The 71,621-nt window shown below is 42.7% G+C and overlaps 5 protein-coding genes across 9 annotated transcripts in view; 1 reads left to right on the top strand and 4 right to left on the bottom strand.

Moving 5' to 3' along the window:
* Window positions 1–693, bottom strand: part of usp22 (ubiquitin specific peptidase 22) — a 12,983-nt gene extending 12,290 nt beyond the window's left edge. The window contains exon 1 of the mRNA XM_079293047.1: window positions 316–693. Coding sequence (XP_079149173.1) covers window positions 316–435 — 120 coding nt within the window. The 5' untranslated portion in view covers window positions 436–693. The remainder of the gene's footprint in view (window positions 1–315) is intronic.
* An 869-nt stretch (window positions 694–1,562) lies between these two features.
* cops3 (COP9 signalosome subunit 3) lies at window positions 1,563–8,272 on the bottom strand. Its single transcript, XM_079293557.1, has 12 exons — window positions 8,114–8,272; window positions 6,996–7,125; window positions 6,338–6,450; window positions 5,886–5,935; window positions 4,792–4,884; window positions 4,405–4,584; window positions 4,173–4,313; window positions 3,409–3,582; window positions 2,828–2,914; window positions 2,415–2,528; window positions 2,215–2,295; window positions 1,563–1,905 (listed from the first exon to the last, which is right to left on the bottom strand). The coding sequence occupies exons 1-12, from the start codon at window positions 8,166–8,168 to the stop codon at window positions 1,852–1,854; spliced, it is 1,272 nt and encodes a 423-aa protein (XP_079149683.1). The 5' UTR covers window positions 8,169–8,272; the 3' UTR covers window positions 1,563–1,851.
* An 835-nt stretch (window positions 8,273–9,107) lies between these two features.
* On the top strand, window positions 9,108–13,389 carry nt5m (5',3'-nucleotidase, mitochondrial). Its single transcript, XM_079293204.1, has 5 exons — window positions 9,108–9,839; window positions 11,112–11,212; window positions 11,578–11,638; window positions 11,758–11,872; window positions 12,289–13,389. The coding sequence occupies exons 1-5, from the start codon at window positions 9,573–9,575 to the stop codon at window positions 12,426–12,428; spliced, it is 684 nt and encodes a 227-aa protein (XP_079149330.1). The 5' UTR covers window positions 9,108–9,572; the 3' UTR covers window positions 12,429–13,389.
* Window positions 13,390–35,156: 21,767 nt separating this feature from the next.
* On the bottom strand, window positions 35,157–36,630 carry LOC306795304 (dexamethasone-induced Ras-related protein 1-like). The gene is made up of 2 exons (XM_079293778.1): window positions 36,273–36,630; window positions 35,157–36,085 (listed from the first exon to the last, which is right to left on the bottom strand). Exons 1-2 carry the CDS (start codon window positions 36,541–36,543, stop codon window positions 35,559–35,561), a joined length of 798 nt encoding a protein of 265 aa, XP_079149904.1. The 5' UTR covers window positions 36,544–36,630; the 3' UTR covers window positions 35,157–35,558.
* A 3,254-nt stretch (window positions 36,631–39,884) lies between these two features.
* Window positions 39,885–71,321, bottom strand: pemt (phosphatidylethanolamine N-methyltransferase). 5 transcript variants are annotated; one of them, XM_079294010.1, is made up of 8 exons: window positions 71,078–71,321; window positions 69,526–69,633; window positions 52,676–52,791; window positions 48,760–48,905; window positions 47,224–47,265; window positions 45,759–45,870; window positions 41,982–42,056; window positions 39,885–40,677 (listed from the first exon to the last, which is right to left on the bottom strand). In XM_079294010.1, the coding sequence occupies exons 1-8, from the start codon at window positions 71,177–71,179 to the stop codon at window positions 40,623–40,625; spliced, it is 756 nt and encodes a 251-aa protein (XP_079150136.1). In that variant the 5' UTR covers window positions 71,180–71,321; the 3' UTR covers window positions 39,885–40,622. The 5 variants fall into 5 exon arrangements, with proteins under 5 accessions (XP_079150136.1, XP_079150138.1, XP_079150137.1 ...); XM_079294012.1 differs by lacking the exon at window positions 41,982–42,056; XM_079294011.1 differs by lacking the exon at window positions 47,224–47,265.
* Between the last annotated feature and the right edge of the window lie 300 nt (window positions 71,322–71,621).

The following is a 71,621-nucleotide window of genomic DNA, read 5'->3' as shown; positions in this document are numbered from 1 at the left end:
TCACTCAGCTTAACGTCCCGGCCGTGCGGGGTTCACCGGGTGATATGCTGGAAAGTTTGCTTCAGCTTCGGCTGCTGTGGCGAGCCTGTCATGTGGTTTTTTTTTTGGCTAAATACTGAGAAGAAACTGTGCTGTGAGCGGAGTTAGTATTTGACAGAGACCAAACTACTTCGGCATTCAGAGTGTCGGGTGTTTGTGTTGTTTTTGGAAGGGCGGGGGAACTGTCCGCGCACGGGACAGCTCGGCACACACACACAAACACACACAAACAGTCTGGTAGGTTTAGGTCCCAGGGTTCCGTCTGTCACTTGTTACCTTGCGTTTTCTGGTCTCGGCTGAACCGCTCCACACGAAACACTGATAAATGACCCTCAGGTTCTGCTTCCAGTTGTCCACTTTGAAGCCGCTGACATGGGGGCAGCCTGCGGGACTCATGGTGGCACCACAGCACCCGGCTTTACTGTCCTCTGGGCGATGAAACCTGTTCAAATCCCTCACCGCAGACCCAGTCGAAACGGGCTGGCTGGCTAGCTTGCCAGGTTCGTTATCCACAGATTGCTGCGTTCTGGCTAACTGGACATGGCTGCAGTCACGGAGACACGCGCAGTAGCAAACATCAATACGACTTGTCCAATATTGCTCTATTGCAAATAAAATAACATTTACTCATTTATATCCACAGTGGCGCTGTATATGTAGCTCTTGACATTCGCTGAATTACATGTTAGCAAGCTGGCTAAAGTTGGTTAGCACTGGAATTTCAACAGTAGCTTACACGGCGAGTGTCGTGAAGACCCACCTCATTCATAACGGCGGACCAATGAGGAGCGGGTGCTGCGCATGATTGGCGTGTGCCAACTTTCTGTTTTGCAATTAAGTTCCGCCTCTATGAAGTGGGTGCTGCGTCGTGATTGGTGCAATTTTTCCGGCAAACCACATCCGCTTGTTAAGAGGACGTTCATTGGCTGAAACATAAATCGGCTTCATTGTATCAATCAGGTATGTTAAGGTTATAATGAGGCAATAAAGAGTCGATGGCAATTCAAATTCACCTCAGACGACGAGCCAAAGGGATGAGAATATGTTCACAAAGGCATGAAACGCAGAACTATATTCTTAAACAATTTATTATTAACAGATCCACAATCGCAAAGCTCAGGCTCCCAAATGACATGACAGTTTGGTTTCATCTGTTGACTTCACCTCTTGTATGAACAAGCTGCTGTCAAAACGGTTCTCGATACAGTGCTCTAGCGACCTCTAGTGGATCTAACCTAAAAAAACAAAAAGGGAAAGGAAAAAACAAAACAAAAAAAACAGTGCACCTCCATTGTGCAGTTTGGTCAAGGGCATGTCCATGTGTACAGATTTGCTATTGATGATATTTACATTCTAACCAAAAGGTGTGAGAGGGACACACGTTCATATCAGTCGTTACAATTGTAGAACCAGTCAGATTTATTCCTCGTCAGCCATCGGTGTTTGGCCTCTTGCAATGCCCTCTAGTTACAGCCATCATGCAGCAGAACCAATACAAACAAGTGAGATTATTCACACATATGTTTGGAACAAATAAGTCCAGTTTTTATTTTTGTGGTTTCTGTTAATGTAGCAGTGGCGCTCCAACCTGAACATTGATAAATAAAACACTGACAAAATTGTAATCTGTTATCCTCAAGACACTGAAGAAAGAATAACCAAATTTATCATCATTCCACACAATTAGATTTTCCTTGACCAAAGTCCTTATGCAATAGAATGTTTGTTTGTTTTCCTCTTTAAAAAAAATCCAACTCATCCTGGGAAGAACGTGTTGGGTGGCTGCAGCGTTCTCTCCCTGTCCAAGGCCCCTCAGGAATAACTTGACGTTTTGCTACCAACATCATCCTCCTGCGATCCCATACTCTGAAACACACAAAGCACCACGTGTTGACCACACGACAACTCGAAAGAAACGGCTCCTGACACATTCCCATAAACAACGGCTGATAGTTTTGTAATCTCTTGTGACATTTTTTAAAATTAAATTCTACCTCGTGAAAAGCGTCTTTGCACCGTGAATACATTATATAAATCCTGCACTGAGGCACAACGGCATTCACAAGGAGAGATTTTGCCAAGAAACCACAAAACATAATATATGCATGCATTTGTAAAAAAAATAAAAGTCAAAATAGCAGGAAAAAAACGATATTTATTGATTTGATTCCTCACCTTCTGCACAAATTGTGGGTTTACTGTGATTTCTTGATCCATAGACTTTAGTTTCTCATCCAGCTCTATACATTTCAACATCTGAAAGGAGAACAGAAGACATAGCTTCACTGTACGAACATATATTCAGGGTTCGTACACGTCATTGTGATGGGACTTCACGCAAAGCAAGACAGCACGTTAAACAGAGACACGCTCACCTCTTGGTCAATTTTGTGGAGCATTGCTGGGTTGTTGTATTTTTCGGGGTTGTCGTGGAAGCAGACCATGCCGTCCTTTTGGTTAATGCTAGCGTAGATCTCACCATCTTCAATCTGCACAGACGCACAAGGAGGAGCGTGATGAAAACTAAACCGGAGGATCTCTAGTGTGGACCAACAGCAAACTGCTGTTTGGTAGAAAGTCAGAGACTAAAACTGTTGATCCTACCAGGAATGAGATTAAAGATAAATAAATATGTTCTTAAAGCGGATCAAATACGAACTAATGTATTGTGTAGAAGATCTCCTGTTAGAAAATAATACATATTTAATGTCATAATATACCACCATGTAGTAGCATGCTCAATGTGCAGAGGCAGAAACATGCATTTAGATTTTCTGGACCAACTCACCATGTGTAAGACGTATTTCTCTGCTTCCAGTGGGCCCGACAGCTGCACTCGACTCGCCATGTCTTGCAAAGACAGCGTCAGAAAGGTCTGCCGGAGGCAAAGAAAACAGAACTTGATGTTAAAAGAGATTATATAACACCTTTCTTAGCATCTGTCTTGCTCAGCTTTCCAAAACATGATTTAACAGCTGGCCATCAGATGTCTCTGTGCGCCGTCACTCGCCCATGTCTCTGGGACGTTTCCCGTCATTTGGACGATTGTCACTTCTACCGTAATTAGAAGTGACGGATGCTTCGGATCAGAGTTTAAAAAGGTGTCGCTCTCAGCTGGCCAGATAAGAGTGAGCGGCTACGTGCTTCAGAATTTGAGGAAACCATGCATGGCGTGATTTAAATACACTACGATACTCTTTTGCTTTATTCAATATCGCAAAGGCATTTCCTCGGTCTACATTCCGTATCCCTCAGACCAAACTGAATTTAAATCTAATCTTATCCCAAATCTACAGCTGTTCTACGCTACAGTTCGAACCCCATGAAGAAGCGAGTACAGCAGGAACGTGGAAGAACACACACGCCCACCTTCGTTAGCCTCTGGATGTTCTTCTTGTAGAGCGAGGAGAGGCACTGCTTGACCAGGCCCGTGTTGTTGTCTCTCATGAAGGTCTCGCTGTGTTTGTTGACCACGCCGCGCAACTCGGCCGGGTTGTTGGTGGTGTAAATCTGAGCCATCTCGTGGTACGCGTTGCTCAGGGGCTGAGGGCGGCGACCAGAGAGAAACAAAAGAGAGGAGGAGAGGAGAGAGAAAACCAATTACTCCATAGCACAACCAGGGATCAACTGCATGAGCACACATTGCGTTCACGTAGCAATCAACTCAATGATTAAGTCACTTAATTCCCCTCGTTGCCTTCAGAGTGGAAATGACGTTGCTCATTGATAGTGAAAATAGGCGACTGCTGCTTTCTAGACTCGTTGCACGAAACCTAGATAACCAGCAAAGGGCTGTGCATTACAGCACAACCTTGTGATTTACACCCCTCAAGCTTCCCCTTATTGATATGAATATGGTGGACAAAATAATAGAGACGCCTGCCAGCACAATGCAACACAACAGCACCACGAACGACATCCTCCTCAATGACGACACTGAACATCAAAAACAACAGGACTGTTGAACTGGACTGCATTCATGTTAATTAGGTGTAGACTTCGTGACTCGCTCTTTATTCTAACAAAGTTATGATGAGATTAGAATGAGGTTCCTTAAATACCTGCATGTGTAAATGTAAGCGCTGTGCCAGAACAGCAAAGCCCCAACACTGCCCATTCCATCTTGTCCTTACCTTGATGAACCTCCCCACTATTTGGGAGGTGTATTTGGGCAGTGGCTGCACTTTGCCGTGGAGAATGAGGGACACCAGGATGTACTTCTTATAGGCTTCCAACATGATGTGGCTCACCGCCATGGCTGGAGTGGTTATTGCCTTACAAGAGAACACGCGTGATCATTGAAATACATGTCAGCACATTCACTTGAGTGTGTATTCAAAGTATTTCAAGAAGTGCGAGAGTTACCTGTTCATAAAAATACAGCGCTCTTTCGAAGTTTTTGAGGCCCGTGTAGATCATGCCACCGTAGTAGTAGTAACATAAAAAGGGCTTTGCGTCGTAAGCTCCGTTCTCCTTACAGATGTCCATCATGTCCAACTCCAAGAAGGGCAGGGCGGGCTTGAAGCACTTCGCTAACAAGCACAGCTGCAAGGAGACAGGTACGTAGTGAGGACAACGTAGAGGGTCACACGCGCTGGGACCAAGCCCGCGTTTGAATTATTCAACTAGCGTGAGATGGGAAACATTTAGGAGGACCGGCATAACGTCGACCGCAAATAATGCAGCTAAGTGGACCGAGTTTAGCAGCTGTTAAATCACGGGGCCATTTAGGGTTACAGCCGTGCGACTCACCTGACACAGGTCTGCATGAACTGAGGTAAGTTGGTTTGTGTTCATCTGCATTTTGTCTATTGCCTGTTTAAGGACGACAACACCCCTCAATGGCTGCCGGAAAAGGAAGAACATATTCAGTTAGTTATTCATCCTGCAACCGCACTTTAAAATGCATTTAAATATTTAGATCAAGGCGGGAAAGAGGCAAACATGCTACTGCTGGATGCGGAGACTCGGCGGCATACAAGCAGTATGGGGACTCATTTGGGACTCTTGTCGGACAGCGACGACAATGAAGATTAAAAGCATAATTTTTCTGTCACCCGTGGGAAATTGCTTTCGCAAACAAAGTGCATAAAACATGAATAATAGTTTCACTCGCTCACGGGCTACGTCGCCAAGAAACGTTACACACAATTTGTGGACATGTTGGCGAGGACGAGTCACAGTAACATCACGGAAAGCTCAAAAACATTACAAAATACACCAAAGACCAACACTAACACTTGTATTCAGGTGGCTGTCTCTATTAGACAACATGGACCAGAGTGATGTCATTCTGCTGCTAATGTGCTGAGGGGCTGATGCAGCGTAGGGGCAATCTGAAGGTGTGTGTGTGAACATCAACTGTTTAAAGAGTCCATGGTCCTTTAGCTTTGGGAGCTAATAGTAGCGCTGTCAATGAATGCACGCTATGTTCAACTGTGCATGTGGTCTTTGATGGAATCAAATAGACACAGCACATGAATAAATAAACTCTTACTTGTCTTCGGTATTCTCAAATTATATCTAAACTGTTGAGTGTTCAAGAGTCAAGAATGAAAACAAAGTGCGCAACCATAACGGCATTATAAATGGCATTATCTCTATAGAAGTAACCACTGAAGAAAATGCCTTTTTATGGTGACTTTATGACACTTGTGTCATATTTCATCCAGCACTGGGTTTTACATTTAATACACTAAATTAGTATTAAAAAAAAAATTCCACTTGACTGTCAAACATAAACAATTACTGCTGATTAATTTGAGGTGTAGAAAATAATTAAAACTCTGTATTGATGACTAGTTGGGCAATTACACTCCCACCGAAGTCAGAATCAACAGTCTTACCTGTTTCCGCTCTACAAGGGCGTTTGTCAACTGGTGGCAGAGACCAGCAACTGTGAGAGGAAACAGAAGGGAAGGAAGTCACTGATTCACTCTTCAGCTGGTTAGTTAAGTCTAACGCACTGCTCACGAGTCCAAGATGCATCTACGCTTCACTGAAAGTTATGCACCACAAACATATTCCTGGACCCACGCAATGTTGGAACAATGCAGCATGTTCTTCATTTTGATTGATACTAAAAAAAAATTTAGTGGCTGCCAGCGGACACTTGAGAAAGCCAGTGTCTGATTGACAGTGTAGTAAAGTATTTGCATGAGAAAGAGAGGGCGGAGTACATGCTCTCAACTGATCGGCATAGAAATCTGTTTTTGTTTCAGCTAATAACTGGTAAAACATAACACAAACATGCTTCCTAAGCGTCTAGGAGTGAGAGGTTTGGTTAGTCTGGACTTACAAGTGTCTGTTGCATATCTAATGTGCTCCCCGTTGCAAGTACTGATGAAGAGCTGGACTTGGGAGAAGAGTGTCTCAAAGTCAGGGATGTTTGGCATTGAGAACTTCACAAATCTGTAAGGACGGAGAAGGAGGTGAGCACAAACTTTTCAGAGAGCCAAGGATGTGTGTTCAGTGTTCTGTTATAGTAAACTCTTCAAGAATGAGAAAAACTAAGCACTGGCATTTCTTGATCCACAAAATACTCACTTTTTTTGTTACAATGTTAGTTCAGGCCTACATTATTGGTTGTACACAACACAGGTAGCTTTTAGCTGCATCGTGCATACATCAAATTTGCAATGCTATCTGCAACAGACAGGCTATAATAATAAAAAAACATAATAAGACTTAGAAGTAGTAAGATGGTCCCCTTTATCCAAGATGCAAATACTGGATCATGTATGCGTTTGGTTTTAACCCAGATTCTTAACCTAAAAACTGGCAACAAAGTTGTGTTACCCATTATCTGTGTCTTTCTCCAAGGCTCAACCACCTCTATCCTCACAAAAATACAATATGACCTTCAACAGACAACAACATAATATACATGAATAAAGGGTTCTTGAAAGGTGCTAACAACAGTGATGGAAAGAATTAGGATGGAGAAGGCTACTTACAGCACAGCCAGCACACCTAGGGAGTGCTCCTGGATGTCCAGGGCCCCCAGCACTGTGTCCAGGTGGGACAGGTTTTTGGCCAGCAGCTCCCCACTCTTGTTGATCAACTCACACAGCTGAGTCATCTGGCCTGGGGGGGTTGAAGGGTCAGGAGAAGAGAGAGATCTAAATCACTTTGGACCCTCTTGCATGGCCATGTCGATCTTTAGGACACACATCTCATGTCTAAGACAGTTTATTTCACAATGCCAGATGCAGATGCCTTTTAAATATGACTATTTTTTAGGCCTGATGCATGTCTAAAAATTAAATTATGTTGTTATAATGAAAATGAATGTCATTAAATGGCAAATGGTTTTATCACATGTGGCGGCACACGAGAGGGATTTATTCACAAAGATGTAACGGCTCCACTGAAAACTAGAAATGGTCTTGCAACATTCCCCCGATCAGTCGTTGTAAAAGACGAGGTTAACTTAATAAAATCCACAAAGGAGTAGACAGCAAGACTTTTCCCGCAAGTGTGCGAAGGCATTTTCTTCATTGTTTTTGGGGTCGAGTTAATGATAAAAATCGCAATTTTCTAGTCTACGACTGTCAAAGGGCTATTCTTCACAAATGTAGAAAACAAATTGACGTATAAAATGATTGACAAACACCGTGCTGGGGCTTATTATTTCAATATAAATAGGCTGGTCAAGTGTCCTGGTAAGGCCTTGCAAGAGGTAATTAAGTGTGATTGACGGATGACTTTAAACCAATAGCATTCGCAAATTCCGATTGCCAGCCAATCACGTGGAGGCTAGGGCGGGACTACCGGTAGGCAGTCCTGATAAATTATTTTCTAGATCAAAAACAAAAAGTATGATTTTGACATTTTGCTTGATGGACCACCAAGTTCTCGGTTATCCTAGGCATCCCTGTGTGCTAACGCATCTTTTGGTGGTACTTTACAGAACTCTCGCAGCCAGAGAAAGTCATTTTTGCGGTGTGTTTACATGATAAAGCAAAAAGAGGGCTCGGACCAGTTTGGTGGCCTAGCTATCGGCAAGGCATTGGATAGCATATGCTGGCTAGCTAGCTAACACTTCCCACTCGAATGAGTTTAGCAAGCCTACCTTGAGCGGAGAGCTGTCGCACATTGTTCACAAACTGCTCCAAGGCTGAAGCCATTATTTCTTGGGTCCAAAGTGCAGGTAATTTGCACTGTTTTTCATTCAAACGTCAGAAACAACTCCGTTCGGAATGAGACAGGGGGCCACACAGCCGCCACTGAAGTAAAGCTATCGCGAGATCATAAAAACTGAATAGACTGCAACGAGATCTACGAACAGACCGTTTGATTCTTAAAGGGACAGACACGATTTGCTTAAAGTATTGCAGTACTGAATCACATTTTTGATATTATTATTTTTATTTTAAAGAATTTTTAACTTATTGTTCTTGTCCTATGTGGGACTCAAGGTGCTGCAGTTGTCTAATTCTGACTACAGTTCTCCCTTTAGAGAAAGGGAAAACACAGGAACTGACGTACATTTGACCGTGTTTTTAACAAAGATGTTATAAGTTGTAAGAGCTCCTGCCTAACAGACTTTAAAATACCAAGACAGTCTGCCGCCCTTGCAGTTTTGAGGTTCCTTCATCTTATGTGTAACTGTTGAGAAAATTAAATGCATTAAGTTGAGAAGTCCTGACAGCGAATTTAAATTAAGTAGATAATAACCATTAACATCACACTTATTCATTGGTGGCTTCAGGCCTTTGATATTAATTCAGCCTTTCAATATGGGAGCCTATTAGGTTCTTCACCTTCATTTGGTTATCTTTGATGATACTTACTGCATATTTAATGTACAATGATATTTTGTCTTTATGATATTTTGTCTTCCATTAGCGTAGTTTTTACTGTAATGTGGTGGAGTGCACTGTAAATTGTGATTTGTGGCAAATGCCTGAAACCGATTTACAATCTCAGAGGGAGAGCTTTTTCTAAATTTGCAATATTGTGTCACTGCAAATTGTGCCACACATGGCTTTCATACAAAACAACGGAGTGAGCCATCCCCCTCCTTTAAACGATCTTTGCTGAGGGCAAGCTTGTTGTACAGTTTGTTCTCGCTGCTAAGCTTTTCTCTCCTTGGTGCCGCAGTACCAGTGGTGTACTACCCGTGTTTTGCTCAAGTAGCACCAACAGCTGGATGTTACAGATGCTGTGAGTTTGAGAAAGGCTTTGAGTAGGCCGGGGAGGCAGCCAATACACACTGGCAACCGACGCAAACAGCTCCCATTACACTGTGTCCAAACTAGGCATGTTGACCCGTCTGCTGCTGTGCAGCTAACCTGTCAGCTAAGGTTAGCCACCGACTGTTAGCTCTGGCGGCTGACTGCATCAATAAAGTCGAGCTGACAAAACATTTCAGGAAAAGACAAAATAACAACACAGACAATGTCACGTGGTGAAAACTGCCGCAGTATTTAGGAAACTTTGGACTCCCATGCGGACTTAATCCACTGTTTCCGTCGTCATCTGGAGAGGGTTGACGGTATAGCGACAGCCGCTCGGTTGAGAGTCACACAATGTTCAGCACCGCACGCCTACTCGGAAGAGGGAAACCCGTGCTCCGTGACCACTTTACGAGGATTTGCGGAAACATGTCGTCCTCCTCTCACTCGGGTAAGAGACTGCGGGTTTTGGTCGACATGGACGGGGTGCTGGCGGACTTCGAGGGGGGGTTCTTGAAGAAGTACCGGGCCCGGTACCCGGACGATCCCCACATCAGCCTGGATGACAGGAGAGGGTTCTGGGTGTCAGCGCAGTACGGGCAGCTGAGGAGTGACCTGTGTGTGAGTGACATATATACATACAGTGTATATATATATATTTACATATATACATATATATACATATATATATATATATATATATATATATTTACATATATATATATATATACGTATATATTTACATATATACATATATATATACATATATACGTATATATATGTATATATACATATATACGTATATATATGTATATATATATATATACGTATATATATGTATATATATATATATACGTATATATATGTATATATATATATACATATATACGTATATATATATATACATATATACGTATATATATATATATATACATATGTATATATATATATGTAAATATATATATATATATATTTACATATATATATATATATATATATATATACATATATATATATATATATATACATATATATATATATATATATACATATATATATATATATATATATACATATATATATATATATTTACATATATATATATATATATATATTTACATATATATATATATTTACATATATATATATATATATATATATTTACATATATATATATTTACATATATATATATTTACATATATATATATATATATATATATATATATTTACATATATATATATATATATATATATATATTTACATATATATATATATATATATATTTACATATATATATATATATTTACATATATATATATATATATATATATATATATATATTTACATATATATATATATATATGCGTGTTGTGTGTGTGGTCATGTTATGGTTCATGGAATCCACAGCTGCACATGAGCCAGAGGTCCCACGAGCTGGTTCCCCAGGGTCCCCTGTAAAGTAGTTAAATTTAACAGTAATTAATATATCACATACACAGAGGTCTCACTCTGTGGAGTTTGCAGTTGAAGCTTGTAGTTCAACCACTATTTTTATATTTTGTTTATGAATTTCATTCAATATCTGAGGGGAGAGATAGCCTCACATTATCTTATCCCATACAAAAAAAACCTACATATTGAATCGTAAAAAAAAAAGACATTAAAAGCTACATAGAGTATGTCTAAAATGTCAGGAAGTCGTGAACTATGACTGGAGTATGAGGTCCATGTTGAACTTGAACACACACGAAGAAATAGACCACAAAGATGTTTTTCTCAGTTTCCTGCTTTGTCATTATTGAAACACCCTTCAGAGCACATGTCCTCTCACGTAGATACCCGCACACGCCTTATCAATACTGAGCCGTGTGCTGTTTGTTTTTACCTCCAGGAGAAAGCCATCAGTATCTGGGAGTCCAAGGACTTCTTCATAGAGCTGGAGCCGCTGCCAGGAGGAGTGGAGGCGGTCAAGGAGATGGCCAAGATGGATGAGTAGGTTTTTGAAGAGGTTCACTCGCAAAAATATATCAACTGGTTTGTAAAAGCAACATGTGACATAGACAGGTTTCTGAGCAACTTCATGGTTGACTCTGTGCCTGTGTTTGCCATTTCCGGGAGCGTTCTCAGAGGCACACGACACAGAGGAATAACGCCTGAAAATAGCCGTCATATTTATGAAACTGCATGTTTACATTTCCTCTCCTGGTTTTAGCCACCAGCTCCTGAATGAGTTTTCTTATCAGGGAAATCTGCTGTATGGTGTCATCTCATATTTCTCACAAAGCTATTCCTTCCATCTGTCTGTCAGATACAAGCGTCTCTAAACATGTTGATATGTTTTCCCTTCCTTTCTGCAGCACAGATGTCTTTATTTGCACCAGCCCCATAAAACATTACCAACACTGCCCGTATGAGAAGGTAGGCCCTCTGCAAATCAACATGTATTCTGTTCCCTTTGGACACTACTCCTTTCCTTTTTCTGGTTATATCTCATTAGTCGTGTGTGTGTGTGTGTGTGTGTGTGTGTGTTTGTCCAGTATGCCTGGGTAGAGAAGCATCTGGGTCATGACTTTCTGGAGCAGGTCATCCTGACCAGAGACAAAACGGTGATGAGCGGAGACCTCCTCATAGACGACAAGCCTGACATTCTGGGTGAGGACTGTATATGCGTTTTAAAGCTTGTAACGCAACAACAACAAGGCCTGCTGATTGGAATTAACATATGGACAGTCTGCAATAATATTACCCTGTTTGATATTGATGACAAAGCAACTCCCAGATCAATAACTGAACATTTGAAAAGGAAGAAAGAGAGAAGCAAGTTAGAACATCTGAGCGGGAGAGAGAGGATTGTACAACCCTGTTCCTGTAATGTCACGTGGGTGTTGTGATTATTTGCGTGCGTCTTCTTCGGCGCCTCTTTCACACCTTTGAAAGACAGCTGCCGCAGCGTGCGCACCGTTAGTCAGGGCCTGCGGTGGTTAGCCTAAAACAGTGGTGTGTGCACGCGGTGAAACATGCATGGCTGTCAGTAACGTGTCGTTGTACGCGTGTCCCCTCCCGATCAGGCGTGGAGCCCAAACCGACGTGGGAGCACATCCTGTTCACCGCCTGCCACAACAAGAATCTTTCCGATAGCCCCTCCCGGAGACGGCTCCTGTCTTGGGCGGACGACTGGAGGGCCATCCTGGACGGCAAAAGGCAGTGAGGGAACTCCCATGAGCCCCCGGGCCCCCTTCCATGTTAGCGGGAGACCATCGCCACACCGGCGGGTGTCGAGGCTCGGAGGGAAACGCTGACCTGCAGAGGCGGCGCCAGAATTCATTTCCGAAAAAAAGAGAGTTGGGTCAAATATTCCGAGGGGAAATGATCAGCCAAATTAACAATAACACACAGGGTTGGATGGTTCACACACTTGTTGCACTCTGTCGGGAGAGGACGTTCACTTGTCTGACCACAAGGGGGCGCCCCGAGACAGAGTGTGAAGTGAGCCGCCAATCCACCAGTCTCACTGAAGAAACTGACATTTTTTGAATCAGACATTTTTATTTCTGAGACACATGGGTCTTCTCTGCAAAAGAGCAGATATGGTGCTTTTAAAAAAAATTCACAATGTCCTATGCATCTTAATGAACTGATGCTGAAAAATAAAACTGCACACGTACATGTGCATGTTGCCAAAACCATCACTTGTGTTTGATACAGTCTCTGGAAAATGTGTGCTGCATATGTTTAAGATGTTAAAGCAGGAGAAGATTCGTTTATAGGGTGTTAAAATGAAAAGAAAATAAGAGGGCTGATTTATATTGTTACATCTTGTTTTTATGTGCTCTACTTTCACACAGGCTGTCAAACTATTTATTATGAAAAAAATACATATTGTATACATTTCTTCTCAAACTTGAGCAATTTACCAATTGTAAATACAGTGAAATGACAAAGTAACAGTACCTCATAATAAACAAAAGCCAATACACGACACTAGCGTCTGTGTTTTAAAATACATTTTGGCTGAACAGAACATATACATCATGTCGTCGAGTCAAAAGAGCCACGAAACTGCATTTGTCTGTTTCAATCCAAGAAAGTATTCCGGTACGAATGATGTGGAAAGTGCACTCGCACTCAGTTGCATTGTTTTGCTTCATGGTTGATCAAGTGAAGACATACTGTGAGTACGTTTTAGTTCACTTTGGCTATTTGCGGCAGGGTCCGTTACAAGTTTGCCTGTTGCCGCTAATGTGCTTTTTGGGAACAGAGCGGTGGACGCTGTGTTATGGCTGATGCAGTTAGTGCTGAAGTGTCATTGTGCCTGCTTATAAAATGCTTCTTTCTGTCCATGGGTGGTGTGTGTCTCATTCCACCTCGCTTTAAAAGAATGACCGATGTGCTCTTAGTGGTCCTTTATTTGTTTCATGAAACAGCACATGGAACTGGCTCCTCGAACACGTTTTTCTTCCATTTGTTTTTTCGATAGAACAGGACTTGTTGTGAGAGAGAGAGAGAGAGAATGGGACCGGACACGTGCGGTTGGTTGACTTGGCAGCCCGTCGCATTGTCGCTCGTGGTGTGAACGTAGCATTTGGCCGACGTCGTCAAAAGTTACATGAACTCGCAAAAAAGCTTTTGGCAGAAACTCCAACCTGATGGGTGGACGTCCTGGCAGTGTGAGACAGTTTGACTCAACACGATGAACTGCGTCTTTGTGTAACGTCCTCTCTGATGATCACATCAGTTGAGTTAAGGACACAGAAAACAGCAGCTGAATATGAAGATTAGTCTTGAGTCTGGACTCAAAATGGGTTTGCCCTCAGTCCATTTTGTCTTATCAGGATGGACTCAGATACTCATGAGAAACTGCTGGCTATAAATGTCAACATCTGCCCCCTTATGCCCATGGATTCTTGCATTTTGGTGCTGAATACCTGCGCCTGTATCTGTCGAACACTAAAGAATGTTTTCAAGAATGTCTTCTTTCCATTTCGATCTTTGCACCATGTGTCAAAGATACCGTCCTTACATGACCCACAGCTGCACCCTCTCACTCTACTGTCAGCGGTGTACAGTGGATGGTATTGTGTGCAATCATCCTCGGTGTCAACAGAGCAGGCTGTGGAATTAGATAACCTCACAACATTGGGTCCCTTTGAGGTCTTCTTTTAATGAAACGCTCAGATCTTTACCTCGGCATGTACCCGAGCACTGTTGGGTGTGACTTTAGAGTTGTCTTGTTGAATGGAGCAAAACCTTGCCAGCATGTCGCTCGGCTTTGCATGGTACCTGAGGAGCCTGGGGCCTATCCCAGCATGCATTGGCGATGAACGGTTGGTCCACTACAGGCCCAACATGAATAAAGGCAGTTTATTTTTGTATGTTCACACTGAGAGCAACTTGGTGAGCTGCCGTTAAAGGCTGAATGAGAGGCTCCAAATCTCATCTTAAACGATGGTTGTTTCTTCCACAGACAGTATTTGTGATTCTTACTGTGTTTTTGATGTCGTAGCAAAGAGTTAACAAAGACTGTCTAACGAGCAACGGTTCTACTGTATTTTGAGTGAAATAAAAAAACAATCTGATGGATGCAGCTTATCTGAAAGACTTGCTTTTGTAGAGCGTTTCCTGTCATAACTGTGTCATTTTAATGGCTGTACAGTATCCACATTTTGCGCTTGCCAAGAATAATGTTTACGAACTATAATTGGAAACAAAACTGCGGCGAAATCATTTTGGCAGGCGACCAGGATTCAGTTTGTTTGGCTCGGATACTGAGCAAATGACCAAACCTCTGATGAAGGAGATTCTATTCTGTTCCTCAGCCATCATCATAATCTGTCCATAACCAAGTGTTTAAATGCTTAACCATAACCAACCCTGAACTAGTTTATTTGCCATAACCCTGATCCTTCCCTGACGTGAACTAGACTCCATGTGCAGACGTAGAGGAAGAAAGCAAGAACTCAGTCAGATTTCCATTTGTCCTCTGCAGACATTGATATTCAGATGATGTGTACTGTAAGTGTAGGCAGCGGGTCAGCATAGAGGAGGTGTTTGTGTAAGGGGGTGGAATCAAACTGAGTCTTCAGGGAGTGTTGCTGGCCTATTTCATCTCAACAAGGTGCAGCATCATGCCACAAAACACAAACAGCACGTGAAGCCATGTTTGGACAACAATTTTAGTTTTTTAGCATTTGTATTCTGACATGTTAATGTCTGACAAATCTGTGTCATCACAAAACAACAAGCGTGTGCCTCCTCTGTCGTCACGACGACAAAAATATATTGTGCTTCATGTGCAACTTTGTGGTCAATAACAATACAGTTGGCCTTCAAAAGCAACAAAACACCCCTGAAATAGGGCAAACAACTGGGGAATTGGCCAGGCTCTCTTTTTCCCAAGCGGTACAGTACATTTGATTTCAACTATAATAACATGCATGTTGTTATATTTGCCACAAATTGTAAAATCATAGAGCGTAAAGCTAAAATACAATGCTATCTACTGTGCATGGTCACATGTTTCGTTATGTTTGTGTATGAATGAAAAGGTTGTCAGTCATCACCCAGACACCCACACAGTGACTCACTTCCACCCACACCAGCTCAGTATGAAGCATGGATTTGTTGTTTGGTCTCCCGCTCTCTGCCTCTCCAGACCTACAGCCATATTTCCTCTGTAGCCGATGTGTCATTTGACCTGGAGGCAGAACAATGCTGGTCCCCTGGTCGATTAGAATCTCCTGATGACCCTTATTTCGTCCAGAGTTGCAGAAAGTCTTTCTCGCACTATAGCGCTGGCTGATGTTGTCTTTGCCGATACTCAAAAGTTCCCAGCTTAAATATTTTGTGCAGATATCCAACATTCTTCTTATTCTGCGTTGAGAGGCCAATATAATTACAGCACAATGCTGTACTCCAAAAACCTGCAAGACCAACTGCTCTTTTGACCAAAGGATATTGTTTTTGACTTGAAATGGAGACTAAATATAGAAAATGCAATTGAATCCCATGAGTAATTAGTGAGTATGAGGAGTTAACATTCAGAACATTTGAAGTTCCAGCTGTTAAAGCAATTTAATCTCTGGGAATTTGGGGGCAGCAGAAAACCAAAACACATTATTCAACTTTGTATCTCCCCCAGGGGATGATGTATTCAGTTGTGAGTGAGTGAGTGAGTGAGTGAGTGTGTGCATTTGGAGTTGCCCTTTGGAGTTGCCCTTTGGAGTTGCCCGAAACCAAGATCCGTAGGCAGCCTCGGAATGAAGAGCACAGCCTTGTGTGAAATGCATCGCATCCCACGAAGGTTTGTCCTGATTGGGCAAATGCGTCAGAGTCCGGAGGAAATCCCAACAGAACAATAATACTGGGACTGAGCAAGCATTTCTTACTAACATGAAGGCGTATAGCTCTGTACTCAGGGGGGGTGCATTTGCATTGGACATACTAAGGGAATAGTCTGCAGACGACAGTTTATATTGTTTGTGCCGCGGAGAAGTAATGTACAAGATGTCCTCTATGACGGAGGGGGCATGGAGTCAGCGTAATGCTTCGATTGGACTTAAGGTTGCGGTTGACCGCGTGCTGCTGATGCAAAATGTTAATAATTAAGGACAGACATATTCCATGGGAGCGTCCGTGGTTGTGTTCAGTGGAACATGTACCAATGATTTATTTGTATTAGAAAGTACTTCCCATGGGGTAGGACAGTACAAACGGATGACCGGAAAAAAACAAAAAAAACGGAAGAACACAGAAAGCAGAGAACGGGTCGGGTGGAGCTTCTCCTGTTTGCCGAGTTGTTTTTGTTCCTTACGTCAGAGGCCCTCGACTTCCTCCCACTGTATCTCACACTCTGTTATCATGGCTGTTTGTTTGGATTGCTCTCCTTCCGTTTGTCTAATTGCGTTACAACAGAGAAGGAAAGTCTCGGGTGTGTTGCAAAACGCTTCCAGACAGGAACATCTGCACATCACAACAATATTAAAAAGACGCTGGTTCTACAGATTGCCATGTGCCTTTTTTTTTCTTTTTAAGAGGATGTGAAATATAGCAATGTTCCCTCATGATAATGTTTTTGTTGACTAAAATGACTCACAAGGAGCTGCAGCAGCAGTAGTGCGAGTAGAAGAAACTCCGTGTAATATTTCGATGATGGCAAGACTTGCCTCTTTAAAGCAGCGTTCCCATTTCACAGCCAAACAGTTCGCTAAAATATCACTGTAACGTGTGAGGCGAGGAAAAGGCAACGCAGCAACAGAATCTCGTTTCATGATTTGATCCATGCGAGTGATGCTGAACTTGGGCTGTGACATTGACGGTCAAGGTTCACCAAAGTTGAAAAAGCGAATTTGCTTTGCCACCGGAAAGGGAATGTTTTATTCGCCCCCTTCACTCGCAGAGATTAAAAAGTGAACGGGAGGTGAATATTCGCTGATGCTAATTTTACCATGATGATTCAAAGTGGTTTTGTGGGTTGTTTACGGCCACAGCAGATCGCTGTTTTTAGCGTAAAAGCAAAAACAAAAAAATACCCCACAGGATGCTACCTGCTCAGGTATTTCCCTTGGGAAAGTGTTGCCTTTGCAGCTTGTTGCTGCTGCCGCCTGTGGACAAAAATAAACGGATAAACAATGCAGGGTTAAGGGAGGAGAACGTGACCCTGCATGTGTATGCATATGGGTCCTCTCGTGTTGGTGCACCAGGTGTATCCCAGATGCTTGTATGTGATGTCTGAGTCAGGAGCTATCATGTTTTTGCCACTGCCAAAGAGGAGTGATTCATCCACGGGCAGCACTCCGGCAGTCTGCTGGGCTGGTTTAATGTCACCTGTTTGTCTGCATCAAGGCAAGGCAAGTTTATTTGTACAGCACATTTCAACAACAAGGTAATTCAAAGTGCTTCACATGAAACCATTAAAAGCATAAAGGCAAAAGTAAAGGAGATGTAAAACATACATTGAAACAATAATCGATGTCTCCCTGAGACATTACGCTGCACGCAATCAACCATACACTGCCGCAATTCTGCAATTACTCGCACACAAACCACGTCTGGAAAAGATCTCTGCCGATCTGCGTTTTATAGTGTACGCCTTGCACGAACTCGGTCCCGGAGGAAATGGCGATATATTGTGCAGTCCTTTTAAAACCATTGAAAGCATCAAAACATAAGGCAAAAGAAAAGGAGATTTAACAGCAATTAAGAACAGTGTAAGAAATAAAATGCAGTAGTAAAATGCAGAAATGCAGGAAATTGATTAATATATGAATTGAATGTGGTTTTTTTAATTGATTGAGCCCCGCTTTATCAGTGAACAAATAGTTTTCTAAATTATTTACTGGTTATTTCTGTTCTAAACCATTCTTTTTTTAGTTGTGTCTCACCTGTTACCATGTACCATGTACCTGTGCTTGCACCAAATATCTATTCTCAGCAGCCTGTATATTTCTCAATTCTCAAACTTAACACTCGAGCATGTTGAATCATTGCAACAAGTGATCACGTTGGCTCCTGTGCAAGCTTCTCCGCCTGGTGTTCTTGGAGCAACATCAGCAGAGATTTGGAGTCGTGTTTTAGGCGACCTGAAGCCCAAACACTCTCTCTCGTTTTCCTCTTCTTGCCTCCAACTCCTGAGTGAATTTTCTGTCTCTTCAGCTGCTGCATGCTCCGCTCTGTTCACCAGGGAGCACACAGATGGCCTTTTTTTTCTCGGCGACAACGTCCTAAAAAGCTAAAAAGAGCTAAAAAGCTCAGGAGAGTTGAGTGATAATTCTCTGTGATAAACCCAGAGTTTGCAGTATTTCTGTGAAAAGCTGCCGAAATGAAACCATTAACACGTCAGCCTTACAGAGGATGGGACTTCATTTTCTTTTCAGAGAAAGACAATGAAATCGTCATTGGGATCTGATTAAGTGCAGGATTGAATCCGAAGTATTTCATGTCAGTGCCCTTCTCTCTCTTTTCTAAAGGAAGAAAACGCTGCCCACTGCCACGCACTTACATCACATAATCACATACTGTGAATAAGTTCTGTTCTGCTGAAGTTTCCTGGAAATGTAATTCACTTCCTAGTAAGGCTTGGCAATTTCTGTAGAGACGGGTAGAATGAGGACTGCGGGGAAAGTAGATTGTTGTGTAAGCGAGAGAGAGATTGAGTTGAACAATGTGTTTTAACAGAAGAAGTTAAAAACAAATAGCGGGAAAAAAAACCCCAGTTTGGGTAGAACAGCACGACTTGTGTGTGTGTTTGTTCATGCTGCCTTATGTGTGTGTTCGCGTGTGTGGGAAATGGAAAGGAAAAGTGGGTACATTTCCACCTATCTTCACCCAAGAGATATAGCTGCTGAGGTACCATCTCTTTATGGAGCTGCTTCATTTACGGGCACAAGACCGAGCTGGAAAATGTTCACATTAGGCTGCTCACGTCACACACACACACACACACACACACACACACACACACACACACACACACACACACACACACACACACACACACACACACACACACACACACACACACACACACACACACACACACACACCGTCCCATATTGTTCATTAGGTTTTAGTATGCGATGGTCCTCGGTGTGGCAAAATGTTATTAAACCTGACACATAACCAAACAACATGCTCACCAGCAACCAGCACAATGTAATATCAACCTCCCTAAAGTGTCCCTCCCTGTGTGGAACGATACGACCTACACGGGCAGGTAGAGTACAGCGGTTTTATCAGCGCTTTTCTGATGAAAACCGATGAGAGCAGTGAATAAGTAGGCCTGAAAAAAACGAAACAATGAGCTGAAAGTCACAAAAGTCTTTCTATAGCTGAGGGAAACCGTGGGTTGGTCACTACGGCTTTAAAGTGAAAGTAGATTGAAGTTCTTGCCGGTGCTACCCCAACCAACACTTTATATTGTTCTCCACCCATCACCCCCCTACTTTAGGAAGTAGAGATGCGCGCGCACGCCGCTGCGGCGACAGAGTTACAGAAGTTGCATAGCTCGTTCTGAACCTGTGGTCCGTGGTGTTGGAATACGAGTTGAACGACATGAAACACGGTGACTTATTTTTGCCAATTGTCATTTTACTTTGGAGATTCTTGCAAGAAACGACTGCCTGCCAAACACACTGACACCGGAACAATTTAGCAGCAATTTCTAACAATTTCATCAGTGAATCAGTGTGCTGCTGTAAATATTTAACATTGGATGTATGACTGGATATTCAGCGGCTGTGTGATTCAACAGGCAGATTCTTTTTCCACCATTGGCTTATTTTACAAGAGCTCTACATTTTCCACGAAATGCAATGGAAGAGGATAAATAATGCAGCGAGCTCCGAGGCAAAGCAGCAGCCCTGGGAATATGAGAATGACGCAAATGACAACAGCGCGCTCGTGTAGCTTTGTGTGTGTGGCCTGAGAAGGGAAAGGATGAGGAGAGAAGGCTGCCGGTGCACTCTGCAGTGACTCACAGAGTCACTCACCTGTGTGTGCGTGTGTGTGTGTGTGTGTGTGTGTGTGTGTGTGTGTGTGTGTGTGTGTGTGTGTGTGTGGATGCCAGCAAGGGAGGAAGCGCTGCCACCACGAATCCTGAACCATCCCTCTCTGAAGTGAGGGGGAAAAGTGCTAAAATTAGGAACGGAACTAATTAAAAACCACAGAGAGAAAATATCTTTTTTTACCCTTACGAAGGATATGAATCACGTTTGGTGTGAAATATGAGTGGATTTCACAGGGATGTCTTGTGGAGTCTACACCTCAGGAGGGGGTGGTGTGAAGTAGTGCTGGGCGGTATGACCAACAATGTGTGTCACGGTATTTTTTAAGATTCTGCCGGTTTCACGGTATTTTTTTCCCTTGACTGTGTTTTTATAGGTTTATAGTGGCTTACTCTGCTGTCAGAAGTACATAGAATATAAAAACATGTTAATGGCATCATGTATAAAGTCTTTGCTTACGATAGGGTGTGCTTGTTTGCTCGTACAATCGTCACTCGCCCAAACGTTGCAGCAGTTGTTTCGGCTATGCACCGGTATGACGGTGTGTGAAAAATTCATATCATACGGGAAATTAAAACCGGTATACCGCGCAGCACTAGTGTGAAGCCAAAAGAGCAGCTTGGTGAAGTTGTTTGCTCCAAGGGTTTGTGTTGTCTGCTCCAACATACACTGTGGAATCAATAAAAGTGGTGAATATACTTAGTTAGCGTGTGCGGTTAACCTGTTTTAACCAGGCAGCAAACTCCGGTTCTAAAAAGCAAAGCCAATGCGTAAGTGTCTTAAAACGTGGTTGCCAGGAAACGTCACACACTGACGTCTTTGCCCAACAGATTGATGCTTAAGCTACAGGAAGGCTCACAGTGTGATGCCCGCACATTGATGCCAAGTTGTCCCTCACAAATGCATGCATGTCTGTGTGTGTGTGTGTGTGTGTGTGTGTGTGTGTGTGTGTGCCACTCCTCAGAGTCAGTATGTTAATCCTCTCGTGGCATTCCCTCCATTCCCCTGGTGTTTTGCTGTTTTTAGACACAGATTGACGCTGTGTGTCGTCATCAGGCGGTGGGAAACCCAAGGGAGCCACAACACACACTGTATGGATTACATACTGAATTTAAACATGAGTAAATACTGACATGTGTCCCAATGTAAGATTATTTCATCCAAACCATATGTGTTATGATTGTTCCACATTTCGATCCCTGTTGCAGCAAGTTGCTCCACAGAGAACTACTCTTACAATCCATTCGTTGGCTTTCCAGACCTCATTTGCGCCCGCATCATTTGGCGTGACCAATCTACAAAAGGATATTGTTAAACATGTGATGCAGTGCCTGAGAGAAGAAGTTCTCGGTCCGCGTTGTACGCAGGTGTAAGAGTCACGATTTGGTTCAGCGGAAAAACAAACAAAAGCATCACAAGTGTCAAAGGGAGACACAATCCACACTAATGCAGGATAAATATTTACACGAGTTAGGTTCGTACATCAATACATTACGTTTGGATTCATAATGGCTGGCAGAGATGGGTGAAGTTAAGCAGAATATATATTTTTGGTTATTACAGCTGACGGAGGCATAACACATTCTTTGTTCTCCTTCTTTTGTCCTGTTTTCTTTTTCTTCATTTATTTGGGAAGGAAATGGGTTTTTATAAACAATCAGAATTGGGCCTTAAGTTGAAAGGTTGATCTCAATATAATACTGTGGTAGAAAAACATATATATGTATACCGTGGTGTGCAGGTTAGTCAATTAGCTCTGAGGATTTGTTTGAATTAAGTCCAACTGCATGTTCACTTCCTCCACAGGCCTCCTAAGTCCTCCTGGGTGTGCTGGGTTGTCTAGATGAGAGGCCATTAGTGATTCACGAGGCGCGTGGGCTTCAACCAATCATACGCTCTCGGCCCACGCTCGTGCTCTAAGGTTAGCCGCATCACTCCATTTACTCCTACGCAATGACTGTTGGGACATGTGCACAGAGGCATGCACTCAAACATTTGACTGATCTTTGCTGGTATTGCTCATGTTGGCGCCATCGCCCACAACAAGCATTTCATATTCCAAGAAATGCTGAAATTACAGTCGAGCCTTGCAATAAAGTTATAATCCAGAACTGGCTCTTTTTCTAGGGATACAGAGATTACAAGGGATACACTTACAGCTGTGAAAAGATTTGCCTAAATTACAAATATACATATTAATTATCTCACCACATGTGGTATATATAGCCATGCAGGCTTTGGTTAAAGGAGTGTTACTCATTTATCCACCACAACCTACTTTCCCTTTCATACGTTGTACTATCACTAAGACTCCTGAATCTTTCTGCCAGAAAGGGCAGAAACCTAACAGCTAGCTAACTATCGCTAAATATAGTAAATAGCCAAAAGGCTGCCATTCTCAGCCGGCTGCAAATAGACATTTTGAAAATAAAAACAGTTGAGCTCAGGCAACATTATATAAAAGCCTAAAGTAAACAAAAATGGTATTTAACATCTTGTCTATAATTTATGGAATTACACCTAAAAGATAAGTGTCTGTGTCGCTGATAAACTGTGTCCCAACATGTTGAGAAAGATCATCATCCAAATCGTCAAATAAAATAAAATGCACTTTGACTGAGATTTATTTTCATCCAAAGTGCAAAAATGAAATGCATGTGATTTTCCATTTTCCTCAAATCAGCGCGCATCAAACCTTTTCGTGGTCCTTCAATGACGGCCCAACAGCATCACGAACAGGTCCTCCATTGTCCAATGTTCAACCAGCAGACACATGATCAAAGCGCCCTGCAGCCAGCGGAGGCAGGATGAGAGTGCCGACTGTGCAGTCCCTCTCTTGTCAGGATGACATTGAGCAATATTAGTGGATCCTACGGAGCCCCACTGAGAAAAAAATGAAAGCGCATGGTTTTGTAAAGCAGGATACTTGTTCAGTACATTTTTCTTATCACCAGATTTATTCATATTCAGCATACTGTAAATTCCCAGAGTTACAGGCGAATGGGAAGAAACAGAAGATCATTATCACACAGGCTGCGTGTGATGTGCTTGTGATGTCACTACAATGGGACATTTCTCACCCTCTCTTCGATGTTGCTGTCTGGTGTCAGTACGGATATTACTGACGCGACCTCAAAGTAACTCAACAACACGTTGGGACTCAAACAGCGGTCAACAATGAACAGACTTAACATTGTTTTATCAGCTTGATACTTCATGACTTCTCCGAATGTTACGATGCTCAGAAAATTAGGAGACGATTTTGAACTGATGACATGTTCCAGACGTCAGTGTTGCATGGGGTCATATGTCTGTGATTCCTTTGTGTCAAGAAGCCTATGCAGACCGACTCCAGGCTGTATCTGCTTTACAAGAATGCATACCTCTACTAAATGTTGACCTCCTTACACATATCGGTCTTTCTGGTTCATTTAGACATGCGTTTTCTTTTTACCATGAAAGAGTCTCTTGTGTTCATCAGTATGTATCTCCGTGTGATTCTGCATTGGAAAGGGGATGATAACTTTTTATCGACAATGTAGATTAGCCTTATACAAACTGTCCTGTCGCTACTTACTTCCATGGTCCTGCTTCAACATGTTCACAGATACAAAGTGTATAGCCGTCACTTATCTTACATTTATCTATTATTAAATGACAAAATCGACTTTTGAAAGCATATGTGATGTTCTTGAACTCCATGTCCTTTTAATATCGAGCAGGCAGGATTATTTCCCTGGTGTCTGGTGCCTTGCGTCAGCTGAAAGATCACATGGGAGGCAGTAGTTGCACAGATTACAGGCTTATGATCTGGTTGCAAAGGTCAAATCAGAGGCCTGGCTGGGGTTGTGTTTCTTGGAAAAGTGAATACTTTTTTTGAACTCCTGGTGCATTTGTTAGCTGTGGCTTTCGCGTGAGCGTGTCAGCTGGTAATATTTGGTGTGGAACATAACAAGTCATACACAATAAAACAGTGCAGCTAGATAAAAACTGCAAAACAGGAGTTTAAACCGAAACTTTAAGACAGCAGCACTGAGCTTAAAAAACAACTTTGGGAGTGTCAGTACGTTTGGATTAAAGAAATTTAAAAGATTGGATAATTACACCCTCCTCTCACGTAGGGGAATAGTACACAGGGGGCTGCAAAAAAAGACATGACGGAGAAAGGGCTTTGAACCCGAACCTTACCAAAACACAGAAATCTTAAATAAAATTCAGGAGAAATGTTTTGCCTGTTTGAAATGTAGAAATTGCCGCGAATAACATTCCAATTTCTGAAGTAATTTCATGTATTATTGCAACACAGTCTTTCGTGGGTCAGAAAGTCCTCATGAGGACGGGGTGAAGTGAGGGGTCAAACAAAGACAGGACTTTCACCCAGGAGACTGCTCTTCCATGTCCCGTGTGAAACCAAAAGTCAACGTTGTCTTATTTACGCTATCCACTTAACTTAAGTATGAAACATAATTTTCATTCAAACGTCCTCATTTTAACCCAAACATTGATATTTTCCGAAACCAAACCAAGTATTTAGTTTGCTTAAACCCAACTAAGTAGTGTTGTTTGAATTCACAGCGTTAACCAGATGTTATTTAAACGCCAGCGTCACAAAGTGTTGCTCTCCGTCAGCAGACAGAACGGATGCAGAAGAGACGACGGGAGAAGCTGAGAGGTCGGAGGAAGACAAAGATTTGACAGATGGAGGGAGGGGTGAGGAAGAGAAACACAACATTTTAAACCAACAAATTGACCGACAGTAAAGTGTTGTTTTTTCACTCTTTCCCTGTTACTCAATGTTTATATTAAATCATAGATAGCAGCTTAACAAGGTGTTTCATACTCGTTCAAATATTCACAGAAAGGTTCTGCCTTTCTTTACGGATGTAAACATTAGCACGTGGGTTGAAGGATGTCCTGTCTCTGCCTGTAAAACCATCCATGCAGATATTTACTGAGGGAGGAATACCAAACTAAGAGTTACTGATTCACCACAAACGGTCATTTAGTAATCGACAACGACACTGGAACGTGGATAACTGGATAACACACAGACCTAGGCAAACAAAGGTGGTGTATCTAGCACCTGGTTCTGTCATTTCAGTGTAAATATTTGTTTTATTTATATTCTATCTGTATTACATTCATAATAATACAAAAATATAATGCATTTCCTTTTTTTCTTCAACTCATCTTGACTAAAAGTATATATTTTACAGTTGTAAAGCATATTTCATGTTTAGTATATCATTATTTACTTATGTTAAATCGGTAACAACACAGTGTAAAAGTAACCCATTACATGTAAAATAATTTTTATAGTAAGTACAAATATCAGCATGATACACTTAAGAGTAAAAGTATTCAAAATCCTGAGTGGTCCCTTTCAGATTGTCATATTATATTTGATATATTCTTGGTTCATAACAGCAGATGCACTACTTTATACATTTGGTATTTTGATCTGTAACAAAGCATCATATTTTAAGAGATGATCAATTGTTTTATATGTAGAAATGTGGAATACAAACAAAACTTATATGGTAGAAGTACTTCATAAAGTAGCCTAAAATTGGAATAAAAGTACCTGTAAATCATACTGAAGTACAATATGAGTAATTGTAGTTTATATGTAGTTTATTATTTTATATACGGCACTCTCATCTTTGCCTGTTCAATGGCGGCTAACATTGCTGGCGATGATGATACAGGTCTTCTGCATATTCCCCAAAAAGATATACATTTATTTCAACGGAAATACTGCTTTAATTACTGTATTTACAACCTTATCTTGTACTTTGCTACATCATAAATCCTGCAAACTGAATACAGCAATGCCTTAGTGTGCTGTGTTGGTAGTACGGTCAAATTAACGATGGCTTCCCTCTGTGTCATTCGGTTGGATGACGTTTTCATTTTCATAATACAACCCACATTGCTACGACACAAGTTTAACTTTGTTGAATGAATTTCCCCAAATGGAAAAGTAAATGTTGTAAGAAAATACACTGTATAAACAATAAAGTAGCATCCTAGGTCAAGGAAAAAATGTTTATGGTGAATTTTAACATGCTGTGGGTGAAAGCTCTGGAAAAAGCTAATACAGTAAGAGGACCTTGAGGTCAGATTATTTTGTCAAACTACTAACACAATGGTCACGAATGAACACTCGCATCCAATTTAAGACATATATTTCTTATTTTTCTTCTACTGTGATGATCTAACAATATTCGAGTGAAAGTATTTTAAGCTGTTAGCTGTTAGCCTGCTGCTAACACTGAGTTGGTGCCCCTCCCGAGCTGATCAGACAAGCTAAGTAGCTAACATGTAGCTTTAGCTGCTACCGCTACCTCACTCAATTCATGCACACAAATGAAGTAACACGTTTTTTAACTTGACAGCATGACTGACTTGTTTTGTGCGCGGGGGACCATGCTAACGGCATGGAACTATCTCGCGCTCGGGTGGATATGAGGCAGATGTTCTCTCCAGAACTTGCTCATCTACGAATCCCCGCACAAGGTCTCCGCTCACCAGCAGAGGCAGCAAGGCCGAGACAAATGGGCCTTTTATGACGGTGGAGCTTTTTATGAGAAACAGATGATTTGTGTGCGTGTCCTGCGTGTGAGGATAATCTGCGCCTACAAAGGCTTTAGATCGGAGCAGACAAGACGCAGGAGTAAAGATTCAATTACAGATGACATAAGGCGCTTTCATCTGAGGTCCGTCTGATGGGAGTTTAGGTGTGTGTGAGTGTGTGTGTGTGTGTGTGTGTGTGTGGAGGCCAATCCACTGACGCAAAACATCTCTTAGACAGAGACAATATATCTTTGAAGGACTTAATTGCCTTGTGCCGACTGGCCCGCATGTTACTGTGTCACTTCCGCCGCTCTGTTAGTGCCGGGTGTTCAGATCCTCAGGTTGATCTTACTGTCCTCCATCTCAAAGACAGAATGATGATGATGATGATGATTATGAAATGAAAAACAGCTCGAGTGAATGGACGATGCTTATCAGAATGATTACACGTGCATGGACTGGAACATTTGTGAGTGATGCAGCACTGGTTGTTATTGTCAGTGTCAAATGATTTTTTGTTTTTGTTTTTTGGGAAAACATTTAAAAATGAACTCTTCAACTGCATGTTTTTCAATCCGAGCGGCTTTGTTGTCTTTTTTCTCCCCACCTCGAGCAGCGCAGTGAAGTACACCTGCCGTTCTCCACTTATGCTCTGATATGTTTAATCTGCACAGAGTGCCGTGACGTTACGCACGTTTCATGCTGGGTTTGTGTTGTGCATTTTGTAAAAAAAGAAGCAGAGTTTTAAAAAGGTCCACTTCAGGCATTTTGGCAAAACTGGCCTTCAATTAATTAACATGCGGAACATCTGTAATACATAATTTGCTTCCCTGTTTATTTGTAAATGTATTGGTTGAAATAGTTACCTGACGTAAGCACTCTTCATATTTGGTTTCGCAAGAAGAAAAGATGTTTCCATTTTGATGTAAAAGTATGAAAGAAAACAAAAACTTTTGCACATGTTTAACAGGTGCAGGGCTACGGGATGTGATATACAAGGGTTAGAAAGGCATCAGAAAATAAAGGAAAAATGAATATATATATTCCTTATATCTGTAAGACTATACTCTTCTTGACAGCAGGTGAGGATGTTAAAAAGAGCAAAAAAAGCAAACAACTGCTGACTAGCAATCTGCTCAAATGAAAGCAGCCAACATGCTCAGCAGCGGCAAAATGTTATATTGAGACGGCAGGTATTGTCTGGAGTCTGAGACGTACAAAACACGCTGCAGTCATTTAGATTAGTGAGAGACTTTCACGTGTTTTCGTGTGTATACGTGTGTTTTTTTGTTCCATTGCTTGTGTTACAGCTCGTCTCTGTGCGAGTGAGGGAGACAGAAAATCAAAAAAATGGGATTGTTCAGAGTTCAAGCACAAAACGTACTTCTGCTTTTTCTTTTAGCGTGAAATTTTCTGCAGTTTCAGTTTAATAATTTCATCTGCGGGTGGAGTATTTAAAAATAGCACGCTTCTTCTGAAGCAGGTAGAATGGCCTGATACCCCAAACTCCACATTTCCATAAATTGTGTCACCCGTGAGCAAAAACACACCAGTGTGACCTTTGAACTATGACTTCCTGTGGCTCAGTTACATCCTAACTAGAGTCAACTTGGTCGTGTGCTGCAGTGTCCGGAGGAGGATGCGGGTCACTGCTGCTGGGATGCAACCGACCAATCAGTAGCCATGTGGCATGCACGAATCAACGCACAATACAAGCTCACGTGCATCAAAGTGTAGGTTGAACCATGGTTGGTGAATAGATATTCAATAAGATCACTTCCATTCGGTTTCCATACAGTATATGACACAACGGGCTGGCATTGACTCCTGCAGGACACTCTTCCTGTTTGTAATTTAATGAGTAAATACAAAACTCTGGCAAGACTCACTGCTTTGGAGGTGCAAGGTTTAACCTGTGTCTGAAGAGCATCTCGGACATATTAGGTATGAGAGGATTGATGCAAAGCCACCAAACTGTTTGCACATTCAACTCATCATTAAAAAGAAGAAAATCATTGGCAGATATGGACTTTATATATATTTATGAATTTATAATCAAAATCGTATGATAAACCTGTCAATTACATTGTTTTGTCTCTCACAGGATGTTTAATTTCTGGCCTTGCCTCAATGTAACTCCTGATATTGAAAATCTGTTTCATCATTGTTACGACCTCAGCCTTAATTTAACATTAAAAAAAAAAGATTCTGCTACATGCTATATGCTATATAAATGCTGTGAAAGTATCAAAGCGCTCTATCCAGGAGAAATGAACTGGGCTTTTAAACGAGTCGTCAGGACTTCCGTATAGGGTTGTGATGTCACAACTATACATTCACCTGTAGAAGTGCTGCTTAAACTCCATGTAAATAACACACAAAGTGAGTCCCCGGCTGCAGTGACGCTGAAGACTGGAAATCTCTGACCAATCAGAGCAGACTGGGCTTTTTTGGGAGGGCGGCTTAAAGAGACAGACGCTAAAACGGAGCGTTTCAGACAGCGGGTGCATACAGGTATATTTAAACAGACAGTATGAGAAAAATAAAGTGTTTTTCATACATTAAAGCATATAAACATGTTCTCGTAGAAACCCAAAGTACAAATAAGAACCTGAAAATGAGCATGATATGTCCCCTTTAAACTGAGTTAGCTACAGCAGGTTGTTATGTCACTATCCCGGCCTGTGGGTCCTACAGTTTGATCTCAGCATGTCTGAGCCTCGTCTGAGTCTGCTGTGGTGCTCTGCGGGAACATAAATACATTACGGATTAAGACTAATGCTGCCTGAGACCGGGCTACTCATCATCCCCGTATCAGTCAATCATTTTTTTGTAACGGGACAGTGTAGCAACAATCGGCCGTGCATTGTGCAATAAGTGTGTGAAAAAGAAAAAGGTCTCTCCTTCCGCTGTTACAAAATCTGAAAATATCAGGAGGACAAGATGACCCCCTCATTTTCTTTACCAAAATGTCCATGTGAACCCAGTCTGTAGGGGAGAACATTCAAAGCTACTTGTGATGTAAGATCACTCATAATGCCAGGGGCTTAAAGGTTACCAAACATTCTGGATTCGTTTTTATTTAATAACGTCTCTGTGACATATTGGGGTTGTATATTTCTCCAGCTGACGCGTCCTTTATTAGAGGATTTAATTTGAGAAGGTTGCCAAGTAATACAAGGGAGCACGGTTACCCCTCTCAGAAGAAAATGCTGAATAGGGATGTCCCTATTGTTGTAACTGAAATCAGACCCTGGTTAAGAGGCGGCAGTAATTTAGTGAAGGATACTTGGAAATAAAGTAAATAATGATTTTTTTAATGTTCATTTTCTCTTAAATGATCCACTGCAGTGAGCTCTTTTTATCCAGCACTGAGAGACATTTTGGGCCTTCGTCACTAAAGCATGTTTAACAAAACAGCTGCCGTTTTAATTGCTTGGTAAAGTCACTTTGCACTGACATTCAACAATGACCTCCCACAAAAACAGGTCACATTTTCAATCCACCTGTTTTATGCAATTTGTGCATAAACCCCCAAAAACAGCGCACAACAACTTGTAGTGAATATTGGATTTACATTTGCCAGACAGCCTGAAACAGCATGCTACTTCATGTCTGCTGGATGTGTGAATAGGCAACTGTTACACGTAAGTAGGCCAACATGTCGGTGTTTTTAATAATTGTTTCCGCTGCCATATGAAGTGGACAAAGAAACAGTTTTTGCAGGTTTGAATGATTTACTTTATTCTGGTAAATTGGCGCTGGTAGTGCGTGGCTTGACGAGTGTCTGCGTTTCGGGAGTGACAAGAGATCCAGCAGTCAGCATGACGGACACTGCAGAGTGCTGTGAATAGTGCATTAGGTGACTCAGCTTTATAACCAGCCTAAATGAAAATACAGGTCAAATGATGAAACACAAAGGAAACCAGACTGAACTGGTGCATTAGAGTGCCAAGGCCAACTTCCTGATGTCCCCAGCCTTGCTGTAAGGCACTTACGGTCAGTTACGACATCACGTTGTATAAGCGGGATCCTACCTTCACTGGCATTAGTCCCCAATTTTTGCCATTACATCTCCGTTCTCTCTCCCTGCATGTCTTTAATGACGTACGTCAGGCTGATCGTTTTTTGGCCCATTTGTGTGTTGACAATTAGGGCAAAAGGCAAAACACTATGATTATCTGGATGGTGTACTCATAACGGTCAAAAAGCTGAGTAAAAACGCTGGACACTTCCCGCACTCAGTGGTCACAAACTTGTTAGCGCTGTTAGCTGCGAGTCGCTGGCTCAGCCGTCGCCATGTTGTTAGCCATTGCGAGGCAATAAAAATCCTCCCAATCTCGTATCTTTAAGTACCACTGTACTGTTATCGGATAGAAGCCTTCAGTATTGTTTATTGGCTCAATTTGGCAGTTTAAACACAAACACCACAAACGCTGCGAGCTAGCAAGCTAACAGCGGCAATCGTCATTTCCGGTGTGCATAACAGCCGTGTTTGATTTCAGACGACGCCACGCTTTCGAAATTCACACACACTACGCTCGCAGGTACAAAGTGTACACATGTTGTACTACTTGCCTGTTGAAACCTTGCCACATACATTACACATCATGCAACTTTGGGCACGTCATGCGAGTAGTAATGTAGCCTTGAGCTGCGGCCTCAAGCAGAGATTAGAAGGCTTCAGAGGTCTGGTAAACTCACTTCTTTCTAACTCCACAACCTTCGATATTTTTAATGTTCAAACTTGTAGTATTTAGCACTGACTGAGGCTGACTCAAGTGACATCACTTGAGACAATTTTTCCAACTTTAAACGGCTCCTTCTGAAGACACAAACGTTTTGGAGTTCCCCTTCCCAGTCTTCACAAAGACAAAACACAATGTTTTTAATTTAATACCAAAATGTCCACTTTCAACTGCGAGTGGCTCCCGCTTTCTTTTGTGCATTGCATTGTGGGACAAGAACAGCACAATCAAAAATCAAGAATTGTTTTTTAAACTGTACAAGCAAACTCTTTTTTAGTTAACCCTTCACCCTCCGAAGCTGCTTAGAAATAGTATGTAGTGTGGAATTAGTACACTTGGGACAGTAGAGGCCGCTGGATTTGGCACAGCCTTCTGACTCATATGTAAAAATGTAGAATAACCTGACAGTTATAAATCAAACTATAGCGATGCCGAATAATAGAGTATGTTTGGTTAAATCTGACTGTCTAACAGGCATGTGATGAAAACCAAAGTTCATGTCACAGATTTTTATGGGGATTTCTGTGTTGAACAATAACATCAGAGCAGGATCTTTACTTTGCATTTCCTGTAACGTATATATTACGCAGCGCAGACTTTTTGCCTGGCGGTCCCGAGTGAAGCTTTTCAGATAACGATATCTGCTGAGACATTCCGAAGAAGGATTCCTGCACTGCGACGCGTAAACTAATCCCCTCAACTTCTGCTGCTGCACCATCCGGTACACCCTGTACTTATACGCACACGGTGACAATGGCCTCTATCCCCTGCCAGTGACGCCTTTACAAATGTTGACACTTTTGCTATCAGGATGATGTTCATAAAAAAGCGCATGCTCTGACTGGTTCACAGTGGCCTGCTGTGTGTAAATAGTACATTCTGATCTTATTTTTTTGTATTTTATTGGAGTGCCCCTGAGATTAGAGAGCAACACACAGGAACAAAATGTTGCTCCTTCAGACAGACAATGCTGCATGCTAATAAACGCCATAATTATGTATTTCTATAATGAATGCAACAAGGAGTGGAGCACATGGTGTTACTGATTAGCAGGCGGGCAGTGTTACAGTACGCCGCTGTGTGTCCCTGACTCTTTACACACTTTCTCCCTCAAACATACGGATGATGCAGGATGTTCTGTGTGTGTGTGTGAATTGACCGGGTACAGTAGGCCTATACAGGACCATTGCTGATAGCGAGGTTCCAGGCACATCACAGAGAGAGAGAGAGAAATAACTGGACACAGTGTTTCTGGGTCATCTCTGAGGGCCGGAAGGTTAGGGAAGCAAGTGCAAATAACGTAGAATTAAGACTGTGATGAGCACAAACTTGGTTTGTTGGGAGGTGCAGGGCGTAACAATTCTCCAGCCTGTCTTTGTTTTTATGTTGTACAGCCTGTTATTAAAATGCATTGGATAGAAATGACAATTTTAGCGGAGACATTACTCTCTTTACGAGGCTCTAGAGCTCATATGAAACTAAACGAGGCATCCATTGGTAGCGACAGTTCAGCACCCCCCCTCCCTTTTCGGAAGGGAGGCTAAATGCTGCTTTTAAAGCTACATTTTGGCCAGGAGAAAACTGGCATGGCCGTTTTTTACAGGGGTTACTTGACCTTTAACTTCGAGATATGTGAATGAAAATTGATTCTATGGGTAACAAGAGTCTCCCCTTTACAGACGTGCCCAATTACAATCCTATGCAGTTTGGGGAAAGAAAACGTGCCTGTTTTTTTGCATGCAGTATAAATGTGTCATTTTTGCCGATGTTGTTTCTTTGAATATTACTGCAGTATTCTCATTGCATAAATTGGGTATGACTGGGAAGCTAGAGAGAGCTCAATTGTATTAATTTGGGATGATGTTAGTCCCATAGGAGCCATTTCACATGGCTTTGTCACTGTATAAAATGACCTGTTTTGATCTCTAGGACAATCACAGCTTTATGAAACTTTACAAGCACAAAAGAGAGACCTAGTCCATTCAGGGGGTGTATGGCTTTCCTTGGTATATTGACAATTAGGGGGTCTCTGAGCAGGTTCAAGAACAAAAGCGTTTGTCATACAATTAGCAAAAAATTTTATTCTTGCAGAAGTCTCCAAATGTCAAGAGGTAAAAGATGTAAAATTAGCACATTGACTTTTTATATGGTGTTGCTCAAGGTCTCACGATATTTTGGAGGGATTTTTGATTGTTCTTTAAATTGTCAAAGTTCGGTAATAAGTTCAATTTAGCAACAAATCTCATAACAAATGGTATCAAACCCCAAAATGCTGGAAAACATATGAGACATAACAGAGCGTGGGAATGGCCGTCATATACTTCCCTAAAGATCCCCTGCCCCCCCCCCTAAAAAAAATACAAATATTGGTGCAAGAGTTAAAGAGGCATAATCTGCCAATCATGCTACACCTCAACACATATGTTGTCATATTATTTTAAACGTGTGTGCATATGAATATTTATACATACTCAGAATCTATAGCTACTTTTTGTGCTCAAGGGCACTTTTTCAGTCATTTTGATGGACAGGTCCACTTCATTCATGTGAATTCATAAAGGCTTAACATGTGGTTTGTTCTACAGATCACTGATCATGGTTTCACATTGTGATTTCAAACAACCACGAAAGGCCTGCTTTCTCAGAACAATTGAGCCGGTTTCTCTGTATTTTCTTTCTCTTTTTGTGAATTCTTTTCAGCTTTTCTGATCTCGTTATATTCTGCAATATGGCTGCACATTTGAGATATCTGCACCAGTTTTCCAGCATCGAGACACAGGTTTCTGGATGCTAAGAGATGTCCATTATTTGGCCCAATGATGCTTGTTCTGCAGGAGTGCACGATGCAGGGTGCCTAAGGGGTTAAAACAGGGCAGCAGTGTCTGTGTGTTCACTGCATGTGGGTTGTGTGAGAGAAAGTCAACAGTAGAACATGAAGTCAGGAGAGAAGAAATGAGAAACAATGGAAATAAAATATGTTTTGGTTCATTTTTTATTACATCAAAATTTCTTGACATGAACAATAAATATACATTCACATTTAAAAAAAAAACACTTTAGAGTGCAACGAAACATTCAAGTGTATAAGCCATTATAAAATAGATGATGAGATGTAAAAAAAATTCTTCCCCCCAAACATTGCACCTCCGGAGCAAAGAGTCTCTGTTCTCCCCTCTGGCATCTGTAAAAGGCATGAAGTGAACTAAACACATGTTACGCATGAATGTGCATCGATGTGCACAAGGCATGAAGCCACTCCACGCGCTGGGCTCCGATTGACGGAATACGCAAACTTTCTCAAATGTCTTTTTCTTTTAGCAGTTCAAGTTTGTCCAGTCAAGTGTCCTCGGAGACGGCGCTGCGCCAGAGCGCGCGGCGCGCAGCGGCGGCGGACCTTGCGTCTCCACACCTCCCGTGTCAGTCTGAGCGCAGAGGGCCGCACAGGTCGCCTCTCAAGCTGCCTACATCTTTACTTCCAAAGATTTGCGTTGAGTTTGTGCTCCGCTGCTCTGCTTAGCTGATCACACATCTATCTTTGTCTTTGCCCTGGTCGCCTATGGCCTTCTTCTTGATGTACATGAGGTCGCTGTGCACGCTGGGTCTCCGTGCGCACGGAGTGACCATACCGAACGCTTCCCCAATGTCCTTCATCTTCTTGTTTTTCACAGACTTTCTCTGCAGCATGTCGCAGTACTGCACGGAGACCTTGCGGTGCAGGTCGGGGCTCATCTCGTGAGGCAGCTTGGCCAAGGTAAACAGAGTCTGAAACATCTTATCCACGTTCTCGTTGCGCTTGGCGGAGATCTCATAGTACGCGCACTTATCGTCCCCGGCCACCAGCTGATCGATCTCCTCCTGCTGCACCTCCCGGTGAAAATCTCGGTCGCACTTGTTGCCGCAGATGACCAGAGGCACGTCGATGTTCTCTTTGATCTTATTTTTAAGGCACGACTTGGTCTCGAAGATCTGCCGCTTGAGCCGCTGCACCTCCTGGAAGGAGTCTCGGTTGTCCAGGCTGAAGACAAGGATGAACACGTCACCTGGAGGGGGGAAGAGAAGGAATAGTTGGTTAACTTGCTCTGCTTTTGATATATGCAAAGTGTTCTAAACACAATTTGCGCTGCATCCATGCGCTCAAGGCGCACAGTGCACTTTTGCATTTTCTTTCTGATTCTCTACAACTATTCTTCTTGCAAAAAACATGAAGCAACAAATGTGGATAAGTACCTGTCAGTATGGACAGTCTCCTCATGGCGGGGAAAGGGTGGTTCCCCGATGTATCCAGTAGGTCCAGCTGGTAGACGTCTCCCTTGATGCTGTACAGTTTTCTGTGAAAGTCCTCGATGGTCGGCGTGTACTGCTCGTCGAACCTCCCGTTCAGGAATCGGGACACGATGGCAGTCTTCCCAACTTTGGTGGATCCCAAAATCACCATCCTGTAGCAGTTCTTTGCTGGGATGTCGTAATCGCTCTCGGAGGGTGACATCTTCTTAATCATGATTATATCTTAGAGCGAGGAACTCTCTCTGGGCTGTGTGCGTAAAAGACGGAAGATCAGCCTTTATTGGTCAGCGGAGATGCTCTCGGTTGCTCTGCTGTGGAGTTTCTGTGTACAATCCGGACTGGAGCCGCGTATTTAAGCGCGCGGCGGAGCGCTCCTCCTCCTCCTCCTTCCCCAGCGTCACAGCTCATTGAGCAGGAACTCGGGGCCTGATTGAGCGCTAGGAAAAGCGGACCAATCTCTCACTGGTGCGTCAGTTTGTCCATTTATTTTAGTAAGGATAAACGGCAGCGCTGGGAAGTTCTAACTTCCACGGAGCTTGGTCAAGTCAATAATCAACGCATCTTCCGGTGTTTAACCCGGTTTGGCACATTGTTGAAAATCAGGTTGAACTCTTGGACATTTCTTCAGAATACAAAACCTCGGCAGAGGAAGTGAGTTATTCCACAACGAGCAAATATGTTGCTAGACAGTCATTTTTTAAAGTGTGGTTATTATATTTTTATTTCTATTTGAAGACGCAGCATTGAACACACATTGTTTTCAGTTGTATCCTCACGCTTGGAAAACAATGCAGTGAGTACATCTTTAGGCTTCAGCTGTGTATCCTGTTGCATACAAAGTCCCATTAATTCACATCCTCAGTTCCTGCTGCAGCGGACGTGTCGCCAGGCAGAAGGAAAGGAGGCTGCTGCCGCGTTCAGCGGAGCGACTGCGGGCTTGAGATGCTGCAGTTGCCAAAGTGACCCGAAGGGGGCACTCTGGGTACAAATGCAGACGAGGACGGCACGACTTACCTGTGGAAAAAGACTCTTAGTGGAGTGGCTTTGTGGGTTGGGGTCAGAATATAAGCAGTTTCCATCTCTTTGTTTAGTGGACTACCTTCAAGAGATGTTTTCTTTTTAAATTACAGCTGGCAAATGCCATAAATCATCTATCTGTGATGAATGAATTAAACTGAAAATTAAAAAAAGATGTGTGTCCTGTATGGAGGTGGTTCAGTAGCCCTTCATAAAACTGAATGACGTTTGTGTAAAGTGAATGGGAGGAGGCGGTTAACCTATTCAATTCGGACAATTGATGACCACATTTAATTGGCATTGTGGGGAATCCTTGATCTGCAGTGAGAGCAGCCGGTATTATTATGGCGGATTAAAATGGAGCAGATTTGAGAAACAACAAAGATATTTGAACCCATATAATGTAAATTAAAAATAGCAACATCAGACTATTTTTACTTCTTTTTAGATGGCAGGAGTACAAATAAGTCTTCCTCTACATTTGTTGTGTTATGGTTCTCCGAGGTAAGACAGTTGGACCACAATTAGTGGGATGGAGGCTCCCCAGGATGATTTGTTTCCTCGGCTATTATGTCTTTCCCAAATGATTTTTTTGCGTTTTATCATCAATGGCTTTAAAGAGTGCATACGACTGCTGTAAATGGGTAAAAAAATCTCACCGAGGGAGAATGCCCCCGAACAGACAGCAGCATTCGGGAGTGGCAGTGGAAGTCTGGTTGATGAGGCAGGCGTTAAAAGCTAAATGTGGCAAAGTGCAAGGAAAACTGACTCAGTGAATGAATGATGAAACATCACTCAGGCTTTCGCTCCACCGAAGAGATGAAACATGTTGGCAGACAAAAAACAAGACCTTTGTGGAGCGATGGGGGGACTGTAACCTTCCTCATATTAATACATGGGATTACTATGAATGCAATATTTACATTGTGTTTGCTACATCATTGTTGTTCTTTGAGGTTTGACTGGGGCTCTTTTAATGATGTCTGCAATAGTTTAATGACACCCGTTACAACCCAGCTCAAAGGCTGCAACATAAAGACAAGTGTAACAGTAATAAATACACATTTATTTAAAGAACACAAACTAAACGAACAAAACAAATCAGCAGCCGTGTCAGAGGAGTGGCGCTCGAGATCCACGTTCAGATGGTGTGTCTTTATCGCCGTCACCACAGGCTCAGGTGTGGCTCATCAGCTGTTAATCAACATCCTGAACGACAGCAAACAGGAAACAGGAAACAGAGCCGTAATGGAGGGGTGTCGTGAGGGTCGTCGTGCCCCCGAGTGGCGCTCGGGGGCACCTGCAGAGCAAGAGGAATAATGTGTGTTCTTGTGTGGGAGAACAGTGTGTTTAAACACTGACAACGACAAGCTTCGGTGAGCGTCACAAGGGTTGTCTGGCGGAAGTGCAAGCTGGCTTGGGCACTTGTAAATAATTACTGCTTCTCTCTGAGTAGTTAGCGCTGTGTTGCACAACTCCAGGTGTTCAGACACACAGCATTGTCAGAGGCTCCTCCGACGCTCTTCTTTTCCTCTTTCTTCTTCCACCTCTCACATCTTCCGCACTAAATGTCTGCACAACTATCTCAAACACTGTGTGCTATCGCATCATTAGACGCAGCGAAGGGTTCAGACCATCTTGGACACCTTTGGAATTGTTCTGTTTGCATTTGTGAGTCTTTCTGTCGCATTTGCAATTATTGAGACTGATCTGACCCCATAGGGCAGGGACATGAGATGAATCAAGTGTTCTCTGTTGTTGCTTTAAATTCTAGACTGAGCGGTCTTATACCACGACTGAGACATTGGTCTCTGACAGAAGTCGGTCGACAGAAGTGTGTTCCAGGCTCTCTGTGCTGCTCTCGTCTCCGACGCAAGTAGCTAGTCGCTGCGACTGAAAGATCAGAGGTGTGTTAGACACCACTTGCTGGAATTGCTGCTCTTCAGGCCAAGATTGAACATGATCGGTGCAGATCAGAGACTGAAAGTAGACTCGCAAAGCGCCATTCACATTGAGGCAGTGTTCAAATGCCAAGAAAGTGAGGTATTTTGTAGTTATTATTTCTTACTATACACCCGACTATGGCCAGTGTACCAGAGTGATACAATAATGACAAAATGTGCTTGAAAACTCCCAAGCAGATAAAGATTGCTCCTTACGTCCAGATTGTTTTGACTGCACAGTCAAAGTTGAACGAGAGTGAATATTGCACTGAAACGAGAAACGCGTTGAATTTGTCTGCTGCACAGGCTACAATTGAAGAGTATGGGAGGAGGAGCAAATATCGATATGCCGTTTAAAGATGATGAACAAACAGGCCTTTTATCACAAACCACTCAAATGTGTCATGTATCGGAGGGGCTGCATAAGCACCGAGTGCTGCAATCATGAAGAGAGATACTACCGTCCGATTATCCCCGACTCAGAGAAATGAATGCACGATGCCCCAACATCTGCCTGAAAGAGGTGCATCTGCCAAAACGCTGCCATAAGTGCATCAATTAGTCGTCGTGAGACACAAATAGAGACCTCGCTCCTTTATTGCACAACAAGTATCCCACATCAACAGGCAGTGTGTGTTGTTCAGTTCGGAATGGTTTGCATAGGTACAGTATGAAGCCGTTATTGGTATAGCTCCTCATTTAAAAAGGGTTCATTTATCACATTGTACAACAGTGTGTAAACCATCGAATCCAGGAGAGTATCTTTGAATAAACATGCTCATCATGTCGGGTTTTTACACAACGTATAAAAGAGAATTATTGGGAACGTGTGGCAGTGATGAACTAGTGAAAAAACATGTTTAGGAAATACGTGTGTTTTTACTCTACATCCAGCTTTAAAAGGAACAATTTGACATCTTGGAAAAAAAAACCTTATTTGCTTTCTTGCCAAGAGTTAGATGAGAAGATCAACACCAAGTAAGACGCTCGAGCCGGGAGGAGGTAAAGTCTGGAAACTGGTTCCAGACAGACATCAGTCTGTCATTCTGCCCAGCAGCATCCGTTGCAGTTGCCTGGCAGCTTCATGGTGGCCACGCGGCTAAGCTAAGCTAAGCTAATCACCGCTATAGTTCTCGCTCCGTACGTACCTCAAAAGCGGTATCAATCTTCTCATGTAATCTTCAACAAGAAATAAATTAAGATTGTTCCTCAGATTATCAAACTATTTCTTTAACGTGACATCCTCCAAGTACGCCATAACCATGTCCGTCTGTCCTCTTTTCCGTCCGACAGGAAGGGAATCCTCAGCCCGAACGGCCGGGGCGGGATGGGATTATTCATGCTTGCGGCGCTGACTCCTCTCCTGATAGATCAGTTCAGTGAATGGTCTGTAAATACAGCAGAACAAACATATAATGGGGCAATAAATCAGAGACTTGAACACCGTACCACTCTGTGCCAGGATAGCTTGTGTGTGTGTGTGTGTGTGTGTGTGTGTGATGAACCGTGAGGGAGCCTGAGCGCATGTATGTGTGTGTGTGTGTGTGTGTGTGAATGATAGGAAGATGCCTTGTGTCTCCACATCTTCCTCCACTCGGCACATGAATGCTCGTGACAGTTTTACGCCACTGAACCCCATAAATCAAACAAGCAGCAGCACCAAAGAACAGCAGCTCGGTTCCTTGTGTGTAGTTAGTCACCCCGAATAAAACTACATTAAAGAAATATCCCGAGCTCATCCACAGGATCACAATTCAAGCTGGATGTTTGAATGACAACTTTCGGAAACGTCCCAACGCTGGATTAAAACGCCGTTGGAAGCAAAAGACTGAACCACAAAATCAATAAATAAACTGTAGCCAGCTGTTTCAATCAAGATGCCACTAATTCTGCGTCTGTTTAAGCAATCGGAGAATAAAAGTCATTGTTTGGTGTCAGCTTTCACCGCTGCGTCTCACTCTGCCTCGCGGGGGATTGTGAGCTCGAGAAAGGCTGAGAGCCATTGTCCGGACTCAATAGACACTGATTTCCATTCGCAGTGCGGTGGCTGCATCGCTGACATTGCCGCTTTCACCCATTTCACTCACGTCGCTTCGCTAGCCTTGAAGAGTTCAACTAAATGAGAGCGTTCAGAGTCTCTGCCCGAGGCAGAAGATGAATAGAGCATCGTATGAATCTTCTCCCAGGCACAGTGTGAGGTAATAACATCTGGCACCTGCCTTACCTTCTACAAACAAACTTGCCTTGCCTTTAATTTAACCACATTCAATTAATATATTAATCAATTTCCTGCATTCCTGCATTTTACTACTGTATTTTATTTCTTCCACTGTTTTTAAAATTTTTTTTAAAAATGTTTTAATGCAATGAATGTTCTTAATTGTGCTCTAATTCACACTGGGGTTTAATGGGAGACATTTGTAGAAATGCATGCTTCCGACACTGTGCGGACCCATGTCGAGAAGTAGGTCGCTCATAACTGTCCTATGTGTGTGTGGCTAATCTCGTACTCGACGAGGAGGCGGAGGAGGAGGAGGACGTTCTGGACCTAACTGTGTCGAGGGTCTAAAAATGATCCAAATTGAAAGACATGTGCATCCGCCATCATGTCTGATAGTGGGCTGATTGGTCCAATTCCACGGCGCCTTCGGTGCATATTGTGGTGCAATAATAAATGCATTTGAAGACTTACCCCTCAAATCGTATCGCCGCCGCGTAAAACACGGCGACTATGGCGGTCAGGACGAGACCAACAGGACTGGCACCACTGGAGACAGAGCGTGAGAGGGGAAAGAGGGAGACGGCTGGGTTAGGAACACACCGTGTGATGGAGATGTGAGCCACTTCTCAGCGCTCTCCGACTGATGTGAAGTGCGTACTGATGAATGCATAGAGAGAGAGCGACGCAACAAAGACAGCACATCTACACAAGATTATAAAATCGTTATCGTTGTGGCCACCCAAAAACATTTCCCCCCACAATTTCAAAATATACCACAATCAATGATAAATAGAGTAAATTGTGAAGTCAACTTTGTATATAGAAAACAAGTAATGATGAAAAAACAAACGTTTAAAATCAGTTTTCCTCATGTAGATCATCCTTATGGACAATGATAAATACACTGCTCTACATTCACCTGATCAGAATGTGGCACAGTGACTCATTTTGCCGAGAAAGAACCCGATACAAATCATAGAGGAACACTTTCATTCAGAGCGCACAGTACGAGTCATGCGGTGGACATTATTAACAAAAGAGAACGCACTCTCGTGTGGCGCAGAGGTGCGAGTAGCAGAAGGCTATGATCTCTATTATCGCTGATCTCTGTCGACACATAATTATCAATATACACGCCATGTGTGCTCCGGTTCAATTTCTCGTCCTTTTGGAGCTTTACCATTTTCAACTCTGATATAAAGGGGAAGAAAGAAACCTAGTCAATAAAACAATCCCACTGTCACTGCCTGCTGAACTTGATTGGCTGATGAGGCTCATGCAACTGTCCACCCTGACCTACATAGGCCGGCAGCGATGGAGGCAACAGCCTCAGGATGCCACAGGATGTTCTTCCAACTGTGAATTTCTTCCTATGGTTCAATAACAACTTGTACGTTGAATTTCTAAAAAAAAGAAGGGACGTCTGCACACGCTGTTGCTCTCTTCGGCGAAATGTATTCGCACTTACACAAGTGACGTTTCGAGCTGATGCTTTCTGTCCGACTTCGTAAAATCAAAAAGGACAAATTTGATGACAAAAATCAAAAAAAAAGTCTTGCAACTCGATGTGGACATAAACACCAACGACTCGTGTCCTCACTTGGACTCGAGCCTTTTACTTGATGCATATTCCCCCAATTTCAAAGTAGGTTCTTTTAAAAAAGGAAGCAAATAATTTCCTGAACAAACTAACTTTAAGGTCATTCCTTCGCAGCAAGTCGACACGCGATTCCCCCGGATCCATTTGACCGTGAGGAACTGACATACATACAATCCTTCTCTCCCCGGAGGACAACCAGGAACCAGGCCAACAAATGTGAAGGGATGAACGGTTCCACACTACCTGCGGTTTCCAAAGATTACCTCTTACAATTCCTTCTGCCTTTTCACCTTTTTGAAGCGCAAAGGAGCCGCAGAAAATAGCATTGTGTATATAATAGTACCCATATAACATAACTACTCATGACGAACCCAAAAGTGGTCAGATCGTCAGCTGACTTGCTTGTGCCAAATTGGTTCGTAATTCCCATCAGAGAAACACAGCGGTCCCCTGAGCAAGACATGATTGCCAGTTTCCTCTTTTCTTCTGATTCAATGTACCCGCGACTTCGACAGCTCCAGGAAAAAGAGGTAAGGGTGACACCAATCTTCTTGTACGTCAGCCCTTTGGTTTCCTCTTTACGCGGTGGATAAGGACGTCTTTTTAAAGTCTCACTGTTACATGACTCGCTATCTAATGATTTACGGAGAGAACAGCTTTTGGGTTCGGTGCAAGTTGACACGCATCTGAATAATGAATGCTAATATTAGAATCGTGATGCGACATATTTTCCATTCTGTGCATCCATGTAGTTCACACGTGCCCGAATCTATGCACATGACGATGCACCGTGTGTGTTTCCATATGTGCCGTCAGGCTGCAGATCTCCCGTGCTGGCATGGAAAACTATGTATTTGGACAAGGACATTGAGCAGATGGGGACCAAAAAAACAAAACAATATTTATTTGCTCAATCAGACAGGACAACAGTCAGTGCTTGTTGACCACCGCACCAAAAGTAAGTTCCCTTCTTGGGCACAAAGTGTGCAAAATCAGATTTAAAAAGAAAAAGGCCGTAGCAGAGCTGAGCACTGAAAACACTTGCATGTACGGGATGCCCACTGGAGGCGAGACCTTCATGATGTGGCCTGCATATGTAGGTCATGTGCTTTTCTCTGTGGTTGTCTTGAAGGATGACATTAGTAGAGCTGGTTGTTGTTGGATAGTGAAAAACCTGGGAGGAGTTCTTGAGGATTGAGGGCATAAGGTCCACACACACACACACACACACACACACTGAACCAGACGCTCACACACGTTCACAGATGATGCTGATGGCAAAACTCTAGCAAAACACGGCCAACTGAGAAGTTTACTTGCCGACTTCAGAAATGTGGGAACGCGTTTACAGATTATTTTACACATTTACACATCTGGGTACACATTTACAGACGGCGGTAGAACTCCACACGTTTTCCTCTGCAGCCAGTCACTGCCAATGCCAGGCGATAGGGCTGAGGTCAATATCAAGATAAGAAGTGTTTTTCCTCTACATCACAGTGTGGCAAATGTATACAAATCACAGTTAAAATAAACAATATACACAACATTCAATTTGTCTAAAATCATTGCAGTAAGTCGACATAAGACCCACTCAGGTATATCGAAAACCCGTACAATAGTACGGGACCCTATCCAGACGAAACATATTATCTTGGACCGGGTCCTGCTCAGGTCCCAGGTTGACTCTCTGTAACTATGTCACGAGTGTACGAATGAGGAACTCTGGTGTGCAGAGACAGAGATGGACTAACTTTCACATACAAGCGATCTATTGTCAGTGTAAAGTGTATTGATGAGAACGGTTTGAAGTCAACACGCATGAAGTAACTCCAACGTGACAACTAGTGGCGCAACGGATCACAAAACTCAGGGTTCGGTTCGTATCGCGGTTTTTGAGTCACGGTTCGGATCATTTTTCGGATCAGCAAAGAAAAGGGGAGGAGACAAAAGACATATTTAAGGAGTCCAATTTGAATCAAAATGAAATAAATAAATAAAAATAAGTTGAAGTGCAACATGAGGTATGTTGATACCCTCTTCCTTTGATCAATATTGAAAGAAGAAAACAGCCAGTGTCTACATTAAGGACGTTTGTGTCAGCACGCTGGCTTTTTTGTGTTACTGTGGATCCTGAGCACAACAACTTGCCGCAATTTTCTGGTTCGATCACTTGCAGTGCAGAGGACACACGGCTGACAGTGCAGAGAGAAAGCGAGGCAAAACAGTCACAACAAAAGGGCCGACAGAGAAGGTATAATTTGGCATTGGAGTCCGTGCAGAGGGAAAACGGGAGCCTCATAGCTTTGCTCGACAGCCCTGGAGCGCTTGCATAGCAACTACGCACCCCGGCCTCCGAGAGAATTGGTCACAGTTGTCATAGAGACACGCGTGAAGGTTTTAACCTCCCCAACTTTTTAAAAGACAGAAGTGATTTGCAACTTGCAGAAAACAACATTCCCTCTTCTGTTTGCAGGTCGCAGCTCAGTACCAATGCCATTCTGCATGACCGCACGTCAGCAGGCGGCAAGACACTTTCCTTTAGTTGAACCTTCGGTTATGGTGAATGACAAACCTGGTAGAGAGAAGTTGTTGTGATGTGTTAGACCTCTACTCATTTCCAGTCACACACACACACACACACTTACATAAGTGCCAGGCCGAGGTAGTTGGCAGTGCTGCCCCAGTACATCGGGTTCTCCGTGATGTTGAAGGGAAAGCCCGTCACCTTCTCATCCATCAGGATGCCAAAGTAATCACCTGGAAAACCATAACAGACACATTCACAGTGGGTTAATGATGTAACTGGTTGAGATGATATTTGACAAAAACACACCAATTCATGACTAAAACCTGTCACTTTTTACTGGCTTCTCCAGTCGCTGATGCCAATCCCAGCAGACACTTGCCGGTGGTCAGGAAACCTCTCGAGAGGTGCAATGGTCGTTAAATTTGCAAGAAAATATTAAACATATTAACTTTTTGTGTGAGGAAATATACATTATAATCATGTTATGTCATTTTTATTTTTTTGAAAGAGGAAACATGATTAGGCCTCTGAGTCAGTGTTTCTCATGGAGAGCAAGTGTCAACTTATGTAATGTGCTGCTGACTGGAAAGTGTGTCAGAAGTGTTTCTCACTCGCATGTCTCACACAACAGATCAGCTCTCATTGTGATCCACACACACACACACACACACACACACACACACACACACACACACACACACACACACACACACACACACACACACACACACACACACACACACACACACACACACACACACACACACACACACACACACAATTACGCATGGGGTGCTGCTGGCCCTGTTCTCTGGTAATGCCCAAGTTGTATAACAATTTTTATTATGTATGCTCATTTCAGCACCACAGGTGGGGGAGAATAAAATAGATTATAGAAACAAATGGGTTTGGTTTGGAATCGAAAACTAGCATAACAATACGCTAACCTGACTTTTGACCTCAAAGCAACTATTGGCTTTGCCAATTCAATTCATTTCCAATTCATTTGAAAGCACAACACATTTTTCCCAATGTTTCATTGTGGCTGCAAACAATGGCAACCTGGATTTGCTGAAGAGTCGTGAAAGCACAGCGGTAGCCCGAGGTTGGAGAAGTGGGTCTGTGATCGGTAGTGCGTGATCGGAGTTTGCACCCTGGGCCGGCTGGCTAATACGTAAACACTGTCGGTGTGATTTGATTGTGCTTGGATCTTTGTTTCTAACCCTGTGCCATCAGGTTGAATCAGCAGGTCACAGTGAGGGGCTTAAAACGGAGTAAATAACACGAATCTAATTACAAACACACACCCACAGGCTGGAGCCTCTAGTTTGTTTGAGTTTATGTTTGTTTGAGTTTATGTTTGTGGGTCATCACGGGAGGAGGAATGGGAAAGGAAACTAAAAATCATCTTACATAGAAGCAGACACAGACACACCACCAGAGTCACGTAAAATGTGTTCAAAAGTCAAATGAGTGACTAAATATGTGATGTAATTTGTAGATCATCATATTGGAAAAGGCGTATCGGTAACCGATACTGTTAAGCTAACGAGCAAAACAACCCAGCAGTGTCAAATCTTCACCTGTCAAACAACACCTGCAATTGATCATCTTTGTGCCCAGATCTAGAAAAAAAAATACAATTTGAATGGTTTTCCATATCACTGCGAGAGCCACCTAAAGGAAACACTTGCTGCAATTGTACATTACATTTACACATATAAATATTATAGACAGCTGGCCAACTGACCTGGCTAAGTGCTTAAGCTTGCAAATCTTAATGTCGCCAAAGTGGATACACAGTTAGTTAGTTAGTTAAAGCCATTTACATACAGTGACGGACAAAGACGGCGCCGGAGCTGAGAGACCGTCTGGATCTTGGCGATGACTCACAGAAATGACTGACCTAGAAACCAGAGCTTGCCAAACGGTCATAACGGCGATACTGTCACACACGTGCTCATCTGAATCATTATCTGGATGGCGACAAAACAAATGAAAACAATCATGTTTGCCTTCAGAGCCAGATGTGAACATATTTGCATGTTCTGTATGCGAGGACATGGAAGTGTTTGTTTACATGCATAGGAATGAGCCACGCTCTGTAAATTGGCAGACATGTCTGAAGTCACACGTCGTAAGTGCATTTATACGTCCTCGTTGGGCTATAACACATGTGGGCATATTTATTTTCTCCTGTATCCCCATATGATCCCTAATTGCCAATTTATTAAATAGTACAGATACATTAATTGGATACAGGTCACAGAATATTGTAGAAAACAAATGGAGGGTTGTAATAAAGACAACAACAAGGCTAAGAGGCTTGTGTGCCGATTGGCAATCGGTGCATCGACGATTAAAGGGCTGACGGGTGATGTTTTTCTTCTTAACTTAACTTTTATTACATCCACCACTGCTACAGTTATCATCAGCAGTAATACTTTTTCTATTACTATTTCTGCCATTATTAGTGCTACTACTGCTTTTACCACTCTCAGTATTTATAGAATTTTTATCATATGGATTTTGTAACGTTATGGTGTTATTCATTCTGTACACATGACATCATTTTGCACTGTTACCCATCCTGGGAGAGGGATCCCTCCTCAGTTGCTCTCCTTGACTTTTCTTCCTTTTTTTGCACAACGGATGTACGGATTGCAAAGCGTTCTCAGGCAAATTTGTGATTTGTGATATTGAGCTGCATATATAACATTTCTCAAAAGATTCTCTTCAGTAAAATAACTAAAACTGATCCATCTTTGGTCAAAGACAATGTTATTAATGTAGGATCCCCTCCCTTAGCTCCCAGTAAGAAGCTGACTGTAAACAAAAACCTTTTCAAGAAAGGTACTTTAACTGGCATAAGAAAGTATACAAAAGAAAAATGTAAGCAGCAGAGGCCAAGATGTATTGACTTTAAGTCCCAAGTGTGGGTCAAGCTCCAACACTAGATCCTACATTTCCCATGGTGCAATTCTCCTCACAGCTGGGATGACTCTAGATGTCATTAAACAACAAGTGAATACTACTTCCAGTGACAAAAAAAAAAATATGTTGACATGTAAAATCAGTGGACTGCCCCTTTAACATTTGACACTTTATTTGTTACCCACCAAGGAAGGTTCCAGTGAATCCCAGAGCCAGGAAGCTGCCAACCACCAGCACAGTGCCCAGCACCATGAGAGCGACACCAGCGTAGAAAACATCCGTCCTGTCCATCACCTCCCACTTGGCCTGGGACCTCATTGCCACAGTCATGCTGCAGACAAAAAATAAATAAAACAACCACTTTTATTCATGCAGGGTATTACTGTACACACTCTAGCCCACCGTAAAGCCACGCTGCTAGCATGGCTTAAGACATAAGGTCAGCCGGGCGGATACTTCATCATCTAATGACTCGTTATGTCAAAAATAATGTTCCCTCCAGCCTGACAGAAAACACCTGACAGGAATATGATGTCAAAAAGATTAATACAGTCAAAACAAAATGAGAATTAACCTCCTCGCCATTGATTATGGGCTGGAAGCGCAGGAGTTTGTGAGACCCAACTTCAAACTTTATGATGAAATCGTCAATCATGGGCCATCGGAGTGCAAAGCAATGTCTCCGGGTTTCATCAGGCTTGAACACCATCACTACGGGGTAAACGGACTCTGCAGTACCATGACGTCATTGCATGGAACACAGGGGAGTAATCGGTGAAGACTGATTGTTCGCAAACTGTTGAACAATATTAGAGGGTAGAGTCACATTTTCATTTTGTTCTTTAGGGTCACCAGGAGAATTTCACTCTCTTTGACTCACTCATGCCGTCCACCTGTGTTTGGTTTTATACCTCAGAGCCAACGTACACTGCTTCGTCTAAATAACAAACAGGAAGTGCGTCTCAATGCATTAAACTAACCTGGTAGTCACCAAAAGCATCCATCACTGCAGACACGATCAAGCATTTCATTTGTATATATTTCTAGACGTTCGACTCCCTCAACACCTTCTAACGCGTCGTCTGTGCGTGTGTGAGTCACTGGTTAGCGAGAGTGGATGAGTGCAAACTGCTGTCCCCACTGATGATGGGATTCGGTGATGGGTGTTTTGGTGTTTACATCGATGGACTTAACACGTGGCACGGTGACTGATCTACTCAGGGGACAATAGCAAAGGCTTGTGAACACGTGTACCAACCACAACTTCTACAAGCACGCCGGCGCTACGCTGGTTTCAGTTCTCACGTGTTTTAGCGACAAAACGCAGGACGGGGACCTCATCGGGAATCCTCCCGGTGACGGATCTAGCAGTGCGTGATCCCTGTTGCCAATCACTCATGTCGTGTGAACTTTGCTTTCATGACAACAGAATGCCTGCACTCCAAATATGTCTTAAGTGGGGGCCAACTTGTGGCAACCGACATATAAAAATGTTTTATATATATTGTTTCATATTGCCAAGCTCTATTTCAGATAATAAATCCATATTTTCTATCGTCTTCTGATTGGCACAGTTAACGCTCTAGAAAAATATCCACTCTGTTCCATAGACCATAGATTCCACCTACATTTCTGAACAAGAAGTTGTGAACTAACGCTTCAGATAAAATACACTGGAGCAGTTCGGGAGAGCTCTGTTGAGAATTGCTTTTAAACTAGGTTTTATATTTTGTTCATTTCATCCTTTTTATAATAATTTGGTCAAAGTCACAGCTTTAGGACCAGTGATACTAGTTATTGTCTATTTATGTTGGCCGTCTATGCTCTTCATTTTGCAATTAATTTTTTGTAAATTTAGTTTTGGTTGCTGTGTCCTGCAGTGCCTAAAGATAACTAGACAACACAGTTTAGTACTTGTGATGTTGAAAGGGTTTGTGAATTGTAATGGAACACACACACACACACACACACCTACCCACCCACCCACACACACACACACACACACACACATAAAATACTCTGTGCCGTCTGCACACGAGACAAAACTGAGTTATGGGGTCTTGTGGTGTGAGTCTTATGGTGTTCTCCCTTTTGTCAAAGGGAACAGGAAGTGTGACGTAATGCGGCCCGATGTGCGGCCACGTCAGACAAAGAGCGACCGCTGGGCGCTCTGTGAGGTCAGGTGGCCTGGGGAGGCACACTGCTGGGCTTTGGATTGGAAAAGAGATGGGGAAACGGGGTCTGTGGGACGGAGATGTGGAAAGGAGGTCATTATGGTATAGTGGTGCAAATTCAGGGAGGGAGGGTTCTATCGGGGTTGTTTCGATCATTTCAGCTTCAAATCCTCATTTGCACGTTGACATTAATGTTACAAAAAGGACCAAAAACGTAATGCGTCATGGCGACGGCTGTTCCATCCTCCACCCGATGTCCTCCTCTTGTCCCGTCTCCAATTCAACTCTGAGAAAAGCTACAGAGCACGACTTCTACTTGAGCAGCGAACATTATCTTTGCACCTGTGATGCTTTCTTCCTTCTCCGATATCAATGATGAAAAAATGTGGGGCAGCAGTTTACTACAACCACACTGTCACAACAACGCATGTGTCCCATTTCCATATACAACTTGCATTAATATGCATCTCACATCCATATTGTATCTGGATATGATTTAACCTGATTACACTTACATCTACTTTCCTGCCACGTGAGCAGCTGGCATGCCTGCTGTGCTTGTAGTTTCCAAACATTAAAAGATATTTCTAAATGAGTTGTGGAATATTCTTTTTTTAGCTTTTAATATTTCCTGAGTGTAAACATGTAGACGTGTAACATTTGTACATTTGATCAATTAATTACTTTAAATGTTTAAATCCCAAATCACCGTTGTGTGCTTGGCAGATAACAACGCGCTCTCTGTATCCCCTGTGTGTTCGTCCAGCAGCCTATAAATCCAGCAGGCCAGTGAATCAGTCGATGTATACGTAAGTCAATTAGTTGACAATTAGGCAGCACAACAATGACGCCGTAAGGTAATTAGTGCGCTGCTCTGTACGTCTGTTGAGATTGGAAACAGCAATCGTGTTTTTTTCCACAGAACCGCTGTCGGTGTGCCGTTTTGAGAAACTGCGTGTTTCCAATGCGACTCCAGGGCAGGAGACCACCTTGCTGACGTGATCCACTGTGCTCAACTTGTCTTTAAAGCACAGCTTTGCTGCATCCAAAGAGGGAGAAAGCTTCTCTTCAGCAGGAATGCCCTGATCACGAGTTACACAATATAACATCCACTACAGTCCGATCTGCTGCTGGCCACTGAGCAGCACTGGAGCAGTTTGGGAGTCGGGGCCTTGCTCATGGGCACGTCATCGGTGGTGCCAGGAAGCCCAACACAGATTTACTGTATCCTTTCTAACCTTAACGCCACTACTGCCCACACAGACTTGCACTCTCGGAATTCTCTCTTTTCCTCACTACATTTTACACGCAATTATTGGATTTTACAATTACAATGCAATCGTGCATATAAAAGCATTTCAAATGCTTTACAATGCATTTCAAAGAGTACATCTGAACAAATGAATAGCTATGTGCGGCTACTATTTTTAGTCTCTCATGTTGCGTGTTTCTGTGTGTTGATAAACATTCTCTTCAGAGACACGAGAGAAAACTGGCGAGACAATTTATCGCTTCGAAGCAGCTTGTTCCAAAAGTGTTGTTACCCGGCAACAGAGAGAGGAAAAGAAATGTGAAGACATTTTTTTTTTTTCTGCCACTGGCCGACTGTCTATGCGAGGTTTCGTCGAGGGTGCTGTGTGACCATTGTGATCCACAGCGGGAGTTGTGGTAGCGTGTACTTCCACTGGGTGCTGTGCGACGGCAGGCGTGGGGGTGACACCGGCACATCCAGAACCGTGGGCCCACATTAGGACGGGGAGGAAGGAAGACAAGAGCAGCAGGAGAGGACACGGAAGCAGAACAGGATGATGTATGAGAAGAAGGGCGACAGAGAGAAACGGGCTATAATTGATCAAAAGTGAGCTGATCTGGATGGAACAACAATGACATGAATTGAGCGGAATGAGCAGCCGAGTGTGCGCTTCACCTGTGACTGCGGTACACGTTGAGCAGAATGATGATGAAGCCCAGGCAGTAACAGGCCAGGTAGGGGCTACCAAAGAGCCTGGACAGTGTCCGTGTCCGATGCTCCCATCTCGCCACCTGAACAGACGACAGAGAGACAGAAAGCAGAGATCATGAGATGATGGCTTTAGAAATTACTTTATTTAGATAAATCAGAATGAACTGATTTATGTTGGCCACTTGTGGAAGGTACAACAAGTAGTGAACACAACAAATCATCCCCTTATAATTTAGCGACAGCAAACATGTATGTATGCAAACGTTTGCCTGGCTACACATCCAGCAGCGAGACGCTTCCTAGTTCAAAGATATATCGGTCACACTTTATAATAACCACACACTATGAAGCATTAGTTAAGTATGAGTAAACACTTAATTCATCATTTATAAAGCATAACTCTCAAATGAAAGCTAGGGACCTGAAGATTAATTTGAGGTGCATCTCAACATTATTTGTCAAGTTGCTCCAGTCATGACTCAGAAATAACAAATAATGAATTGATAAAAAATAAATGATGAGTATAAAAGGGGCTTAGAGCATGATGGAGGTATACGATGTCCATTTCCATGCTCAATTATGTCTCATAAGTTGTTGCTGCAATTTTTGGCTTGATACCATTTGTTGTACAAATTTGCTACATCAAAAAAAAGTATTACCACTGCACAACAGACAAAGATTGTCAAAAATCCCACAGAGACCATGAGGAACACAATAGAATAAGACATGCTGCGATTTTGTATCAAAAACTCTTGACATTGCGATATTTCTGCAAGAATTGCATTTTTTGACCATTGGATGGCGAGTGCTTCTGTTCTTGAAACTGCTCAGAACCCCCTAATTGTCAATATACCAATGAAAGCCATACATCCCCTGAATGCCTGTGGTCTCTAGTTTTACAGTTTCAAGACTGTTTCGGCCTTTAGGGACTCCAGCAGGCAGAAATATTTATAAAAGGCAAAAATAACATATTTTTACTGTATGCAAAAAACCGCATGCGATTATCACACAGTCAGCATGTCTGTAATGGGGAGACTTGTCGGTCACAATAAAACTTTTCATTCACATATCTTGAGGTGAGAGGTCAAGAGACTTCTTCAAAAATAGCCACGCCAGTTTCCCCTTGCAAAACCTCAGCCTGACTGGAGCATGAGTCATCCATTTTCCACCATCGCATTACATGGTTGGTACCAATGAATTCATTTGGTTGTGCAGTATCAGTTGTTGGTAGGAGGCTTCAATCAAAATTAATTAGATTTTAAAAGTATTTTTTACAAAAATCAGCCATTGACAAAAGAAAAAAAGGTAATTCTACAGTCGGTGATTGGGTCACAATGTAGTTTTTTTAAAGGACGTTGCAATGGGTGGAGGTAAAAATGAAAGGAGTTAGTTTGTCAATGGAAAAAAAAAGAAAGAAACAAATTATAAATATATCTTCTCTTTGCATCTTGAATGCACTTTTGAGACCGAACCAAACTTCAGCTATTCAGGCTCAATACATGCTCTGTATGTGAAAGGCTGAGCATGTATTGTTCAATATATATTCGCTGAAGTGTTTGACTGTTAGTCACTCAGCAGCCTGTGGCAATGACAGCGGTTAAACGCAGTGCTCAAGTGCAATACGAGTTATTTGATGAAGCTTTACTTTGGTGAAGAGATAAATGTTCATCTGCCCCCCCCCCCCCACTGTAGCCTTCCTTCATATTCATCTCTCATCCCTATTTCCTCTCTGTCTCCATGCCAAGAAAAGAAGACTGCTGTGAAATGAAACAACTTAGCTGTTCTGTGACTCACCCTAATGTTACGTGCAAATCTTGATTACATTACAGTCTGCTCCGTGGGACACTGAGACACAGCGAGCCGAAAAGAGACAGAACGTCAACAACAACAATGGACGCATGGAAGGGGACTGGCGTTGCAGGCAACACATTTGTGCGCGCAGAGATGCTACGACTATGAATGCGTCTTAATGTTGATACTGGGGATGTTAAATAATAAAACATTTACGAAAGAATTTTGACTGATTAACAGTTGAAAGAAATAACCTTTTTTTTTTTTTTTTAAAGAGGAGTAAAACTCAGCGGTGCGACTTATCGCTCAAAGGAAATTTGCTGGTCCAACTGGCAGGAACCCGGACAGCTGACAACCTCGTTAGCTCAACCAATTAATGCGGTGGAGACTTACTGAGAAAGTGGCTGCTTTTCTCAGTCTCTGAACGGGACTTGTTGTGAAAGGTATGATATGTCCGACATATGTATGTGTGTTTTGTGGATAGCCATTGAAAGGTTGTATAGCTTCAAATGGGTTAACTAATGAAAAATCACTTTAATGTTCTTTAAAAACCATAAAGGCCAGGTTGTCTAATGTAAAAGAGTGTCTCCTATTGTTGATTAATAACAATCACAACAATCTTCAAATACATCAGTGTCTGTGCTTTTATTTTGTGTTTGCTTCTAGTGGTTTGACAGAATTTCCATGACACATCTGGGTGATACAAGAATTCAGCAATGTCAAAAGAAAGAGGAAGCACATAATGCTACCATTCAAGTGCCCTGAACAAAACTGCTGCTGAGGCTCCAACTGAAGATACAACGCTCTGTGTTGAAGTGTGATATAAAAATGTATTCGACATACTGTGACCCATGACAATGACACTTTCCTTTTCCAACAAAGAGGTGGCTCAGGTGTAAGTCCATGTGATTTAGATATTGTGTAATTAAACCCACCTCCCCTCCGCACACACCCACCCAAGATCTATGTGAACAGTACAAAATAAACCTTACCGAGGACACCAGGGATCTCCAGGGAGTGATTACAGCATAAAAAGTGAAAGAAAAGAAGAAAACCCAAAGGGTGACCTATAAACGTACAGGCAAACCCAGATACTGTGTGAAAACATTTGAGTTGTTTTCTAATCCAGCTGAACCGGACTAAAAATGCATTTTTTTATTAAACCTATGGATGCACCACTATCAGAGCTGACTCAAATAGCTGGGTCGGGTATTATGTCAATTCTGTTTATCATATTTTGGAATTTTTATTTTGACCAATCGGTTACTGCATTAAAAGGGTTTACAACTGAATTGTAGTTCCAGTTAACTTTGAAGTTTTTTAAGTACAATTTGACACTGAACAGGCTGCTGTAAACTCAAAAGGGCTCAGTTTGCATTTACTGTTTTCAGTGACGCGTGTCTTTTCTCAAGAGGTTTATTTCGAGAGACAGGTGTGCTGAATTTGAAACCCAAGAACACATTTTATAACCTCGTGGGAAACATTACAATCCACCTCCACCAACCACATAAGCAGGCCCATCTGTGCAACTACGCTTTAGACTGAAGCAGCGATGGGACTGCGAGCTCCTAGCAATATGGATGTTTGATGAACCACTGGGTGAGCGAGTACGCTAAAAATACTCAAGTGTTCTGCAGACAGACTGCTGATGCCGTAATCAAATCATAAGAAAAGCCATGGGAATAACAGAAGGCCGGGATGAGGAGGAGAGTACAGGGAGTGGCGCCAGCTTGGCAGAACTAGCAGCTCTCAAAGACAAATTCAATTACCGGTAAGGCGTCGGTAACAGGCTGCACCGCGTACCCATCAGCCCAAATACATCTGAGATACAGGCACTTCAATGGGCTTCAATGCAGGACATTAGGAAGACATCTGAGGGGGAGGGAGCTCTAAGTGACAACAGGAAAATAAAGCTAAAAATACACCAGACGGCTCCATTATTACTGTGTCACCAAAGTCTATTTTATTCCGCCACATTTTTACAATGAACCGAAAATATTTTCAACGGGTGGGCTGGCTGGCCCTGTACGTGCACATTTCCTTACCAGTGATGCGCACGGTGTACAAAATATACTCAAAGTACCAAAAGTAAAAGTATACTCATTATGCAGAATGGATGATTTTGTTGGGCTCTGGCCTATGGCTTAAACATGTGCTGTGGACAAAGAGAATCTGGCCTTCACTGTTTCAAGCACAGGTCTCATCCTGACTTGTAGTTTGATGAGAACAAGTCTCCTCTGGGTGAAATTTCACACTCAGGTGTGAATTCCCCCTCCCCCCCAAAAAACCATGGTAACCGCTGCAGTCTCATTGGCCGAAGGCCAGGCGAACCCAGGACCCCTGTGGTTCGACCTCTGTTCTATAAAACTATCTGCTTCCCCCAACTCAAAGCTTTCCCCCTTCGACCTCGGTTGAGTTAGGGAGCACACACCGCTCTCTTCGCCCGGACACCCCCGTCCAGGCCACAGAAGAACCAGCTTTCCCCCCACGAGGGAGCCCCTCGAACCCTCATCAAACCCTGACAGGTCACGAGCCATTTCGCTGGACGAAACAGCCCGCGATAACGAATCTGCATCAGCATTCGTTCAGTGCTTTCTGCTTCTTTTTATTTTGTGCACAACCCGGCACAGAGGAGCCGACGAAGCCTCGCTCCTCTCCTGACCGATGATTACCGGGAGACCTATGGACCACGTCGTCTCAGCCGAAGTTAAACTGTCCTCCCTGCAGCGAGTACAGATCGGACCTGCGTTTGCTCCAGAGCCACGCCACGACGGACCGAAGCCGCACCAGCAAACGCCGTGCGACACACAGCGCCCGCTGCAAAGCCGCGCTGCAAGCAGCCCCCCCCTGTCCCCCTTCCCGACGAGGAAAACGGACAGCTTTGCCACAAACACTTCCACGTTGCAACGAAGCATCTACAAGTAAGATTCTTGGCATTTGGGCATAGCTTAGCTTAAATTAACTTAAGTTTAATTCAGGCCATTCATTTATATGTTGATATTCCCGTGTTTTTGTGTGTTTAAATTACTGTCGCGTGATATCGAGATATTGCGCAATCATTACGGACCAGAGAAGTTCCGTGGTATTCGTGTAACTGCTATGACTGTTTCTTTGGGATTATTTTCATTCATTGTCTTCCACTCCGTGTGGAAGTTCTCTTTTCATTAACTCGACTCGGTGAGTGAGCTGAGGTGCGTGGTTTATCACGGCATAAGTTACCGGCAGTTCAAAGACGACAGCGGTATATTTATGCATGATAGAACCAGCAAGCAGGCTCCCTACCACATCGCACGCCGAAGCGTGATTCACTTCGAGTTCTCGCTCCTTTTTCTCTTTCCTCCTTTCACGAAACACGCACACACACAGCTCCTAGCTCGACCCCTGGGGAACCTCGTTCAAACGAGCGCCTCACATCACGTCCTGCCCAGGCACACGTGAATTACATACAGCAGCCTAACTGCCATTTTGGTCCGCGTCACGCGACTCCGCCATCTTTGTAGTTTTTAGCTGTAGTTCTTAAGGCCCCTCCCCTTTGGCCAGCGTCACTCGACGCCGCCATCTTTGTAGTCTTTAGCGTAGCTGTAAGACTCCTTCCTGTTCACCCACAGACCCACACACACACATACACATACACACACAGACATACACCCTCATCCACTTTATTCATCCTTTAGTTTAGGCATACAAAATTGTATGATAACGTTTGTTGGTTGCAATATTAATTGATTTGATCATTTATTATTTTGATTCAATAAACTCTGTTATACTTTCAGGAGCAGTCGTCTGTGATTACTTGTGCATATGTATTTGATAAGACTGTATGTAGTAGCCTGTGCTCGAACTTAAACCTTCACTGTCACTGAATGTGTAGTCATACGCAGACTATTGACATTATGAGTGACTACTAATTATGAGACTTAGTTTTATCGTTTGGTTATTGGTCCCTGTTCGCAGGGTGGTGCCCCGTTTATATTAATAATCATTAATAATTGTTACCACATCAATAATTCTATTGATGTCAAGAATTCAGTTTCTTAAATGCTGATAACCCAAACACGCTCCTTTAGATCCCAACAATTTCAAGTCGTATATTTACAGTAATCATTGGATTATAATTATGATGCATTAATGTAGTGCTGGGCAGTATGACCAAAGATCAGTACCACAATATTTTTAAAGAATCTGATTTCTGGTGGTCGATCAGTTGCACACGGGCACAAAAGCACACACACACACACACACACACACAGCCAAGAGCATTAATGCAGGGATGTGTTGTCAAGGAGTAACGAGAAGGGAGAACAAGAACATAGACGGATCGCATGCACATCAGCGACACCCTGATTAAATCCTCTTAAATTCAGAAAACACTGATTGAATATTTAAATATCTTTGGATTTATGGAGATTTTGTCAACGGCAGATACTGGGAGCACATGCTCGTCCAAATAAACAAACTCAATTTAGAAAGATCAAATGCAGGGGACAGGACATATTCACTGTCAGCCACCTTAGCAGCGTGGCTCTACGGAGGGCGAAGTTTAGTCCAGACTGAAACAAGTGTTGGATGGACGACCGTGATATTTTGTAACAGACATTCATGGTCCCCAGAGAATTAAGCTTACCGACTGTCGTGATCCCCTCACTAACTGCGACTCAATGGCCATCATTAAGATTCTGTACTTTGACATCCAGGTATTTAATTTGCAGGCAATCCTGTCTGACAATTTACAAAATGATTATTTTCAGATAATGGATTAGATCAAACTCTTATAAATTATATGTTGATAATGTCTTTTAAAATCAGTGAAACAGTTTATCTGTTCGGCCCATCTCTACTAAATCGCTGCTGAACAAGCCTCTCAAAAGCCAGAGGGTGGAAGGGTCGTCAGCCACAATGTGGTATAACTTTAACAGCAGCAATACATTTAAAACTGTAATTACTTTCTCTCTTGCACACAAGAAGTGAAGATGATGAAAAGTACATTATAAACTAAAGTAACAGTCCTTTACCTGAAGACAATGTGTAACATAACACTGCCAGAACAAGAACACCATTATGCCCCACGGGCTGCTGGAAGGCTTCTCATTTGAAACATTTTCTGCTTGAAGTGTCGAATTTTTGCAAAGACAGTAAACTTGAATGTAAAGTAAACAAAGAGAAAAAGTTGAATTTGCATCAACAGCAATTTCAAATGGTAGCAAATCTGAAATGAGCAAGGTATATTACATAAATATAATAAATTAGACTTAAAAACAGGAAATTAGGAATAAAGGCCTCTCTCTAAAATATGCTTGGTTCAAATAAAGATTCTTTCTGCAGTTAAAGTAAATTAAAAACATGAACAGCTGCTAAAACTTGTGTCATTCAACTTCAACTTAAATCAGACATGAAATCAGAGTTCTTAACGATGAAAGTGTTTGAGGAGTGGGTACATCTGAGGTTAGACCACCTCGCAATCAGTGTAATGGCGTCCGATGAATTAAAACGTGAATGTTTGATGAATGATGAGCTGAATCTTTCGTTCCTCACTGAAGAATTGAATATCTATCTCAATGTCTCTGACCTGACTGAACCAAATACATATGTACAATAAAAAATATGATGAATGACTAAGACCAGCTCCTGTTATCTTCAGGTCGTCTTCAGTATCACTGTCATCTCGGGTCAAGCGGCATTTGTCAGGTTCATACATTTACTGTGGGTTTCTACGAGAACATGTTTCCATTCTAGTGTTCAAAGAACACGTCCACTTTCTCAGTGTCTGTCAACACTTGCGAATGACAAGGTAGTACAAAACGTAAACCGGACTTCAGTGTTTTGTTTTTACCTCTTTAAGATTTCATTTTACTTCATCTTTTTACAAAAAGTTACCAAAACAGGCCCCCGTCCCGAGAACTGCTAACCTTTTTGGCACGGTCATCAGAAACAAGAAATGGTTTAATCCAAGGACGGTTTCTTACAATGTGGGTGTTATTTGAGTACTTTAGTCCGGGGCCATCGGGTAGAACTATCTTAAAACTTATTTGGAGACGGACAGCTTCAGCTGACGTGCAGCAGCTGACGTGGACAGCATGAGCTGACGAGGATCTGGTTCCCGTGGATGTAGGTCACTGGGCAGCACAGACCCGATGACTGGAGACTAACTCCATATGCAGGGTGACGATCGGGTGACGTTTAATATGTCGCTCGCTCCAGGTCAACGAAGGCAGGTTGATAATGCATGCACCGGGTGGCTTCTATTTGTTCACCTGAGGCGAACCTCTGCTTGTAAGGGCAGTGTGAGGGGAGAAGTTTCTGCTGAAAAAAGTGGAGAAAAACACAACAGTAATCAGGATCGTCTGATTACAGACGAAGCCAAAGGGAAAAACAATGAAATAAACGCTATTGGGTCAACTGTTGTGTTGTTGTTTTGGATTAAATGGTAGGCTCTATTTTCCTAACCCATACATCGGTGGGCGCGTAAGAGGCTGTAACCGTCATGGCCAATCACATGACGTCTCATCCCAGTGATCCATTCAATACGTTTACTGCTGTTAAATACCACAACTGGGCCATCAATAAAATGAAAGCAGAATAAGATGAGATCACACCAGCAGGGACAACGAATTGGGCCCGACATGTTCATCTTTAATCACCTCACGTAAAGTCATTTTTGTGTGAGGTTAGAGAGGTTTCCATGGATGCGCCGTCGCCTAATAAACAGTCACCTCTGAACCAAAACCCTCACACACACACACACACACACACAGCTTTGGTGACACTTTAATCCACAGTCATCATCTGACTCAGTCTTGCTAATAATTATCCTAAATATAACTGCCATTAAGTTTGTTTTCTAAGACAAAGGATGCCACGTGCGCAACACTCGTGCGTCAGACCATAGAAACAAATCGGACTGACTGATTGATTGTTGGGTTTCATCCTGATGGAAACTACAGCGGCAGCATGTAAAGTGGGGCTCCATTGTTGAATAAATCTACAATATTGCTGTGCATAAATGATGTTCCTTCTACATGTAAATCTGATCTGCAAGTCTGAGGATGACTTTTAATATCTCAAGACACCTTCAAAAGTTATTTACTCTGGGATTTTCTGCACTCTCACATCAGGAATCTTAGAATAGGTGTCACTTTTTCTTTATTAGAATAAAGTTTTTAACTGAAGGTACAAATGAAAGGTCATGGACATCAGCGTCACTTATCAGGAAATAATGGCTTTTTGGTAAATGCTGTAAATCTTTTTTTCGGTAAATGTTGGAGATGTTGAAGGCCAATGATTCATTCTTTCTCTTGCATTATTCCCCTTATACTCCGTACTTTTTTACATGACATTCAGTCTTGATGTGATTTTTCTGCTCCTTTGTCCTCCTTTCTGCCCTCCGTTCTTACACTTTAACAAGCCACACAAGATTCCTGTGCCTCCTCCTGCACACTTTGCTTTTATTCACTCTTTTCAATGCAATTAAGAGTTTGTAAAGAACCAGAGATACCCCTGGTGTTATGTGGTAGTGTAGTGAGTGGACCCAAACGCACGCACACAGCAGGTTTACTCAAGCCAAGACTTTATTTTAACGGTGCAGGAGGAGTCACAGAATGAGCCAACAAAAAACAAAGACTAACTGTCCAGCAAACTAAAGTCACTCCTATAATCTCCACCGGAGTCGGGAGGGAAGCTCAACCGAGGCCGGGACAGGTAGCCTCCGGAGTCGGGAGGGAAACTCGACCGCACTCAAACTGAAGACACAGAAAACAGAACGGGGGGGTGGAGGGGGTGCTGGCGGAGGATTTAGGGGACTGGAGACAACAGGTTTGAGGAGGGAGACATGGAACACCGGGTGAATCCTCATGGAGCGAGGCAACTGCAGCTTGACCGACACCGGGTTGATGATGGAGATGATGGGAAAAGGACCGATGTATCTGGGGGAGAGCTTCCTCGACTCGGTGCGTAGGGGGATGTCCCTGGTCGAAAGCCAGACCAAGTGTCCAATACGGTATGCCGGAGCTGGGACACGACGCCGATCCGCCACCCTCTTATTCTGCTCAGCCGTGCGGAGCAGAGCCACCCGAGCCTCTCTCCACACCCGTCTACAACGACGGGCATTGTGTTGGACTGATGGAACTGCCACCTCGACCTCCTGGCTAGGGAACAGGGGAGGCTGACAGCCCAAGGAGGCCTCAAAAGGAGACAGTCTGGTGGCAGTAGACGTGTGGGAATTGTGGGCGTACTCAACCCACGGGAGGTGATGGCTCCAAGAGGAGGTCACACACCCGAGGATGGCCTCGAGCTCCTGGTTCAGCCTCTCCGTCTGGCCGTTAGTTTGCGGATGGAATCCCGAGGAGAGACTGGCCGTGGCGCCGAATAACAAATTCGCAATTATAAATAATTTGAACGTTAGAGATTCCCGAATCTATCGACCAATTTATTACAACTGCAGGTCCAAAATAAGCCATGGCGAAATAAATGTTAAAGCATTTGGAACTACTGACTTAATAAGGCGCTTATTATATTATAAGCGTATTTATTATGTTATTAATTATCATGCATGATGCTCAGAGTAATCACACTGACCGTTTTTTTTAACGGCGAACATTATTGGAGGCTGCACGGATTATGATGCGTTCATCCTCTACTCAGTAAAACGAGCATTGGGCCAAGGTCAATTATAACGGCATCACGATGTGCTCAAATGTAATCTTGCAAAAAAAAGAAAGGAAAGAAAGGAAATCGAAATCGGCAGGTCAGACTGCAGTCGCTGCATCTCTAGACCCACTCTTTGTCTGAATTAAAATAAATAAATAAATAAAACAAGGCCGCAATGTTCCAAAACACTTTTGAGAAATCAGTTCAGTAATTACAAGCTAAGAATCAGAGCTTTTCAGTTTTCTCAGTGCAATCCTGATGTAACCAGCTGATAACTGATGTCGTAATCACTGACAAAGCACTGATCAAAGACCAAAAAGCACATCAGTGTCGAAAGCAAAATGCAGATTTGATCTCTGATGAACTCATCACAAGGTTGTCATGCTGAACACGCTCAGTCTAGAACTGAAGCTGAAAGAAGTCTGCCTACACACACACACACACACACACACACACACACACACACACCACAGAGTGATGCCACTCAGGGCCCATTGTGTACACGTAGAAAGGTTTTTTGCTAAATGTGTGAAAGTACAGCAGACACATTCACTGGTTTCCATGTCAGCAGAATAAAGGGACACGAACAAAAGCAGAAAAGTACTTCTAGCAGTTTCTTGCAACTTTGGTGATAAGTAAGGTGTTCTTTTAGACACTGGTGCCAGTGTGATACCTAAATATAGCACTGACACCAAAATAATACAGTTTTTTGATAACTCACTTTGAGGAACATTAACTTTTTCTCCTTTTATTTTCAAAATAGGTAGAGCTTTTGAAATGCATCAGTGTTTAATTCTGTGCTGCAACGTATCTTAATCTACCTCAAATTTAAAAAATGTACATTTCATGAAAGCTGAGGGAGGCTATAGACTGAAGTATCATGAATAGAGGGGGCTCCAGACACTGGATTATATACTTGTACATTCTGTGTATTTTCAGACAAAAACTTAAAACAGTCAATTTGAATAATTTAGAACAAAAAGTATGCACAGTCACGTTTCTGTCTGGCTGACGACTGGTGGACTGAATGTGCAGCTGCTCTCCTTCAATCACTGAACACGCGCAGTGGAATGAGCCACATGAGAGCACATTCACTGACAGATGCTTGAAAAGTTAATTAACATTATGTTTAATTATGACACCATGTTAACATGTAAATCTGTAACGGATCGGCTACGAAATGATGTGAAAGGCTCCTCAGAGATAAAAGCAGAGGAACAGCCCAATCACCAACACCAGAGAGCGGGAAAGACGCTCGGGAATACCGGATATGTATGCATTTCTAACCTGGACAACGTATTCGGGCATCACTGCAGTGCACAGGTGTTATTAGCATCAGTCCAATGAGAGCGCTGTGCTGTGACGGCTGACAGGCAGGCTGTTACTAAAATGCCCAACTTAAACTTGACTGAAAAAAAAACCAGAAGCGGCGTTATGATTAAAAACTAAAAAGGACGTTTGACACAGGGCTAAGAAGAAGACCAGTTAAAAAGAGCCACACGTGTTGACCTATAGGCCACACATACTCACACAAGAGTAACCCACACTGTGCAGGTGTTGCTGGGGTCAGTTAAGCCTGCGGAGATTCCAACATAGGACACCGCAAAGATGCACCAAGCACAAAACTGACACAACTGTAGGCTGACTGTTCCACAATGAGGGTCAGTGTGGCACACTGCCCTCCCCTGAGCCCCCGTTGCTTCTTCTTCTGATGTGATTTTCCGGCTGTAGCGGCGGTGTCCGTAAGGGGTGTAAGGAAATATATAGAGTATTGCGATAGTATGTTCTGTGACACTGTATCGATTGACCTCAGTGAGCGGTGTGCCATCTCAAGAGTATGTGCCCTATCAAAGTAGTGCCATGACGTTGGATGTCATGGAGACTGTGATGAATGCGTAGGACAGCAGGACTCATGTCCAGCAAAAGATAGACGGTCAAGTAGTGGTAGGTGAGGGCTGGTACGTCCTGATCTTTGTCCCTTACACACACACACACACACACACACACAGCACCAATTGAAGGAACAGGCCTTGCTGTGTCTGTGTTGTGCGAGTAGGAACACTGTGTTCAGTACAGATATCTCTCACTTGTTATAGAGCAGCCGTAGAGTCCCCTTCCTTGATTTTTATGTAGATTTTATGGAATAGACGGACACAAAATAGACACATTTAGTGAAAAAATCGGCGGTTTCTACTCCTTTGCTGTGTAGCGCCTAAATAAGATCTGGTGCAACCAATCTTCAGAAGCCTACCTCCGTGCAATCCAAGTGTCACATGACCTGTCACATGATCCAACGGAGCACCATTAAATCCATTATTTCAAAATGGAAAGAACATAGCACCACAACAAGCCTTTCAAGAGAGGACCTATTATGGACCTTTGTGTAGGTCCACGAAATACAAAATACAAATATCTCTCTTATCTCAAATCTCATCTTAGTTCCAGGTTGTAACGCAAAGAAATTCCCAAAAACAAGGCCATGGGTGCTGGATACTTTTGCAAGGCACTGTATAGAGTGCATGTGCGTTTAGAGCACTCAAGTGACACTAAGGTGGGAGAGATTTCCCCTCAACCAGGACACTGATGTTTGGGCCTCCATGAGTAGCTACACTAAAAAAAAGCAAAATAATAATGGTAGAAAATGTTAGCCAGTTATTCAATTCCCAGCAGTTGGGCACCAGCGAAATGGAGAAACCATCCTGGACCACAATGACCGGCTTGATGAGGCCCAACATTAAATGCCTCCTCTCATAAGTGCTTGTTATACCACAAGGTAGGGCTGGGCGATAAATCGATTTAATCGATTAATTCGAATGTGTGCTTTAAGGCGATGTGTTTTATTGAAAATCGAGAAAATCGCCCCCACCCCTCCCCCCGTTGGGTTCCCGTAGTTGAGTGCGCGCGCATTGTTTACAAACGAAAACAATGGCGGCCAGCAGTGAAGCTCTCGTTCTTAAGAGAGGGAAGAATGTGTCTTCCGTGGTCTGGAAATGGTTCGGGTTCGTGTCATCTGACACAGAACAAACAGCCTCAAACAGAGGCATGCCGCCGAGTGGGAGAAGTGTTGCGCCCTGAGGAGGGAGCAGGACCGCGGGAGCACAAGCGACGCTGTCTTCCTGGCAAAAAATATTTAGAAAAAACATGCACTACTGTTTAATACTGTTGGTTATGTTGTGAATGCACTTGATTTTGTTTACATGCACTTATTTACTGTGCACAATATGTTATGTTGATGTTAGATCAGATGTTGGACTTTTGAAAATGTGAATGGTAAAGGGTCACATACATTTTATTTCATGCTGTGTTTGTATCAGTGTATTCAGTTAGAAAAGCTTACTGTCAAAAGTTACATTTGCACAGTTGTTTACAATGGAAGGCTACTATTTAATGCCATTTAATGTTATCTTTAATTTAATTTTATATTTAAATGATTCAGGCAAACAAAAGAGTGACCAAATACTTTTTGTATACTACAGGCACCTTTCTACAATGTTCAGGTTTTGTTTGCACTTTATTTTTATCAACCTACGAGGGAAAATCATCACAAAATAAAATAAAAAATTGTTTTCAACAGCTTCTGTCATCTGCAAAAATTTGTGGGGGAAAAAATCGATTTAAATCGTGAATCGGATTTTTTGTAAAAAAATCGGAGATTTTATTTTTAGGCCATATCGCCCAGCCCTACCACAAGGTAATCAGACTGCTGGGTTGTCTCATTCTGCAGAGCATCTTCAGCCTCGTGGTCACAATGTCCGCAGCGTCCCACGGTCATTTCAACCATCTCTTATTTGGAGTACACGAGTGACGGGGCAGCGTGCCCCTCACACTGCGAAAAAAGCAAGCTTCCGCCTCACTCACAGAGTCCTGGCTAGATCAGGGAAGACGAGGTGGAAAACATAACTCAAATAAGAGACATATAAGAGCCATACAGACAGCCTTGAATATGTTTGAATGTGTGCAAATGTCAAAGACAGGCCTTAATGAGACACAACTCAGGAGCATGCTTCATGACGTTGCTGGGGTACATCGACATTCCCATTAATAGAAAATAAATGGTGTTGAAAATAAAGGCAGTAGGCTTTTTTTTCTTTTTATGTCAATTCTTTTTTTAAAGTTGATTGGTTAATAGTTTGGTCTACAATGTTAAAGATAAAACCAATCACATTTACAGAGGGGACATCTTCGAAAAGTAGGTAGAAAGAGTATTTGTGTGACGGTTCAGGGCTGGACTAAGACTCATGAGCAGAGACCGACGCTGGAGACGAGGTGAAGTTTAGAAAATAAGAATTTTTACTGGTCATCAAAAGAGAAATAAACTAAAACTTAAAGCGACTCCAAACGGGAGCGAGCAAAAACAAACAAAAAGACAAAGTCAAAGATCGTTGAATCCACACGAGGGCACAGCACGGGAGACACAAGGAGCAGAAGGGGAAGAACAATGACGATCTGACAGCCGGAGCGGGGAAAGCAGGGGAGTATATATATGAGTGGGATAATGAGAGGATTGGAGGCAGCTGGGTGGACCGGGCAGGTGAGTAGGATGAGTGCAATCACACACACACACAGAGACACGATGAAACTAACGGGATGTTACAATTTGATTGGGTTAGCAATAGGAACAGAATATAAATGTTATTGAAAATAACTATAGAAAGAAAGCCTATTGCAACGAAAAAAGTTCGTGTTTTCAGCTTGTTTAAAGCTGAAAGAGGCAAAGATTTCAGATGACCGAACAGCAAAAAGGAGAGGGAATCTTGGACTCATAGTTTGCCAAGAAGCCAGAAGAAATCCAGCCTATTATCTTTCCATTCAAGTTGGAACATTCCAGCCTTTTGTAGCGCTAACATGCGAAGCCTTCAGCACTATCAGGAGCACGGTACCAGCACAGCACATGCAGCACACGGAGTGCCATGAAACAAGGCGACAGTGTGACCTGCTACAGAGGATGATGAGAGGTATGCTTCGCCACTCGCTTCAAAATACCATCGCCATAGACGAACATGTTCCTTGGACCAGGTGTGCAGGGAGAACGCTACAAGTTAGCTCCCTAAAAAAACATTTCTTCTCAAACCCCCCTCCATAACTAGCTCGAAAAAATGAGATGAAAAGAACTCTTATGACCTGCCTCTCCAAATGAGTTGCATCCGTCCTACTGCTGTTTGCCTGAATAACCACCATTACAGCGACTTACAGGTAACCTCTCAGCGCAACGCACAAAAGAAAGAGCGATTTGGGATTGTGTGTCGGGGCCAACAGTGTCTCGGTGACATTTGCCGAGAAGCAAATAATTGGCTTCTCTTTTGTAAAGCGAGAGCTACTGTGTGATGGGCATGGGGGCTGCCGCAGAGTCAATGGTGAAATGTGTCGCAATTATCGGCGAGTGAAATGACAGTTCGGATATGAAACAGCGAAACCAATTTCAAAAGCAGCGGGTAAATTATGGCAATTTTAGCCCGTCATCGTACATTTTTTTAACTCGTACAGTCTTAATCTTATTCTTAATGGTGCACTTTGACCACGCATGCCAGAAAAGTGGCAAGTAAACGAACGTCTGTGTTGAACACAGTTAGGAAGGATCTTTCTTCTCATACGACTACTTTGAGTTAATTGCAGTTTTATTTGAAGCTCAAAAGCAGAACTGAAGTACTGGGATGATTGGTAAATCTCCATCGCTGAGGAAGACGCGACTTGAAGTGTATGACTCAAGTCTGCAAAGCACTTGATATGTTGAGCATATCTGACTGAAAATAAAAGAGATCCTGTTCGTGCTACGTCTTTGTGGAAATGATCCCTCAGGACTGAGTAGTCAAGCTATCAACACCCACAACTCCGACATCATTTATGGCCTGATAACTGTGACGCAATATTATGTAGTGTATAGTCTATTACGTATGAACGATAATCAGTCCTGATTGCCTAATCCTAAACAATTACGATAAAATATCAGATAGGTCTGTGAAGTTTAACCCTCTCTGATAGACAGAAGGGACAGTTTTATTCGGCTCAGGGACAATGTCAGGACGGTTGGCCTTGATTTGAGAAAGACGGACAAACAGCCTATCTGTGGACAGACACACAGTTTTCAAAAGCTATAGCTCGTAACACTAGCGTTCCCAGTTGGTTTCCTCTACTACGTTAAACAAGTTGTTGAGAGTTTTGTCTGGAGGTACAAACTGTACAGCGTTGGAGTGCCTTAGTCCCAGCAACGTCCCAGGTTCAATTCCGGCCAATCAAATGGCAAACGATAGCATGATTTCCGGGTCTCGATATATATATACCGATTTTTTTCTTCCAAACCTCAGTGTTCTAAACCATGCATACCATATGCAAGAGGATACAGAGAACTATTTAGTTACTACAGCATCTAGCGTATCTCTTACCACATTCCAGAAGAAAGGGTTGAAAATGATGGCGACCACAGCGACATAAAAGCTGGAGTCGTGAAAGTTGGTGTGTTTTAGGAGCCCTTCAATCAGCGTCAAATCCATCTGAAAGAAACAGCCATGTGAAACATACACATTTAAAAAAACATGATTTCATTGACAGACGGCTGGTTGCTGGTTATAAAAACATGAGCCAGCCTTCCATCCAAATTTAGCGCAAATTTAACAATATTTTCAGAAAATGGGTAATGTACTGGTACTGGTATGTGCACATTAGCGGTTGAGCCGCTAAACCATTGCAGATGACGCGACAAGATGGACGTCATCAAAAGAGCGCCAGCGAAACCTAGTGGAAAACATGACATTTGTGTTTGTTTCATTCATGGAACCGAGTAACCTCATCGCTGTGCGCACAGATCTGATGATTTCCCTGGGCTCTGTTATCAATCTCATCAGTGGAACAGAAGCTTCAGTGGTGAAGTCTGTTTCCATTTGCCTTTTATATCCACCTCAGACAAGCATACAAATGTTTTTTCAATATTTAAAGTTTCCTTTTTGTCTGCACAAATTGACAGTGCAAAGCATAGAAACGGGTGGATGGAAACACACACTGAAACCACTTCTGGCTACTTATTTTTGTTGTTTAAACGAAGCATGGCAGATTGGCGTAAACATGTATTCCAATGACTGATACGAAGCGGAGCGGCATAGACTGATATTCCTTCTCTGTCACACACTGGAGGGCTCTGTGTGGCTTTCCAGTTTACGCAAGGGATGAAAAGCAACAAAGTACGTGTTTTATATCACAGTGTTGGTGTACAGCCACAATTAGCTCATGTCATTTTACAGTCCGACTGACCCTATCCCCTCGTATAATCATGATTTCATAATAAGCTGTGGGACTTTTCTTTTATGACGTGCGAACAATAACTCCTATTCTTAAGAGAATTCGCCATGAGGTAGTGCTGAGGGGCTGTCTCATATTTTTCTAATGGTAACAGGCAACAGGTCAGAGTTAACCTGTTCATTTTAATGGGGGCTCTGAAGCTGAGTACATTTCATTGTGAAATGCTGCAGGTCTGGTTTGTTGTTGTCAACATGACATCACCAGACTTGTTGTTTAAATTGATGAGAATAAATAATAACAGATGCACAAGATGGTTTGAAAGATGGGTAGCACAGAAGGTACCTTGTTTGTTTTTTACCTAACTAAAACAACGGTGCTTAAATACAAAATAAGAGTCTAAACATATAATTTGTGTTGCAAGAATACAATTTCTAATAATATTTTATTGCATGGACATTAACGTTCATATTCTGCCCGGAATAACCATTTACTTACTGTGGGTTTGCAAAACAACAAGCTTTTATTTTGAAAAAAATGGCTACCGTACCGCCTGTTTTCCGGCTGTCACGAGCTCAGCAAATGAAGCAGACTGGTTCGGTCGGTCAAACCGGGACCTTCGCTGCTCGTCTGAAGCGGCTTCACCGAATCACGTGGAAGTTAAGACATGCAGGCCGGCTTCATCATCAACAGTTTCAGTTTTACCTTCGAATAATCGACGTTGTTGAGTCCTCCGCAGCAGTCCAGCGGCACAGAACGCGTCTCTCCTGCAGGATTATCGTCCTGAACCGCGGCCACGTCGCTCATACACACCGAGTGAACGCTGGCGGACCAGCAGCCCTCATCCACGTGTGTGAAAGATAACGAATATTGCACAATTTGGGGTGCAAGGGTCTTATTTAGTCAGAGCAAGAAGGGAGCAGTTGCAGTGGGGGGGTGAACTACACAAGTCCTGATAACCTCTAACCCCGCTCAATGCATCCTGGGAAATGTAGTTCATCTTTCACTTGCACGGTATAAAAGCAATTGATATTTTGCACCCATTACAGCCCATATTTTCGCCCAGAAATGAACTCGAATCCTAAACTTTTGGACCTGCTGTTAACCTGTAGGGTTTCTTTCGTTCTGCATGAGTCTTCTTTATAGCAAATGAATAGTCTTGCTTTACAGAGACATCTGCTGGCTGACAATATTAAGGCTGTTTAAAGCTTGCATGCGTGAGTAGAAGACGACCCCCCCCCCCTCCAGC

This window comes from Melanostigma gelatinosum, assembly GCF_949748355.1.
Source record: "Melanostigma gelatinosum genome assembly, chromosome: 21".
Taxonomy (NCBI): Eukaryota; Metazoa; Chordata; class Actinopteri; order Perciformes; family Zoarcidae; genus Melanostigma; species Melanostigma gelatinosum.
This window is presented reverse-complemented; position numbering and strand designations above follow the sequence as displayed.

Excerpts from the sequence above, each read along its gene's own strand:
- pemt (XM_079294010.1), bottom strand. The coding sequence starts at position 71,179 with ATGAGCGACGTGGCCGCGGTTCAGGACGATAATCCTGCAGGAGAGACG. Across the intron at positions 48,906-52,675 it reads AACGTGTACCGCAGTCACAG|CATGACTGTGGCAATGAGGT; the intron begins GTGAAGCGCACA and ends TTTTGTCTGCAG. Across the intron at positions 47,266-48,759 it reads ATTCACTGGAACCTTCCTTG|ATCTGGGCACAAAGATGATC; the intron begins GTGGGTAACAAA and ends TTTTTTTTCTAG.
- LOC306795304 (XM_079293778.1), bottom strand. The coding sequence starts at position 36,543 with ATGATTAAGAAGATGTCACCCTCCGAGAGCGATTACGACATCCCAGCA. Across the intron at positions 36,086-36,272 it reads GAGACTGTCCATACTGACAG|GTGACGTGTTCATCCTTGTC; the intron begins GTACTTATCCAC and ends TCCCCCCTCCAG.
- cops3 (XM_079293557.1), bottom strand. The coding sequence starts at position 8,168 with ATGGCTTCAGCCTTGGAGCAGTTTGTGAACAATGTGCGACAGCTCTCC. Across the intron at positions 5,936-6,337 it reads TAGATATGCAACAGACACTT|TTGCTGGTCTCTGCCACCAG; the intron begins GTAAGTCCAGAC and ends TTCCTCTCACAG. Across the intron at positions 1,906-2,214 it reads ACCCACAATTTGTGCAGAAG|AGTATGGGATCGCAGGAGGA; the intron begins GTGAGGAATCAA and ends TGTGTGTTTCAG.
- nt5m (XM_079293204.1), top strand. The coding sequence starts at position 9,573 with ATGTTCAGCACCGCACGCCTACTCGGAAGAGGGAAACCCGTGCTCCGT. Across the intron at positions 11,213-11,577 it reads GAGATGGCCAAGATGGATGA|CACAGATGTCTTTATTTGCA; the intron begins GTAGGTTTTTGA and ends TCCTTTCTGCAG. Across the intron at positions 11,639-11,757 it reads AACACTGCCCGTATGAGAAG|TATGCCTGGGTAGAGAAGCA; the intron begins GTAGGCCCTCTG and ends GTGTTTGTCCAG.